Genomic DNA, 72,089 nt, shown 5'->3' on the forward strand with positions numbered 1-72,089 from the left:
ATTTCAATGCGGGTCACTAATTATCATCGCAGTAATCGTAGAAATTATGTCATGTTTACATGTGTACATATCAGTTAGAGGTCTCTGGAAACCAAACTGAATGATCCCAGCTTTTATAGCACAAAGGATTTCTCTTCAACAAACATAATAATTAGGATAGTAGGATAGTAAGACAGGAGCTCCGTGGACCTGGACACCTGTTTGGATACCGCACAATGTGGCATACAGTTAAACTAACATACAATCTGCAAGAAAACAGGGATAATGTAATGAATTTGCTCTGGGAGCTCATTCGTAAAGGCTGTGAGAGGAGAGCATGCAGAAGACTTCAACGCTCACGTGGGCAATGACAGTGAGACCTGGAGGGGCGTGGTTGGGAGGAATGGCCACCCTGATCTGAACTCGAGTGGTGTTCTGTTGTTGGACTTCTGTGCTCGTCATGGATTGTCCATAACGAACACCATGTTCAAGCATAAGGGTGTCCATATGTGCACTTGGCACCAGGACACCCTAGGCTGCAGTTTGATGATCGACTTTGTCACTGTTTCATCGGACTTGCGTCTTGGACACTCGGGTGAAGAGAGGTGCGGAGCTTTCCACTGACCTACCTGATGGTGAGTTGGCTCTGGTGGTGGGGGAGGATGCCGGTCAGACCTGGCAGGCCCAAACGTGTTGTGAGGGTCTGCTGGGAACGTCTGGCGGAGTCCCCTGTTAGGCAGGACTTTAACTCCCATCTCCGGCAGAACTTCGTGTGTGTGTGTGTGTGTGTGTGTGTGTGTTCCTTTCCCCTTGGCTCCCTCGTTGTCTCCTCTCACACCTGCTCCTTGTCAGCTCGTTAGCCCTGCCTTTGTCTCAGTCAGCTATTTATACTCTCCCTCTGCTGTCACTCCTTGTTGGTTCCTTGTCTTTGCTGTCTTCCCATGCTGTGGTCTACGTTCCTCGTCTCTCCCTGGCTCCTCGTGTTTGGTTTTCTCTTGATGTCTCCATGGTTCTGGTCTGTGTTACATTTTTAGTTGGATTTTTGGATTCCTGCCTTTGTTTACAGTTTTTTTTTTTTTTCAATTAAACTCCAAGAAGTCTCCTCAGCCTCTCTGCCTCTGCATTTGGGTCCTCCAAACCTCAACCAAACCCTGACAGGAACGAAGAATGGGACAATGATGGCAATTCCGTGCACCCTACTCCATCATCACAATGACTACTACGCTGGAGCATCCAGTCCTGGTGGTTCATATTCAAAAAAGGAAGACAAGAGGTTTTCATAATTAGGAGTAATAATTCAAACTTGGATGTGCTTAGAATCACAACTCAATATTATTTATTTACATAGGTCTCCGTTTTGGATGGAGCTGTTTGCAGACCTTAGAGATGCCAGATACTTCAACGGAAGTCACGAGCATCAGTGTCTTCTCAGATATTGTTTTGATGATGTTATTCAGCGGGACCTAAATAAGTATATGAAACAGTTTAACAGTCACAGGATACGGCTCTCCAGAACAGCATCATGTTCAGGAGGAGTACCCAATGAGAACTATTACTTACCACACAGGTAATAGTTGTGTTGCAGCATTTATTTTCCATTTATTATAAATTCAAATAAATAATGTCTTCTGGTAATAGGTTTGGCTCCAGAGACTGTGAATTTTAAATTGAACAGATTGAACTGGATCCCTTTCCCGAGACTTACCTGACAACATCTCCAAACATATACAGGAATACTTCAACTTTGCCATGGAGCGCAATCATTTACAGAAACCAGAACACTGGCAGTCTTCAACAAACTGTATCTGAAGCTAAAAGAAATTGCTCAGCTTTAAATTGAAGGAAGCTTTTATTGTTATGTTGCTGAAACATCTACAAAAATGTCTTGAACAAACGAAATTAAGGGAAAAAAAAGAACATTACATTTTATTTTTTATTTTTTTAACAAAAGCAGCTGTTTTTACTTTTAGTTGAATCAACAACAGCAAAGAACAAGTTTTCAGAGTCTTAGCTCTAGGAGTAATCCCGTTCCAATGTATAGCCAACCAAATCCTTGGCAATTTTCAATTCCAAAATCCATTTGGAAATTAAACAAACTGTATGACGCAAGGAGTGGTGGTTTCAGCAAGTTTGCACATGGATTTGCCAGTGGGAACGGAGAGTCATCCAGGAACTCGAACTGTGTTGATGGTTCAAAGCCAGATGGGGGAAGTGATGTCAGCCCAGCCGCAAACATCAAAATGTTTTCTGCAGAAACAGCAGTCTCAGCTTCTGCAAATAGATGTTCAGGTATACAAGAGTTATGTGGTTTTCCATGCAGGTAAAAAAAAAAAGGGAGCAAACCTTCACGATCAAGGAGAGAGTCTGCCCAATAGGCCATGGTTTGATTTTCTTTTAATTTCCTGTTTCTCCCAGAAGGGCTGAGCGTAGGTTTGAAGAGGCTCTCTAGTTCAAAGCAAGTGAGCTTATTCCCAATGTGGCACATGACTGGGGTCAGGAAAGTAGGTTGTTGCTGTAGTGCAGTCAAGAAATGAAGGGCTGAAAGACCATGTTTGAACCTTTAAAGTCAACACAAACACTGTTTTAGACAAAAAGTTTCCATATTTTCACAGTGCGTTACATTAGTGAAATGCTTTTTAACACCTATGCTGGCAGTACATTCAACAGGTATGAACACAGGATCCAGTGTTTTTTCTTTACACACATATTCTGCAGATAATTTATAGAAAAGAATAGGGGGACACAAAAGATCAAAAAGAGTGTATCAGAGTCCTAAGATTTTGGTATTAGTCCCTTCACACATGAGCAAAATATCTTTTCAAGTGAAAGATATCAGATATCTGATTTAGTAATTAGGTACTTTTGTGCAACAGTGAAGTAATAAGGTAACTAATGAGGTAAAATATACTTGTGCGATGATCATACGCTACATATAAAAGAAAATTGCATTTAGCTATTCAAAGACAATATGATTTATCATAATAGTTTTTAGAAGAATTATCGCCCAGCCAAATTTGAAAGCTTTCTCTATTTCTTCCTCAGTTACTAAACTAACAGTTGTTTGGAATGTAGGAAGATAATTTACAAGCTCTTCTGACAGGAAATGTGGCCATTTCTGTCTTCAGGCTCCCACATAATAAGGCGGAGACCAGTCTGGGACAGGTACGTGCAGGGCTCAATTTTATGAATGTATATAGAAACTGTTTGGTTGGAAGAGGTTTTCACATGGAGCTGTTCCAAGCCAATTGCAACTCGTATCTTCCAGTAGTGTCAGCCTCTCTACACCATGGACAGCCACGTTCGGCCTGGGTGCATTCTGTGGGAAGTATAATGGTTTGTGACAAAAACTATAGACATACAGTAGTAGCCATTCAAACATTTCTCATTTTCCTTGATGGGCCCTTGGCTGGTCCTTGGCTGGTCTCCTACAATTCCTTTTTAAACATCAATTTGTACTACAATATTTTTTCTGTCATGATTTTTGGACATTAATATCTAAAGAGAAGCTTCATCTCCTGTTCAGACACTGTAATTCAATGAAAGGGTGGGATTTTGCTGGGAGTTGCAGGGAAGTGCGCTGTCATTCAGCTGCCGTTTGACTGGGAAGGGCCATTTTGAATGGCTGCTACTGTAAGTGCACTGGATAATGATGTTTAAAGCAACCATGGAGAGTGAAGTATAGAGCCGCATGAAGTATAAAGCTGCCTTTAATGGTTCTTCTACTAAGTCAAGCTCAGAGTCACCTGCGGTCGCACTTCCACCAGGAAGGAGAGCACTCAGATTAACAACATATCTGACCTGCCTTGGTAAACTTATCAGGGTTTTGTAAATGGGCCTGGTTTGTGAGGATGGCGTCCATGGAGTCAGGAGCACTGAGCAACACCTGGCAGGGATGAAATCAGTGGAGTCTGTTCTGATGGGGGAGCATGAGGCGTTCATTAAAGAGAAACGCTAAATGAGACAGTAGTTTTTTCTGACAGAAATGTTTGCGTCAGTGTAGGATAAAACTGTATAATTGCATCATTTTATGTTGTGTTACAACATTAAAAAAGGAGGCCTTTGTTTATTTAAGTTTTCCCTGATACTGAGCCTGTTTGCCTAGTGTCAACACACCTTAAGACAACAACTCATTGAAGAACACTGCCTGATATGAGTTAGACTAGCATTTAATTTCCCTTTGGGATTAATAAAGTACTTTTGAATCTAATTAAGAGAAAGGTGGATTAAAAGGAGAGAAGAGGTAGACAAAAAATGGCTGCTCGTATAAAGCTGTATTCTTTGATAGATATTGAAAGTGGAAGGAAAAGGTACTTTTAAAAGGCCAAAAAAGCCCCCATAATATACCAAAAAACTAATAAGAAATAATCTAATAAATAATTGATCTACCACTGTTTCAGCTTGACAGAATTCAGACTTGCTTTTTGACAAGATGTTGACTTCAGAATCAGAGTGTCCTCCGAAGCTGTGAAAAACAAATGCAGATATTTTAGATGCATCGTTTAGTAGAGTAACTGAAATATTTCAAGAAAAATACCTTCTTTTAAATGGGTCTCTAGACAAAGGAAAGACGGGACCCTAGAATGTGGCTTTCCAAGTTCTTTTTTATATTCTGCCTTTCTGATCCAGGCACATGGATTACCTCAGAGCAGTCTGGATATAAAAGGATGTAAGGTCGTTCTTGTATGACCTTGTTGAATGTTCTAATTTTCTGGACACCTTTTTGTAGTATATCGGTTGCTCCTACCTCAGGGTCAAGAAATAATGGTTGTGTTTTCCCTCTTAGAGGTTTTATATCAGTTCTGATCCGCACCATCATTCCACTGTTTATCTATGGCAAGAAGGAGATGGATATCATGTATTAAACTTAAGTGAAGGTAAGACAATACACACATTTGGGTTTTTTCATAGTGAAGGTGGTCTCCCTCCATGGCCATTTTTTGATACCACAGCATCAAAGTTATCCACACCAGTCTAAGCGACATTTCCAAATTGTTACACAGTGTACTGGCTCCTGGCTGCTATGCCACAGAATATACCTCAATATATGTGCTTCAGATTTTAGTTTTGCTTTTTAACTTAAGTCAGTCTGTAAAATGAATTTACTCTCACACAGATCCATTTCTAAGCCACTTTCAGACTGTTGGGTATTGATGGTAATCATAATAAAGCTCTCCTGGACTTGTTTTTGTTCTTTAGCCCGCTGTCTTCCTTTCGGACTTTAGTAAAATGACTGATGCTCTTTGCACTTTGAGCTTCTGTACTCCATGGACTGTTTGTATGATGGCCACAATTTCTCTGCTGAAATTAACAAAGCTGAGTGAGCTAACCAAAAGTGCTGTCCCGTTCCATTTATGTACCTTGGATAGGTGCCTCCGGTTCTTCCATCTGTTCTGTTTCTCTTAAAAAACTCCAAGGACTGACCACACAAAGAAACCTTGCGTGAATCTGGTCATTTTTGGGCCACAAAAAAGGGCAAAATGCAACTCAATTGCTGTCCACCTTGGGTCATCATTAACACTCTTGTTATCACTTCCGATTAGCGTGGAAGGCAGTCCCCACCTTTCCAGGTTGATTTTGTCATTTGTTCATTTTTTTCCTGAAATGTAAATTTGTTTCAAGATTTGTAAAAGTGCTTCAGATTTTGTGATGTTGGTTTGCACTTCCCGTAGATTAAGACAGACTCTGAAGAAGCCTAGGGGTAAGTTAAATTCCCAGTCTCCCATAGTTTTCAATAATACAGGGCTGTTGTTTCCCAAACTTACAATATGGCTTTGAACTGGTCTATGCTGATAGAGGCTGCTCAAGGTGCCAAGCAGATGCTGATCCAATATGCTTAGAAAGAGCTCAAGAGATTTTTATTCACACTGGTGGTAATGACACCCAGATCAATAAAAATTGTGTTGCTTCAGTGTATAAGTTTGCCAAAACAATGTTGGATACTTTGGTCCCCTCCCTGATCTGAGCAGTGGTGCCATGTTTATCCACATGTCATCATTTAATCATTCAAAATAAAAAAAATAAAATAATTGGCACACCTCTAAATGTGATTGGTTTATCTTTGGAAGGTTACGCAGCATCTGAAGTAACTATGGAATCTGAACCGAGTTTAGACTGCTTCCATCCAGTTGAAGTTTCAGAATTAGCAACACTATTATCTTCATCTAAACCTTCGACTTGTATGTTATATCAAGGTCCAACCAAGTTATTTAGGAAAGTGTTGCCTTTGATTTCTATTTTAGATGTGATTAACCTATCCCCGTTACAGGGATATGTATAGGCCTTTAAGGTAGCTATACTGTAATTAAACCTTTACTTTATCTTGACCCCGAAGACCTGGTCAATAGACCTATATCCAGTCTTACTTTCTTATTTAAAATTCTGAAATGATCTAAAATCTAAAATGAATCTGCATCATATTCCAGACTTACCTGTGGAGTACCACAGGAATTAGTGATAGAGCAAATTATCTTTAATATATATGTGCTCCCAATTGGTAAAATTATTAGACAGCATGGGATTAATTTCCACTGTTATGCTAATGATACTCAGCTTCTCATGGTTTTGATTCTGTTCCAGTTTTATCTCTGAGTTTTCATTGGTCCATTTCCATTTTTGGTTTCTAGTTATCTTTGATTGTATTTGAGTTCTTTGATATTTCTTCTTTGCCCTTTTGTGTCAGTCTCCTTTTCCCCTAGATCCCCTCTTGCCTCTGTTCACACCTGCTCCCAATCTGCTAATTAGCCTGGTCTTTGTTTCTCTCTCCCATATATTCTCCACCTGTTCAGTCACTCTTTACTGGTTTGTCACCATTTCTTTGCCCCCTTCTTGTGAGTATTCCTGGTTTACAGTATTTTTGGATTTTTACTTCTGTTACCCTTTTCATTATTACATCTTCAGCTTTAGAGTCTGCATTTGGGTCCTCTTTCAAACCTCATCCGTTCTCTGGGAATTCTACACGGGAGACACTCAGTGACGCATCATGCGTCTGCCTTCAGTTCAGCTACTGGATTGCGCCCCTTTCAAGGGAGATGGACTGGACTGTTGAACCAGGTAAGTGACTCACTGAGATCATCATCTTCTGTCAGATTATTGTGGTCACTTATCTGTGTTTCTCCCACCAAAGTGTCTGAGATTGGGCGGTGCCCTGCCCCCCTCCTGCAGCGAGCTGCAGATCCTAGCAGCTCCACTTTAATTCTGATTTCATTTAATAAACATTTTGAGCTTTCCTACTGACTGTCTCACCTTGAATACTGGGTCCATCTGTCCCGTTTCATGACATAAACCAAGCGTTTGCCTAGAGGTCAGAGTTGCCCTTGGGCCCCCAAACAATGTCTGACTTGGTTATACAGCAGCAGCCATTCAAAATGGCCCTTCGCAGTCAAACGCCAGCCGATTGGCAGCCCAGTAATATCTCCTCCAACTTCTAGTCCCTGGAGTGACCCCCTCCTTTTTTTTTTCTCTGACTCCACCCTTTTACTGAATAACAGGTTCTAACCAGGAGATGACGCTTTTCTTTAGATCTTAATGTCCACAAATGATGACAGAAAATTTTAGTTCAAATATTGATGTTTAAAAAGGAATGGTAGGGGACCAGCCAAGGGCCTATCAAGGAAAGTGGGGACATTTTGAAAAGCTACTACTGTAAAATGCATGTATTTACAAACAGTACTGTATGAGCAGAATTGAGTGCCGCTCGTGCATTCTCAACTAAAATTAAAACCTGTGCAGCAAATAAAATAAAATCCAATATAAATTGTAAATCAATTAGACCAACAATTTTGTTTCTGTATTTTTTTAATCTATGTATGATTCAAACAACGATGAAAATACAAAAACTACTGTCGATTTTACGTAATAAAACAGAATTTAAGTGCTTTGGTCCATGATCAAGCTACTTTTTAGTGCCAGTTTTATACATCCATATCAAATTCGTTTTTACAATAAACAAATTATTCAGCACATCAATGAGCTACAGGTGCATAAATAAATAATCCCACAAGAAGAGGACAAAGTGGCGGCCCAAATTTTTTAGCAGTCTAGTCTAAACTCAGGTTTGTAACAGCCCTGCTATCCAACAAGCACCTTAAGACGCACCTACTTAGCATGCAACGCGACTCTCCATGGGACGTTTTTCTTTATCTCGCTAAATTGAATTACACAACGAAGCAAAATTATATTGGGGAGTGTTGGCCCAGTGGGTAAGAGCAGTGCGCTTGTGCTTTGAGAGGGTTGGAAGTAGTGTTTAACTGATACCAGTATCGGGCGGGGCCCCGATCCAGCACTAAAATGGTGGTATCAGTATTGGCGGGTACCAACAAATAGGGCACCGATACCATTTTGAGAGCCTGATGTTTATTCAACTATTGTAACCCATTCCAGGAAGGCAATAAAAAGTTCTACTGGATTCACTTTGTATCGGTCTTTTTCCTGCTTCACAAAGGTAGGCAGCAGCTTGACAAAGCTATGATTGCAATTATTCTACATCCAAGTAGTATGCAGTTCTTCGTATAAACACACACATCAATTTCAAACAGAATGGTGTCGGTATTGACCAATACTGCAGAGCCAGGTATTGGGGCCAAAAAGGGCATCGCACAACAATGGTTGTACCTGGTTTGATCCCCACCACCTCCACTCCAGGTTCCTGCACAGAACTGTTAACCCCTGATTGCTCCCTGGGCGGCACACGACAGCCCACTGCTCCCCAAGAGGCTGAGTCAAAATGCAGAATACGGATATCGCCATTGTGGGACAATGAGGGCTTAACAATTTTTTTTGTGTGTGTGTTTTTTTTAAACATAATCAGGGGTCAAATTTGTAAAAGATTTGTAAAAGAAAATGTATTTAAAGTGAAATGTTAAAAGCTATGTATTTAATAATTACATTTAAATAACAAAAGAGCAGCCTTGGAGAAGAAATTAAAAATACAGATTATCTGTTCTCAATTTTATGTATGAGTCAAAAATGCTTTTTCATCATTGTCTTTTTTATTTTAAATGAGTTAGAGAATGAATCACTCTTTGAGAATCAATTAAAAAGGCAGTCTGGATGATCCATTAGTGATTTTATTTATGAGCCAATAAAAAACTATGATTTAAAAATGAAAAAATATTTCTGTTAATACATAATCATTTTCAATTTTGACATTTCACAAAAATGGTACTTGCTTTTTACCAGGACTTTGCACAAAAAATTTAATGTAAGAATTATATTTTATTTATCATATTAATTAATTTACATATTAAGCAGTCTTGGAGAAGAAAATAAAAATCTGGATATTTTGTTTTGTTACAGCTTGTTGCAGCTTGTTACAGCTTGTTGCAGGATTTCTGTTTATCAAATTTTGATTTTAAACATTTCGAAACCTTGGCTCAATACACTTGCTTGAGGCTATGTACGAAAATGTATCCTTGTTGTCAGGTTAGAAAATACAAAACTCAAAGAAGGAAAATTTTGTTCTAATAAAAGATTTTGAAAAGGACTCATCTTGTCTACAAAGCTCAGGTTCAGCAATGATGGATGACTTTGACAACTGTAAATACCAGCTCACTAATAATATCAACGGCAGTCTTCTCTTATTTCCTGTTCAATCGAACTTATTATCTTTTTTGTCATTTTTTCCGTTCACTTTCATCTAAACCTGACTGCCAACCCTGTTTGCACTTTCATTCTGAATTTTTTTGGGACCATTCTCTTTAAACCCGAGGGCCCAGCCTGTATAAAACCACAAACATCTTTAGTTTAAAGTCATAAGTCTCATCCTCTGCTTGTTTTTAAATACAGCTTAAAACTGTTGCCATGTGCCTGTTTAACTTTTGCATCACTGTGAACACAAATAAAAATGTCTTTTGAAAAGGTAAATTCATCTGCACTCATAAACAACCTAAAATCTCAACTTTTTTAATTTTTTATAACTACTGAAGAAAGTTCTGCTCTAAGAAGGTAAAATATTAGAGAATTAGTTCTGTCCTTACTATATTGACTTGTTTCTTTACAGTTGCTGCACCGGAAAAGAAGCTTAATTCCCAAGGCTTTTGATTTCACTAAAGTGGTTTTGTCATAACCTGTTAGATGGCAATGTTTCTTTAGGAAGAAGCCATGACTGAGAAAGTTGGTGCAACCCTGTTTAAAAATTTTTGAACCTCCTAATACATAAAGAATATAACTAACACTCTGCTTGGCGAAGATCAAATGCTAATTTATCTGGGTTCAGTGCGGAGGTTCTTAACCATAGTGATGTGCCTTGAGACTTTCATAGGCTTTCCTCTGCTTTAAGGAGTAGTTAGAGGTTTTAAGGTCCGGACAGTTTGTGATATCTACATCTTCTATTGTTGGCATATCTTGAGGTTGTATCAATAACTCACTCTTATGGGTCATAGACCAACATATTTCATTTATATATTGTATCTTTCTCATAAAACTTTAATCTAAATCCATATAATGTGGATTGACTTCCTCCCAATGAGTTATCCAAATCACGTGACTAAAAGCCCTTCAATTATATAAAAAACAGGAACCTCATATCTCCAACTTGGAGAATATTACAGAGCACCTGACAAAAATCAATGGCGAAATCAGGATAAAGTGTTGGCGCTGTCAGACCATGTACAAGCACTTGAAAATCATAACAAACGAAAAAAGGTATGATTAGTCAGCCTGAAAGAAACCAATGAAACCAATCGCTAGCTTGACAAGTGTTTTAATAATTACTGGGAGAAGGATTGGGCATCAACCCAGAGGGGGGTTTCAAGATTGAACACCTTTTCCAACTCAGGATAAATATGCACAATGAAGATCGACATCCTCAACCTGATGTGATCTCCTTTTTTGGACAGTCTACTTGTGAAAAGTGCTTAGAGATGGAGCAGTGAAATGAGAGACCACTTGCCAGGGACGCATAATCATTCCTCCTAGTCAGAAATCGTTTTCAACAATGGATACATTTTTGACATCAAACAAACTAAACAAGAATGTGTTTTTATGTAAAATTGATACAATTATTCTCCCTGGCTATGTTGCTGTAGAATTTGGCATTTGATGCAATAATGACAATGAATAAGGTGTAAATGGAGACCAAACACATCAATGATGTTCAATGAAAATTTTGGCCTATCTTTGAAAGAGCACTTGGAGACATTTCTGGAAATTAATCTATATCTTTTACCAAATAAAACACAAAAATACACTACCATTCAAAAGTTTGGGGTCACATTGAAATGTCTTTATTTTTTAAGGAAAAGCCCTGTACTTTTCAATGAAGATAACTTTAAACTAGTCTTAACTTTACAGAAATACACTCTGTGCATTGCTAATGTGGTAAATGACTATTCTAGCTGCAAATGTCTGGTTTTTGGTGCAATATCTACATAGGTGTATAGAGGCCCATTTTCAGCAACTATCACTCCAGTGTTCTAATGGTACAATGTGTTTGCTCATTGACCTCAGAAGGCTAATTGATGATTAGAAAACCCTTGTGCAATCATGTTCACACATCTGAAAACAGTTTAGCTCATTACAGAAGCTAGAACTGGCCTTTCTTTGAGCAGATTGAGTTGCTGGAGCATCACATTTGTGGGGTCAATTAAACGCTCAAAATGACCAGAAAAAGAGAACTTTCATCTGAAACTCGACAGTCTATTCTTGTTCTTAGAAATGAAGGCTATTCTATGCAAGAAATTGCTAAGAAATTGAAGATTTCCTACAACGGTGTGTACTACTCCCTTCAGAGGACAGCACAAACAGGCTCTAACCAGAGGAGGAAAAGAAGGGGGAGCCCGCGTTGCACAACTGAGCAAGAAGATAAGTAAATTAGAGTCTCTAGTTTGAGAAACAGACGCCTCACAGGTCCCCAACTGGCATCTTCATTAAATAGTACCCGCAAAACACCAGTGTCAGCATCTACAGTGAAGAGGCGGCTGTGGAATTCTGGGCTTCAGGGCAGAGTGGCAAAGAAAAAGCCATATCTGAGACTGGCCAATAAAAGAAAAAGATTAAGATGGGCAAAAGAACACAGACATTGGATAGAGGAAGACTGGAAAAAAGTGTTGTGGACGGATGAATCCAAGTGTGAGGTGTTTGGATCACAAAGAACAAATGAAAAGATGCTGGAAGAATGCCTGACGCCATCTGTTAAGCATGGTGGAGGTAATGTGATGGTCTGGGGTTGCTTTGGTGCTGTTAAGGTAGGAGATTTGTACAGGGTAAAAGGTATTCTGAATAAGGAAGGCTATCACTCCATTTTGCAATGCCATGCCATACCCAGAGGACAGTGCTTGATTGGAGCCAATTTCATCCTACAACAGGACAATGACCCTAAACACACCTTCAAATTGTTCAAGAACTATTTAGAGCAGAAGCAGGCAGCTGGTATTCTATCGGTAATGGAGTGGCCAGCGCAGTCATCATCTGGCCATTGAAAGATATATTGACCTAACAGGGAATGGCCTGGATGAACTCAAGTTGTTTTTCCTCCAAATGTTCAAGTGTGAGAAAGTTCTTAATGCAGGGGGTGGGTTGGTTCCCCTGGGGGGTGAGGGTGTTTGTGTTGTGGTTTTGTAAGGTATAAATGTATGTACTGAGGTTTCCTCAGCCAGAGCCCTATCTCTCCATCCGTTGACGTTACATACATTTGAACCTTTTTTCTTTTTTTCTGCGAGAAATGCTTGAGGAAGTTAATTCCTCAAGCATGAGATCAATAAAGTGGATTTATTATTGTGCTAGGTTTCTTTGTACATTTTAAAAATCACAATTTTGCAGGGTTGGAAGATTTTTATGTCCATTCTCTTACACATTTAACTTTTCTGATAAATGTAGTGTTACATAATTGTAAAACTGTATGAAGAATTTTTAAAAATACACTTACAACCTCCTGTTCACCATTGTTCCATATTTCTCTAAATTATTACCTTATCAGCAGTCAGATTTTCTATGTGACAGGGCGCTGAATTCTAGTTTGACTGTTATCGGATAAATGATCAAAGAACGCATTGTTTTTAATAGTCAGTTTCCACTGGCATTTTAACGTAACAAACCTTGTAGGATGTTCAACATAGGTTACAGTAAATACTGGCGTAGCCGGATCTAAATACCTGAAATTATTGACGACAATTAAAAATAACTGAAGACAGTTTTTAAAAGTTTACTGAGCCATTGGTTTAGCAATATGTGTGAACATATGTGATGGGAAAGAACACGGATGTTGAAAATCCAGTAATGCAGCATAACAGATTTCAGAAACTTGGCAAGATTTTCTTTCTCTTGCGTTTAAGATCACAAAACAATGTTTAATAATTACATAAAGATAATTTGAGTAGATATTAAACATAGTTTTATAAACAATGTATTTAATTGCTTTGCCACCATCAGCAGCAAAACAGCTTGCATCAGACATTTATGATGAGTCTGAACTCTCTCCTGTTTATTATTATGAGTTTATCTTAGTCTGAGACAGACTGGCAACCTGTCAAGGGTGTGCCCCGTCTCTCCCGCATAGACTGCCAGCGATTAGCCTGACCCTGATGGAAAAAGCAGGAGATGGATGGATGGGTTTAGTCGATTGTTAAGGTAAAATAAGAGATTCTGTCATTATATCCCTTCCCCACGATTTACTGACTTCAAAATAAAAAGGAATTAGAGATTATTTCCATATCCATGGATATAGAGACTGTACAAGGTACCTTTCTCTTCCCTTAGCCTTAGAAGCAATCTGAAGGGACTTCAGTTTCCTTGCACAGTCTTCTACTCCTCAATCTGCCTTCTCAGACTCTGAGTCCGCATCACATTCGTCAAAATTAAGAAATTTTATGCTACATTATAAATATGCTAAGGTTTATAGCATGAAATTAATAATATTTGGGGCTGCCTTTTCCTTTGCCAAAATTAACAGCAGATTGGCTCAATTTTAGGACGATTAACCAATCCAATCTAATGCACAACAAACACTGTGAAGAAGTGAAAACATCTGATTTATGTAGTCAGAAACTAAAAGCGCACAGCTCAAGGAAGTAGATCTCTTTGAGAAACCTTAGCTTGGAGGAGGAACACAAAAATAAGAATTTTTATCTGATCAACACTTCGGGGAAAGTGGAATACTGTGATGAAGGTTAAAAAACAAACTATTACAGTTAATGATTCACTAGATAGGAGGAGTTTAACGCCTTATGTATGATTTTTTTTGCCCGATATTTTGGAGTTAATAAAAAGTTTAAACCCTGCACAGACTTTCCTTTGTCAAACCAGGAAAAGAATGAGAAAGCAGCAGGTTTAAAAAGTCTTGTAGGGCGCTTAATACCATATTAAATTTTAAGGGGCAATCTGATTTGTAAAAGAAAATGTATTTAAAATGAAATGTTAAAAGCTATGTATTTAATAAATAAATTTAAGTAACAAAAGAGCAGCCTTGGAGAAGAAATTAAAAATACAGATTATCTGTTCTCGATTTTATGTAGTAGTCAAAAATGCTTTTTAATGAACAAGTTTGACATCTCAAAATCTGGAATTAATTTTTTTTAAATTCAAATGTTACTCATCATTGTTTAATTTTAAATGAGTTAGAAAATGTGTCAGTCTTTGAGAATAAAATAAAAAGCAGTCTGGATGATCCATTAGTGATTTTATTTATGAGCCAATAAAAAACTGATTTCAAAATGAAAAAATATTTCTGTTAATACATAATCATTTTCAATTTTGACATTTCACAATGAATCGCATTTGCTTTTTACCAGGACTTTGATCAAAAATTAAATGTAAAAATTATATTTTATTTATATTAATTAATCTACATATTTTGTTTTGTTACAGCTTGTTGCAGCTTTCTTTTAGAAGGATTTCTATCAATCGAATTCTGATTAAAACATTTCGAAAAGTCGGCTCCATACCCTTGCTTCAGGCTATGTACGAAAATGTAATTAAAATATGGCTTAAAGAATGTCCTGGTTGTCATGTTACAACATAAAAAAGTCAAAGAAGGAAAAGCTTGTTCTAAACAAAGATTATGAAAAGGTTCAGCAATGATTGATGAAGTACCAGCTCACTGATAAGATCACTGGCAGTCTTTTCTAATTTCTTGTTCAATCTATTTTTTTTTTTGTCCTTTTTTCCGTTTACTTTAAATCATCTAAACATGACTGCCAACCCTGTTTGCACTTTCATTCTGAAATTTTCTTTGGGACCATTCTCTTTAAACCCGAGGGCCCAGCCTGTATAAAACCACTCTAGTTTAAATTAATAAGTCTCACTCTCCCGCTCTGTGATGCTTATATTCAACAACAGCTTGAAACTGTTGCCATGTAGCTGTTTAATGTTTGCATCACTGTGACCACAAATAAAAATGTCTTTGGAAAAGGTAAATTCATCTGCACTCATGGACAACCTAAAATCTCAACTTTTTTTTCTCTTTTTATAACTACTGAAGAAAGTTCTGCTCTAAAATATTAGAAAATTAGTTCTGTCCTTACTTTATCGACTTGTTTCTTTACTGTTGCTTCATCTGAAAAGAATTTCGTTCACAAGGCATTCGATTTCATAAAGGTGGTTTTGTCATAACCTGTTAGATGGCAATGTTTGTTTAGGCTGAAACCATGACTGAGGCAGTTGGTTGCACCAACTGCAAGAACAACACAACCCAACCTTGTCCTCAATAAGATATAAAAACTGAATTTTTCAGCATGGGTACTTTTTCTGGTACAACAGGTTTTGTGGTTGAAAACAACTTGCCAAAAAACAAAAAATAAATTTTTATAGCTGTGTTGATAAGATGCTGATGTAAAAACTAATGGGAGATATACCTGCATGGCTTTTTCACACAGGCTGAAAGCGGCACGTAGCAGGCTTAGTGTCTGAACATTAAAATAACAAATATGCTGAGAAATGGGAAAATAAAAAAAACGTAATTATTATTTTTAGTTTATTTAATTTTTGTCTGATTCAGTCAAAGGCCCATTAAAACTTGAAAAACATTAACTTCTGGAATATTAGATGGAGAAATAAAAGTTACAAAAATATGAGAACAAATGGGTTTTTTATTACGGCACCTGTTTGCAACAGCAAACAATGTTGTAGGATTGAGTTTGGATTTTCTTCAGCCTTACCTATATTTAACAGTAGTTTTATTAATTTGCAGAACCTATTGTAAACAGTGGAAAAAATTGAATCAATGTAAAACCTTAAACCTGAAAAATGTATTCATTATAAGAAATATGTTTTTTCTTGTTTTATTAGGGATTCTGATCAGCTTTTTAATTGACATTTTTTAGTTGTCAAGAACTGATCTTTTTTTCGTATTAAGGCCTTTTTCTAGTGCAGGGATTCCCAGAAACTTTGCCTGTTACCCATTGTATGCTTCATATTGTGTATGTGTATATATATATATATATATATATATATATATATACACTCACAGGCCACTTTATTAGGTACCCCATGCTAGTAACGGGTTGGACCCCCTTTTGCCTTCAGAACTGCCTTAATTCTTCGTGGCATAGATTCAACAAGGTGCTGGAAGCATTCCTCAGGGAGTTTGGTCCATATTGACATGATGGCATCACACAGTTGCCGCAGATTTGTCGGCTGCACATCCATGATGCGAATCTCCCGTTCCACCACATCCCAAAGATGCTCTATTGGATTAAGATCTGGTGACTGTGGAGGCCATTTGAGTACAGTGAACTCATTGTCATGTTCAAGAAACCAGTCTGAGATGATTCCAGCTTTATGACATGGCGCATTATCCTGCTGAAAGTAGCCATCAGAAGTTGGGTACATTGTGGTCATAAAGGGATGGACATGGTCAGCAACAATACTCAGGTAGGCTGTGGCGTTGCAACGATGCTCAATTGGTAACAAGGGGCCCAAAGAGTGCCAAGAAAATATTCCCCACACCACGATACCACCACCACCAGCCTGAACCGTTGATACAAGGCAGGATGGATCCATGCTTTCATGTTGTAGACGCCAAATTCTGACCCTACCATCCGAATGTCGCAGCAGAAATCGAGACTCATCAGACCAGGCAACGTTTTTCCAATCCTCTATTGTCCAATTTCGATGAGCTTGTGCAAATTGTAGCCTCAGTTTTCTGTTCTTAACTGAAAGGAGTGGCACCCTGTGTGGTCTTCTGCTGCTGTAGCCCATCTGCCTCAAAGGTCGACGTACTGTGCGTTCAGAGATGCTCTTCTGCCCACCTTGGTTGTAACGGGTGGTTATTTGAGTCACTGTTGCCCTTCTATCAGCTCGAACCAGTCTGGCCATTCTCCTCTGACCTCTGGCATCAACAAGGCATTTCCACCCACAGAACTGCCGCTCACTGGATGTTTTTTCTTTTTCAGACCATTCTCTGTAAACCCTAGAGATGGTTGTGCGTGAAAATCCCAGTAGATCAGCAGTTTCTGAAATACTCAGACCAGCCCTTCTGGCACTAACAATCATGCCACGTTCAAAGTCCCTCAAATCACCTTTCTTCCCCATACTGATGCTCGGTTTGAACTGCAGGAGATTGTCTTGACCATGTCTACATGCCTAAATGCACTGAGTTGCCGCCATGTGATTGGCTGCTTAAAAATTAAGTGTTAACGAGCAGGTGGACAGGTGTACCTAATAAAGTGGCCGGTGAGTGTGTATATATATATATATACAGTGTTGGGAAAGTTCTCTTTCTACGTGAACTAGTTCAAAGTTCAGTTCACACATTTTAAAATGAACTAGTTCAGTTCATAGTTCACAATTCCAAAAAACGAACTAGTTCATAGTTCTTTTTTTTCTTTTTTTTTTTTCATATATTGCTCAATTACACCATAGCCTACTGTAGAACCACACACAGCAATTATTTTATCAGTTGTAACACTGAAACTGTGCGTCAGATTTCATCTTCATATCCAGTTTTGAATTCTTATCCAACCAGGGTTTACATTAGCATTGAGGGGACAGCATTTCCCCATTGTTGCTTTAATGCTTTGTTGCTGTCCATTCACTTCACACTAGTAGCAGCTGCAGCTTTCACCCCTACAGTATATTCTCAAAAACATCAGGAAAAATGTGCTGCTTGAATGGTCTTTTTTATGAGTAATTATTAAAAGAAAAATAGGAAAGTAGTCTTTAAGGTGCAAATGTTTTTTTTTTTTTTTTTTTTTTTTTTATAATTTTTTCCATTTGAAATTCCATTTCAATACATATTAAAAAGGAATCCTGGAAAATTATACCAGGCAGGTTTAACAAACAAGTTACATGGATAGTAAAACCCTCAAGAACAGGGGTCTTCTTTTCCAGACCAAGGACCCCCAAACTGATGGCGAGATGGAGCGGGGACCCCCTATTTATATATATTGTATGAAATTGTGTCCTATAGTCACTCTATTACAGATGGAGTAATGTAAAGAAATTAATTTCTCCCTGGGATTATTAAAGTTTTTCTGATTCTGATTCCTGGTTGATGGGACAGGTGTTGTGAAGGAAACGGTGCCCAGCTTGAAAGAGCTCCTGTGTGTCGCTGAATGTGAGCATTGATGACTGAAAGACATCTTCTGCCTCCATTTATCTGTTTACTACAGTGCGTTGATTTCATGTTAATGAGTATTTAAAGACATTTCAATTAGTGGGGGAAAGAAATGCAGGGGGGGAATATAAAAATATCAACTAACCATGCAGACCCTCATGCAGTACCTCCGTAGACCCCCTAGGGGTCGCGGATCCCCTGTTGAAGACCTCCGCTCAAGAAGATTTTACTAACACAAACTGAGGGACCAGGCTGAGGTAGGAATTTAAGGTTACTGAAGTGCGGATTTTTTTACTGAAAGCCGGCGGGCAAACTTGTTGCCATCATCCTCACCGACCACCTGGTCATAAAGCTGTTTTAAGTCGCCTCCATGCTGCTGTTGCTTCCACGCTGCATTTTGTTTTGATGACGCACGCGGCTGTAGGCTACGACGCTGGTAGCTAGTGTTGCCAGATTGGGTGTTTTTCCCACTACATATTAAGGCCTGTTTACGGTGTGATTTAGCCGGGGTTTCGCCTGGAGGGCTTTATAGAAATCTGGCAACCTGTTAAACGGAGTTGAACTGAGAGAGCGTGCCGTTCACAGACACCAGAATGAACGAGTTCACAATAACGTTCACCAGGCAATAATACAGTACGTTCAGTTCACGTTCGCCCAAAATATGAACGAGTTCATGAACTTTCGTTCAATGAACGCGTTCAGGCACAACATTGTGTGTATATATATATATATATATGTATATATATATATATATATATATATATATATATATATATATATATATATATATATATATATATATATTTTTTTTTTTTTTTTTTTTCCTCGCTTAAAAACTAAATTTTAACTTTATAGCAAATCACATTCAGATTGGTCTAACTGAACTAAGATGAACATGAACAACATGAATCTGTGAAAAGATGTTTACTGAGACCCTCTAAAGCCTTTTTTTAATGCTATTTTTGAATAACTGGATTTTTGGACAAGTTGTATCTGGCATTATAGAGAAGATGTTGAGGAACTTGAAGAAGCAAACCTTAACTGACCTCAAAAAAATTTACCTCACTGCCAAAACTCTAAGTATTGTGCAACCGATCCTTTTATGCACTACGGGGGGAGAAGGTCTGTACTGCAGTGGAAATACATCTCTGATGACTCTATGAGCAACTAACACAATTGATGTCCCTTCGTTCCTACATGTCAGGGTAGGAACAAATATTTTTTTTCATACTACTTCATGGCAAGTAGACTTTAACAATTGATTAAATGCACGGGAACATTTAGAAGTTAGACCAGTTTTAATCAGCTCAAAGAGAGATGCCAGCTCAACATCCTGATGTCAAAACTGCTGGAATGCTAGCTCTTTGTTTTTCTTTCTCTTGTTGTTGCTGCTTGATAAGCTGCTATTGTTTCCAAAGTAGGGGGAAGCACCAGGAAGCTATTTTTGCTGTTGTTGTTTTATTCTAGTATTTTATTTTTCTTTAGCAAACCATACAGCTGGGTTATTTGTTTTCATCATCCATCCGTCCATCCGTCCAATTTCTCCTGCTTAGTCCTTGTCAGGGCTGTGGTTGGGCCAGTGCCTATCTTGATCAGTCTATGAGCAAGAGGCAGTTTACACCCTAAACAGGTCGCCAGTCAGTCGCAGGGCAACACAGAGACACACAATCAAGCACACACACACTCACACCTAAGCCGAGTTTAGAGAAGCCAATTAACCTAACAGTCATGTTTTTGGACGGTGGGAGGAAGCCTGAGTACCCGGAGAGAACCAATGCATGCACAGCGAGGAAATGAACCCAGAACCTTCTTTCTGCAAGAAAACAACCCACTGCAACAAAGTGCAACCCTAATATAAGGCTGGGTCTTCAACCAAGAACCCTCGGATAGTAAGGCACAGCCTTACAGCAAACACCACTTGCAATACTGTTTTCATTATCATAAAACATATTAATATAGACATATCTCATACTGAGATGAGTAAAACCCAGGCAGCCTAAAATGTAAGGGCAAATTGAGTCAAAAAGTCGGCGTGGCTTTAGCTCTGTGTGGAGAGTAGGTAGTTAAGAGATTGACGTGTCATTTATTTTGGTTTATTGATCATAAACATGTTGCAGATGTTTATGATCAATATGGAGCAGACGGCTAAAGGGAGATTCAACACTCACTTGCCAGTGGATTCCTGATTGGGATCAATATGAAGGTTGGAGAAACTTTAAATAAAGGGAAGAAAATCTGATCTATTCTGGCAGCGCGCAAAAAGCAGGGGACATTGCCCCGCCAGCAGCTGTTGTTTCTCACTGCTTACTGCCCTAGATGTTTTCAAGGTCTAAAAAAAGGTCAGCGTCTGGTTTGCATGCAGTCTATGGTGGATAGCGTCAAGGGTTCCAGCGGCGCGTCTTAGCGTCGGGAGGGGTGAATCAGAGCCGTTCTGGTGTCTGAGCATCCAAGCGTTCTATGCTGTTTTTCAGCAGCTTAAACTTTTGCTGCTGGATGCCAAAGCGTTAACCAATCAGAAAAGCTAATCCAGGAGTTTTTGGGAGAATATGGACACTACCTGCAAGCTGTCATTGCTTCTGCAGACATTGAGCACATGAAAAGTATATAAATATCAAGAGATATCTTTTTTATGTACTATGGCGAACCAGTTAATGAAAACCCAAATGAATTAGAAATGTTAAAACCTGCTGACGAAAAATATTTCATTGTATAACCTGGTATTTGCAGATTTTTACCACAAACCTTAAAAACTCTTTAGCTGGTAGCTGGAAATCCCCCACAAGCTGCCGACAGTGTCACCAATTAACAATTGCGCATGTGCAAGCAGATAGTCATCCAGGTCTCCATAAATAATGTAATCATGGTACAGTAAGCACTTATTTCTATCCTTAAATCTCTAAAGAACACAAATCATTAAAAAATGTTTTATGGGTTTTCTGAAAAATGATGATGCTTTTTACATTTTCTCTGTTAAACCGCTTCTCTGATGTAATCATTGGACATGTTCAGAGTAGTCCAGCAAAATATGATTAAACCATGTTCCTCTTTTTTTTTTTGTTATTGCTTTCTTTAGATTACACACTATATACCATAAGTTCAACATGAAAGGAAAAAATAAAACTCCAAAAGACTAGATTTATGTTTAACTACAAAGCCGAAAAAGTTAGCTCCCAAAAGTAGCATAGGGGATGGGCACAGATGGGTAATAAAACCGAAATGATTTTAATGCATTTATTTTTTTCAGGAAATACATAATTAACCTTTAACATATTATATTTCTGTTGTCTAACTGTTTTTATTGAGGGTAAAATTTGCAAATGAGCTGATGGTAGGGGTCGTGCCACTGGTATGGATGGGTAGTGACAGGCAGCAGAAAGCTTTTCGGTGGGGATATCCAGCGCTGCCCCCGATGGTATGCTGGAGGTCTGGCACTGCGAACAAGAACTGCATATCTTAGTGGGATCAAATCTGATGAACTGATGCAGAGAGGATGTGTGGAGATGGAAGTGTCGACTGCTGGGCCGCTGACTGGACCGGACCTCAGCAGAGAGCCATGAGTCGCCCGTCCTCAGCTGGATTTCTCTAAACACTAATTAAAGTGAAGCTGTAACCTGCAATCTGCTCTTTAAACTTTGAAACTCTGTACTAGTCTAACACTTTGGTATAAAGACAACAATCCTTCAATTGGGATGCAGGTTTTTCCACTCTAAAATGTCTCAAGCCAAAACATGTAAAGTATGTCTACAAACATACAATGGCTTTCATATTTCAAAGACAGACGTTGAGCCAAGCCCTTCCACTAGACACGCACTTGAAACTGGTTTGATTTCTTTTGCTGTTTTTCTTATTTAATGGAGTTATTACCAATACTTTTTTTTTTTTTTTTTTTTTTTTACAAATATGCTGCAATCTTATTTAGTTTTGTGATAGCAGCATATTGTTTGTAAAGTTTTTAAGAAGCAGATTATTTAACACCATAATTGTAAATGTGGAAAGGAGGGTTAGGGTTAGTGTGGGAGTATCATGTAAAATCTTGTATGTTTTTGACATGAGTCATTTTAGCAACAAACTCGTTACACCCTATTTTAGGTTCTTCTTGGCAGCCATTCTCCTATTATATTATCAACTGCTGCTTTCTCTTCTGATCACTGGTCAGTTGGAATTCTGAGGAACAGCCTAGATAGCCTTACAACATGAGAATGAATGATATAGTAAAAAAGGTGTTAAACTACATAACTATAGTAATAAGTGTAATGAAATTTAAATTTTAAAACGTCATCTTAAAGGTAAAGTGTGCCCGCACAAGATGTGATACAGTGTCATTTTGAAATTGCTAAATTTAACCTAGAGCTCATGCTTATTCCTTATAAAATTTATTTTAAAAAGCTGTTAATAGTGAAATAATTGTTTTTATTGTAATGAGCTGGAAAGCGAGCAAGTTGAAACCATCAATACTCCCCATATACAGTAGCTCCATTCTCTAGTAGCAAAAGGGTTTTGAAATGACTCAAAAGAAAATTCACTTACATCAAGAATTTTTTTTTACTTTTTAGAGCAAAGGTCTTTCTAAACTACAATCTGTTTTATTCTTCTAATTCAAAGCAGTTAAACAAAAACTGGCTAACCAGTTTCGTGCTCTAGGTACACATGTGGGTGTACCATTGTTTCAGGAAGGTCTGATTTATGAACACTTACGCAAGCAAAAAAAACCCAACAATAACCAGGTTACGTTTCAGTGAAATAAGACAACCTAGGCAAAGGCAGGTGCAATAGTTTCCGTGCATAAACCGGAAAAATGGGTGGAGAAGTCATTTCAGTTTACTTATCATAATCTCCGTGCTTATTATTCAGGGGACCTGAACACATGTAAAATGCATGTCATAATGTTCATGCATTTAAAGCTACAGTGTGTAACTTTTAGCGACATCTAGCGGTCAGACTGTAGACTGCAGCAACATGAACATCTCCCCTCCACCGCTTCTCCCTCCCAACAGTACGGCGAGCGTTACGGGACAAAATGTCTTCCACAACGTCCGCATCACCTACCTTCTCAAGTGATGAGGTTTGTTTACATAGATAATTTTACAGATAGTATTTCATTAGTCTGTGTAGGGTATAGATTTCATGTAGACTTAAGATAATAAATATACCCGTTATTTTTTCTACATCGTGACGTTTTGGCGATCTCGCAATTGCTAGTTTGTTGGCTCTGCGCTGCCGTAGCGCAAAGATGTCTGCCTCCATGGCTGCGAGACCCGCTCCTATGTAATTATAAATAACGAATTCTAAGGCAACGCAAATATTAAGGTTAAGAGGCTGAGCTCGTAGATGATGATAAATAACATAGTTTTGTATAATATATTAGATTTCTGACTGTATATCCCTGTAATTATTACACACTGTAGCTTTAAGCTTTACAGTGCAGGGTTAACAATAGGCTTCATTGGCAAAGGTGGGTAGTAACTAGTTACATTTTACTCGAGCATCTTTTTTTATCTTTAGGAGTAGTTTAAAGCATTCAACTATTCACTTTTACTTAAGTAGAAATAGGATTAAAAAAAATAATCAGTAATCTCACCAGATGTTTGGGTTTCTCCATCTGTATTGAGTAACCTCACAAGCTTTTGTTTTAAACAAATATGCATCATTGAGAGACACACCTTTTTTGTACTCAAAGCTTACTGGTTTAATGCTCTACCCCATATATTTAATTGGCTAGCTAATCTGAATAGTTCAATTCCATTGCGAGAGCGAGATCATCTGTTGTAGTAGCACTAGACATCTTCCAGGCATGTGAGGAAAACTAGCAGCAGTTCAGCGGACAGGATGAATGAATGGTAGAAGGCGCAAGCTTTTTTCACATATACTGTACAATATCACCATATCCCTCAAATATTGGTCATAAACCAGTCTAAATATGTGATAGTGAGTATTTGTCCTTTTCTGAGATAATCCATCCCATCTCACAGGTGTGCCATATCAAGATGCTGATTAGACACTGTGATTAGTGCACAGTTATGTCTTAGACTGCCCATATCAATACATCTAACAAGCCAATATAACCCTGCTTACATTCAATAAAGCACTGAGGAGAGATTCGGAAAGACACCTACTACGCGCTTGCTCCCTTCCATGTTTCTCTCCATTGTTTACTTTCCTGATTTCTGTTGAACTGGTGATATCATCAATGCTAACCCAGTGTGATAATGTCACCAGACATGCAGCAATGAGGGGGCAGAGGCCGAGCAGCTTGCCAGCAGGCAGTTAGCCCCAGCTTTTTTTTTAAGGGAGTCAAATGTGGATTGTTAGAGGGTTGACCAGTGGTTATAAAACCTGAAATTAACCCGCTAATTTCTTCTGAGAGAGGCTTAGGATTTAACTTCTGATGTATCAGCAGGACCTTCAAAAAACTAATTCATGCTTCTTTCATCTTAGGTAGAATTGATGAGTGCCGCAGTGTCTTCAGATGTCTGCCTAAACATTGATCAGACAGCTGCAGCTGATCCAGAAGGCTGCTGCTTGCATCCTCACTAAAGCTAAGAAAGTGGAGCACATCAGCCCAGTTCTTCTTCCAAGAATAACATTTTAAATAAATCTTAGTCTTTAATTCACTGAAAGGCTTAGCTCAAAATACATTACAGACTTGTCAGTAGATCAACCACCCTCATTCTTTTTAATGATTAATAATGATTTTTTTTTTTTTTATTGCATCCAGGCAAGGCAAAAAGACTTGCCTTGCCTGGATGTTCTGACCAAAAATTATCCTGACTTCTACACACATGTCAAGCTTAGCAGATCAAAGGGAGTCGGATTTCTTTTTGACACATGTTGGAATCATTACACTTAGTATTTTGAGCCAGAATTCCACCACAGCTTTTCACTTCCAGTGTATAGGAGAAATATTTCTTAATTCAAATTTAAACAAAGAAAGCAATGGAAGAATACACTTAAAGAAGTACTTAAAACTTCACACCCCAAACACAATAAATCACTTTTTGGTGTATTCTGACAAAATAAATGTAGTATGATGTCAGTAGCCAGCTCCTGATTTTCTACGACTGCGTTCCTGATTGTCAGACTGATATAGCTTATGGGTTGATTTTGGTGAGATGCATGCAGAGGTTTGATACGGACGACATGAGAAAGAAAAAAAGTTTGACACACTGGCAAGAAAAGTGTGTTCCATTTATGTTAAAAATCCAACTAAACAGGTCAAATTTACACATTGTCTGCTGAAATGGCAACTTTGTTTGAACATGTTTTAGCAGCAAGTGCTTACTCACGGAGCCAGCTGTCTTTTCATGATCTCAAGGGATCCGGTACACACTCGGGCGTAACTGCTCCACCCCACGAGTGCAGCTTTCTGTTAACAGCCCCCTTAGTCAGAGCCTGCATTCTATCAGCAAACTGAGCATGCAGAGTTGAGACGCTTGCAAGCAGTCTCGCAACCAATGTCTTTTTAGGGTTTGCGATTAACTCAACCCACTGATGTAGAAATAATAGCAGTGCAGAGTTAACCCCTCATAGGATCTTTGATCAAATTGCCAAACTGCTATCCCAACAGCATTCTTCTAATATTTCATTTAAATCAACCAGAAAAAACATGATGCAGTTTAAGAGTGGATTTGACAAAGTAAAAATTATGTATAAAACTCATTACACAGTAGAACAAAAAGTTTGAAAAAAAATATGTATGTGTATATATATATATATATATATATATATATATATATATATATATATATATATATATATATATATATATATATATATATATATATATATATATATATATATATAATAGTATTGCGCCAATGCCATTTTTTGGCCCCAATACCTGGCTGTGCAGTATCGGCCGATACTGATACCATCTGAAGTTCCAGCTTTGTCAAGCTGTCTACCTTTGTGAAGCAGAAAAAATGTATGATGTCATATTCATGATGTCCAGGGTGCTGTCCAGTTTTTAACTTTTTATTTTTTAACTTTTCAAAGTAATGGCTCCAGTTTCCATCACTGTCTGCCCCAAAGCCGAACACATGGACCTACAAAAGTCAAAAGATTATGATAATGAAAATTATCAAAGGAAAGCCAGCAAAGTTGTAAGGAAATGATGTCAAGACATACCAAAGCTTACAGTGCATGCCTACTTTTAGGGAGCTAATATCTTTACAGAAAACTCTTTGATCAATTTATTATACATCTTTAGCATGCCAACTTTATTTTTTTGCAAATGCCTAGCATAATCCCACGCTGAAAAAAAAAAAAACATCCTAACCTTCAATAGAGAGCAAGAACTTTGTGTGAAATAACTCCCACGGTATGATACATTTGCTTTTAAAAAGAAAACATGTGCCAGAGTAATTAGTGTAATTGTAATTGCTAATGGTTGATAAAGCTTTTATTACAACTATAGCAATGACGAATACACTGCTCTAGCCAATGTTTTCAATTCAAGAGAACGAATTAACTGTGTCATGAAACTATCACAGTAGCTATGCTTATATGTGCAGATTTACACAATCAGTTTGAATTTAATTTGGATTAAACTACTTGAAATAAGATTGTACAGTTTATATTGACATAAGTAATCAGATTAAAACGGCCAAGCAAAATAAAAATGTGTCATGTAAACATGGCAATGGGAATATTCTGATGAGAGCTAGCCAGAGCAATTACTGTAGCCAATCAAAGCAAAAATACAGCAGGTTTATGTGGGATGGCGGCTCATCTCTTTCAGAGGAAGCTAAAACCTGACAAGCATGTACTTGCATGCTGACTGGATTGTCAATCTATAAACTACGACTCTTATTCGGATGACAACATTCCAATCCTGCAGCAGGAGTCTAGCAGTCTAAGAAGACATAAGGCGGGGTACAGCCTGGACAGATCACAAGTTTATCGCAGGGCAACACTGCAGAATCTTATGAGAATATTCTGACATGTTTAGATGACAGATTTTAAATCTGATCAGCTGTTTATTCCAGTTACTTATGTCCATGTACAAGTAGCTATTTAGACAGGTGAGCCTGGAGGTGGAAATATGAGAAATGCAAGCATAACATACAGGATTTTTCAGCTATTTTCTTACCTATTATCCTGGACTGTATTTTAATATAGGCACTCAGTCGAATGAAAATGACCTTTTCCTCATACCCACCCCCTTTCATAACTTTCACATGTCTTGGCAGTTTCCATTTTGGTGACATTCATGTGGGGGCAGGTTATGCTTTATTTTTTTTTTATATTAAATTAAAACCGTGAAGAATAACTTTGAAAAACATACCTCATCACAAATGTGGAGTGCAAAAATAAAAGTCATAAATCCAGTGGATGGATATGCTCCTTTCTTTTTCAGCCAGGTCTCATGGGTATACTTCATAAAAGCTGGGTTGACCACCATCACCTGTCAAAAAGGAAATAGTCTCTAGTATTGAAAAGTAAGTTTAGCAAGAAGAGAAAAAAAAATGTAATGCTCACTCACCAAGTCTTTATTGGCTCTAATTTTGGTTTTTATTGGTGCATAAGATCTGTTGAATACAATATAACATGACTAAAAACACAATGATTATTTAAAAAAGAAAGTGGAAAAACAATCATTTTACAGATTGAAATACCAAGAAATCTAGATTTTAGCATTACAAAGTCCACCTATTATTAGAAATTTTGGGCTTACATATACACACACATGTCAAGTGTCACTATTCCAGCGTGGACATTCCATTGACTTTCTTTCATTTTTAAAAGAGTTCTTCAGCCTAACCCTGGCCCTTATCTTAAACCTAGACATTACGGGTTCATACCTAATCCTAACCTAAACTCAACTCACACCTTAGTCCTAAACCTAACATGTAACCAATATATACCGTTCACTGAATACATTTATATTTTTTGTGAGCGGTGAACTAAAGGGATCAGTTTTAAAGTAATGAATGTGAATGAGTGCAATGTTCACTCTGAGAATAATGAACAAGACACACAGCTCACATATGTGTTCAGTTGTTAACAGAGCTTTTCATTGGATAACGTCAGGTTTTACAGCACCTATTACGACAAACAACATGACCAACCAGCATGTCTACTGCTAGTACTAGTCTGTGCGATTCAAACTCATCTACTGGTGTTCCTGATTCTTATATATATTACTTAGTTTTATGAACTAGCAAAGGAAGACTCGGAAAGACAAATACTCATGTTTTTGTGCAAACAAGTTCCGTCAACCAGTAGTTGTTGTTTGGCTTCTCTGTTTTTTTGCTTGTTTTTTTTAACCAATGCCTTTCTGTGGGTCTGTCATGTATTGATCCATGCTCCTGCTTATTTTTATTGCTATGACACCTGACTGGAGATTCAATGTTTTTCGAGAGACAGGCTATGCTGTGGTGTTAATAATTAGTTGAGATTATGCCCTTCTGGGGGTCTTTCATTATCAGGACTTTTCGGCCCTATGTCAGCCGTTCAGGGTGGGTCCTGCTCTTCAACAGCCAGGTCATTTTGCTGCTAGGTGTTCATGGATACAAGTCAGTTTCCTAAGCCAGCAGGTGTGGATCATATCTGCGAACGGTGCTGTCCAGTTCTTCATACCTGAGAATCTAATCACATAGGAAGGTTTGCATGGTCAGCTCTTAGCTCTTCTAGGCACTTTGTATCGTTACGTAATGGTTCCTTCTCCCAAATACCTACTTGACCTTTCCTTGCTAAGCAACTCAAGGATCTAATGTCGTACCCTATATCAGCTCATTAGTTCTTTGATGGTCTCAGTAGGGCTCCAAGTTATGCTGTATTTGAATCAGCCAGGAGATCATTTTGGTAGCACCTTATCTAGCCGAAGCTGGCGTTCACTGGTTCTAATCTGAGCCATGATTTTATTTCTTATGTAAGCAGTTCATCCATTTCGTTGTTGCATCATTTCGGCCTGGAACCCAGTATAAGAGGACTTGATGGTGGCACTCTCATGTGATCTCGAATCTTTGTTTCCCATTGTCAAAGCTGCCAGGGCTGGTTTCGCTGATCCTCCATGGTATCTTTTCATCTCCCACAGTTAGCCTCTACGGGTTTGCTTCAGGCAGCCATAGCCCCTCTTAGCTCTGCATCCCTTGCTGGGATCCCCAATGTAGCACTGTGTCACTCATGGGCAGCCATAGGTTCTATCCGGCCTTCAGTGTTCTTTTTTCCTATCCGATGTGCCGCTGTGCTCCTATGTTTCTCCACAGTTACCTTCTATAGTTAGCCCCAGCCAGCTGTAGCCTCTGCCTGCTGGCACTGTTACTCCACCAGAATGCTTTGCTGTCTTACTGAACTATCATAGGCCTTCACTAACCGCAATATTGTGCTGATTTTCCCAGAGGTGTCCTCTGATCTCCTGCTGTGGTTTCTTTGTTCCATAGGGCGACGTGGCTGACAGCCTAGTCTCGGTTATGTTTTTTCTCTGACAGTGTTGTTGCACTGAGTTGCCACTGCGACTGACTGTTCTCCAGAATGCTGTCTCACCTAACCCTCTGTTGTCTGAGTGATTTGTCCCCCAATGCAGGACAGCAGTGCCCCAAACTGGGTCACAGATAGGTGGAAGTACTTCTGAGAGTGACTATTATCCAGACCTAGCCACTGGAGGAGGTTGTGGTATTCCCCATACTAGTTATGTGTCTCGGAATCTTAAACCTAGGAATGTCAACAGCTCTGTTCGACTTTCTAAAGTAAAGAAACACTGCCAGTCGTTTTGTAAATTCATGTTCGCCATGATGACTAAATTTGTTTAAAGTAAATTAATTTAGTGACACAGCTGAAGGAATGAAATTGGAAGATATTTATTTCAATGGTTTTTTCATAATGACAATAATCTTTAGCCCTCTTACCTAGGGGGTGCTGTAGAACTATCCACACTTTGGCTTCCTAGCGCCTTGTGTGAATGTTAGAAGTATTTCGAAACTTTTTTCTGTGGTTAAAGGACAAAAGACCAACAATTTTACAATAAAGTGTTGGAGTAAAGAACCCCTGTCAGATAAGAGGCTACAGTAATGTAATTTCTCCCTGCTAAAGACCTGGCTTCTGCATTTCAGTTTTTATCTCCAACAATAGCTCAAACACAAACGGCTGGGGTCCGACAGTTTCAATCAGGTTTGGCTTGTGTCTTAATGTGTGCACTATTACGAAGATAAGATTATAAAACTGGGCCATCCCCGATACTAGCTCTGTTTTTCCTGCGACCAATCAATGCCCAGACTCACAAGTAAACTCTTGGGTGTAAATGGTAAATGGCATGTACTTATATAGCAGCTTTATTCAAGTCAGGAGATTTGACCAAAGCGCTTTACACTACATTCATTCACCCATTCACGCACACACTCACACACTGATGGTGGCAAGCTACATTGTAGCCACAGCTGCCCTGGGGCTCACTGACAGAAGCGGGGCTGCCGTACACTGGTGCCACCAGGCCCTCTGACCACAATCAGTAGACAATGCAGGTGAAGTGTCTTGCCCAAGGACACAACGACACTGAAAGTCAGGAGTCAGGGATTGAACAGTTAATCCTTCGATATCACAGCAAACTCCTACATCCAACGCCACTGTCGGTGTACCCTTACGAGAAATGAAACAGTTAAAAAAGGGGGTTCATACAAGCTCTATTTAGAAAATGATTTTCCTAATAGTGATTAAACATTGATTTGAAGACGTTTTCAAAATAATTGTATGTCTAAAATACCAGGTATTAAGTCCCTTAATACTTTAAGATTTTAAGAATGTTGTTTGCTAAGTGTTTTTTCATTTCAGTCAGCCATTGGAAAACTATGGTTTAAAATACTGTTTTGTCTGTCATTGCTATTTCTTGTCCAATAAAGAAAATGTGTTCATTCATTCATTTTCCGTCATGCTTATCCCAAGCGGGTTCGTGAAGGGGTGCTGTCTATGGGCGGGGTACACCCTGGAAAGGTTTCCAGTCCATCACGAGGCAACACAGACAAAAAGGACAAACAACCATTCATGCACACACTCACACCTAAGGAGAATTTAGAGAAACCAATTAACCTAACAGTCATGGTTTTGGACTGTGGGAGGACGCCGGAGTACCCGGAGAGAAACCTCGCATGCTCAGGCAGAACATGCAAACTCAATGCAGCTTCTTGCTGCAAGGCAGTAGTGCTACCCACTGCGTCGCTGAGCAGCCCTTAAAAGAAATAAGATAAACAAAATTTGTAATGTGCTTAAAACAAAAGGACAATATAAAATATTTACACTCCATAGAATCCTGTTGTAAAAGCCTTGATGAGCCATTCAAGATCCATTATCTTAAATGGAAACAGCACAAGATGAGTGGAATTATGTATATCAACCGCACTTTCTGGATACATGACATGATGAGTGGTTTTGGTCCCGACATCTTCTTCATAGCCTTTAGTTTTAGCAGAGTTCATTCTAAACAGCAAATAATAATCAATGCATTAGGCTTTGAATACTTTTGTTTTTCATTCATCAAAAACTGTAACCTTTACCTTATAACGACATCTTGGAAATCAATCAAGGCTCCATAATGTGATCCTTTCAGATTTACAGAATTTCCAACAACGGCACAACTCCTGCAGGTGTCGCCGCTTGGTTTTCTAAGATGGGGACTGGAGGGAAATATCTCAAAGAGTCTGTTCACTGTTTGTTTGAAGAATGCAAAATCCCGTTTTTCATTCTGTACACTCTGCAACATAGAACACATCATTGTTCTGTTCCGTTCTGAATGAATTTCTGGTGTGGGTGGAATTTCTATATGTTTAAACTGGGTGAAACTTAAGTTATGGCCTACCTTCCACCACTTGAAAGCGTTCTCAGAAAGGTTAGTGTTTTTGGAAAGAATCGGTTCAGCAGAAGGGTTCAGATGACTGGTGAGCAGGGGACCACTTTCAAACAAACATTTTTCACAGGCACACAGGGTTTGAACATTAAGGTAATACCAGTCCATATAACTTATTACAAACAATCCAGCCGGAAATGCAGAGAAAATTAAAACCAGCAGCCTCAGTCTGGATGACATCCTGGAAATTAAACTGTGGGAAAGAAAAGGAAGACATTGCGCCTTTGTGAAATCTGGTTGAATTTACTTATTTTTTTTACAGCTTTAGCTAAGAGTAACTCTTGTTCATAAATCTTTTTATTTTCAAACACAACAGCTTATTAAACTTATGCTTAATGATATAAGCAGCAGTCTGATCACACATTCAATAATTTCTTTAAATACAATATTGTGAAATTGAGACAGAAAAATGTTAAGCCTTACCTTGCACTTTCTACTGCTGCTTAAAGTATTTTCAAATTTCCAAAAGCTTCTGAGGACGATTAGAAGGAAGTTTCCTTCCTCTCTGAACTCTCTGTGGATGTTGTCCTGTTTCATAGAGAATATGGCTTGGGGAGTTTTAAAAATAGGAAGAGGTGTGGTTACTTTGTAGGGCAGGTGCATTAGCGAGACAGGTCATGGTGAACAGTGTCACAAGCTTTTTGTATTAGAATTAGCATAATAAAAAAACAAATGGGAAATCTAATTGCATTTTGTGAACTGCAATACCCAGCGGAAAATAAAACCCTGGATTATTTAGCTTGTTTAATATATAAAATGTTATAATTTTAAATATCTAATATGATAAACTGAAATTTTAAGGGAAAAAAGAACTGCTTTTTCATAATAACATAAAATAATAGAGTTAATACTTTTGTTGTTGCAATTGTACATTTCTTTGAAATTTGTCATCTGCATTTAATCGATCTCTAAAGGTCCAGGGAGAACTGTGAGCATCTTGCAGTGCCTGAGGGTGAAGCTTTGTGAGGTCAAGAGTGGCCTTACCTTACCTCCAGTTAGTTGTCAACTAATAGTTTATAATTTAGAAATAGTCATATCTGATTAACAGAAAATGTTCACTTAAACAAATTTGTTTGTCTTGTAATGTTACCTCCATTGTTTATCTCTAAGCTGTTTATCCTTCATGCCAAAGCAGAAACATTAATCTAGAAAGGATTATTTGCACTCTTTAATGGTGACAAGAATGCTGAATGCACTTTGTGTTGTTCTGTTTGTGAGTTTTAGCATTCTAAAACAGCGTGTCATCATGAAGCCATGCTTGCTGACAAAACAGCTTCATCTTCTTTACGGTGTTCCAAAGGCGAGGATGTGATGATAAAAACCTGGGGAACATTAAAAACTGTGTTACATAGTAGAGGTTTAAAAGGCTTTTCTGAATTGATTTTCATTATGGAGTCTAGTTTTAAAATTCTGAGAATGAGAGCCACCTGTAAAATAGTGTCTCCAAGCAGATTATTGGATTACACTAAAAGCAGAGAGATACATTACAGCAGTGGTTGAAAAGGTACTTTAGTAAAAATAAACAAACAAATAAATACTCTAGTAAAAGTAAAAACATCATATCAACATTTATACTTAAAGTTATTGTGTAGGATTTTCGCAATTTTTTTTAAAAGACCCTTCCTCTCCACTAAATGCACATGCACAACCTTGCATCCATTCCCGAGAGGTAACACCTATTAAACGCGTGAGAGAGCGTTTTTCCGACTGCACACTCTGTTTAAAAGTTGCTGTTCCAATAGCCCATACAAGCTTACTGTTTCCAAATGTCTGCCCTTACCCCTGAATTCCTTAATCACTATATAAAGCCGGGACTATTTAGTGTACTTTACACCAAACTCAGTTAACTGACCGTTCGGAAAGATGATCACTGCATTTTTCTCCCCGTTGGTAACGTAACTCCTCCTCCGCCGCGCGGTGCCTGCTCCATCTTTGTCATTAGTCGCCAATTTCGGGTAGCGACAGCCTATGGGGAGAGTACACTGCTGTGACAGCAGATCCCATAATGCTTTGTGAGGGGTGCTCTCCACACAAAGGATTCCGGGATATATCTGCCTCTTTTGAGGCCTTTTTTTCTTCTCATGCACTTTGTAGACAATTTTTCTCTTACTACCCTCAGACATTTTCAAAGAACCGTGGTGAGAAAGGTGAGCTTCAATGACTGTCTAAAACTATAGCTCGCCACAGATATACGCCTGAGAGTTCACAGGTGCAGAAAAAGATAGCTGACGGGACGAGCACTTAGACGGCCTCATGTAAACATAACAACTGAATGATTGACAATTAGGAGGACCACTTATTTAGATGATCCACCTGGAAATAAAAGATCATCCTCTATACCTTTAAGGAAAAGTAACAAAGTACTTGCTTTTAAAAGAATGTCTTACATTATTCAGAAATGTTAAAGTTGCAGTACACCAAACTTCAAGGCTCAAAGCTCTTCTTCTCTGGATCCAGGTTCCTTCCTCTTGGTGGCAGTTGCAGTGAGACCAAGGCTTTGTTGAAGATGATTGCTGTGCTTTCTCTGCAAAAGAAATAGTGTATTTTTGTCTGAATTTATACTAATTGGACAAAACTCATACAGTAGGAGGGCTTTATTGTTGCAATATTATTAGCAAATGTGTGTGGAAAGTTGTGTGTTGATCTTGAGTTGTGTGTGTGCAGTGGGATTAGAAAATATCTGCAAATGTCTGAAATAACTTGTGTGTAATCTGATATGCAAATGTGTAAAAAATCTATAAATCTGTATTCTGATCTACAAATGTGTGCTAAGATTTGCAAATGCATACTAAGGTCTACAAGTGAGTAGATCAGTCTGAAAACACACAAAGACGCTTAAGTCAGAAGAAATACAGACAATTCATTGGTTATAAGTCAATTCTCGGTTGGCTCTCTTTACACACGTGAAGTTTGCAGACACTTCTGCTGTGTGAGCTTTGCAAATGCGAAGAGAGCATTCGTATGCGTAATATCTGGATTTGCTGCCCTGCGTGCAGGCTCACCTGCTCACAGACTGCATCTTCCTTCCCTCCTTTGTTTCCTGCTACAGGAGTTCGTGTCAAGGAAAGATGGCTGCTAACAGCGAGATGGATCGGACGTTTGAGGCAACAAATAATCCATGGCTAAGTGACTTTGTTTGCATCAACAATGCCCCCATAGCAGGAAGATGGATAAGATAAACTCAAAGATGCGGCAACTGCGCCGCTGCCTCCCACTAAAAATAATATTGTGCTTCTCTGGTAACACAGGGGAAAACATGCAAGATTCTTAGTGTCTTTTTTTTTTTGCTTCAAAGAAGCCAATAAATCCATCTAGACTGTTGCTTAATATATCAATGTCTCTAAGCACCAACATTGATAAGGATCGAAGCAAACACCCATAAAAACCCGACCATAAAGGCATGATAATCGTGTTCACTTCTTGTTAGTGGCACTTTTGTAAAAGCTAGATAAGCTTTTACTTATGTGTTTCACATTTTAAAAAAAAAAGGTAGCATTTAGCAACTTACCTCAATGCTTTTTAAGATTTGAGGGTGATTTTTTGCAAGGTACAACTTCAAGCTATCAGAGGAGACAAAGGTTGCCAGTTAAAAAGAACAAGTCTTTCAAATAAAGTCTGTGGACACCCAGTGCTGGAATCCATATTAGATGCGTGTTGCTCTGGAATGAGACTCAGTAAATGATTCCCTTGTCCTTTTTGGGAAAAGTGGGTCCTACTTTATGTGTCATCTGAACATAATATTAGTAGTTGTACAAAAAGTTGTATGCATGTTACTGATGCTACAACCAACCAACCAACTACTGTGTTGTTTTTAATTACAACATGAAATCCATACCAACTCAAACAAGGGGAATTTATTCAAAGCAAAGCTTTAAAATTAAGTTTAAAAAGGATAGCAGATAAAGTAGCTAACAAGTATAAAATAGGTACATAGTGATCGTAACAGGTTTTCAACGCAGCCGAAGCAGCTATTATCAGCCATAAGAAACGGGTAGTTATTTAATAATAGTTTCACATCTCTGAGCACTTGAAATCATCATCATTTTATTTATCTTTTTGATGAGCAACTGAGTTTACTATAAAGTCTGCTAGGGAAAAAGATAGTCGATTAAGAGGTTAAGGCGGAAGTTCACAGACAGTCCTCCTCTGCAGTTTCTCTTTGCTGGATTCTCATCATTTCCTCCTGAACCCTGGTGTTCCACCTCGTTTGGGTTCCTGTGTTCCCTGATTTCTGGATTTATGCTTCTGTTTTCACCACTAATTGATAAATGTGCAAAAAACCAACTCAGCCTCTGACTCTGCATTTGGATCTTCTACAATCCTCCACTATTCTTGACAGGACTTATGTAATGAAAAAAAAATCATAACGAATTGCATGACAAGACCTAATCAGAATCAGAATCAAGTTTATTGCCAAGTAGGTTTGCACTTACAAGGAATTTGACTTGGTGTTGTTGGTGAAGACAAAAAAAACAAAAACAAAACAAAAACAAAATAAGATAGAATATATATATATATATATATATATATATATATATGTATATATGTATATATATATATGTATATATATATATATATATATATATATACACAGAAGCTATATACAAACAGTAGACTGTGCGTTAATGTAACGCAGAAATCCTGAATGGGGGAGAGAAACATTGTCCAGTGTCACGGGCGGGTCTTGGCCTTGTTCATAAGGCCGATAGCAGATGGGAAAAAAACTGTTTTTGTGACGGGAGGTTCTGGTCCTGATGGACAACAGTCATGGTTGTAGTGGTGAGAGGAAGGCGGGTAACCCACACATGCATGATGTAAACATTCAAACTCAAAGCTTACAGACCCCAGGCTAGAAATGTAAACCTGTGGCCTAATTCCTGAGTAGCCAGTGTTATCTTTGTCATGCTAATTCTGTGTTCCAGCACTTTAACAGAAGACATTTGATTTCTCCACAATATCTCTGTAAAAATCACTTGCTTGTCAGTGTTATACAAATGTTTCTGGATATGCTAAATTTATATGGAGCAAATTTAAAATCAATATAGAAGACATTTAATTCAATCTACAAACCCAAATATTATTCTGGAATTTTAAACCTTCATATTTCATGTTTTTTTTTTTTTTTTTATACACTACATACATTATGACCACTTTTCATTTCACTAAAATGTTATAGAGAACAAACCATGCATGTGTACATAGAAATCAGAGAAGGATGTTTTTTAAATCATTATTTACACCTGTTTCGTTTTATAGTTAATATAGTTTAGTTTATTCTATTTTCTACTTTTTTGACACTGTGCAACACAAATCTAATACTTACAGTAGTAGCAATTCAACATTTTCCCACTATCCTTGATAGGCCCTTGGCTGTTCCCCTACAATTCCTTTTTAAACATCTAAATTTGTACTAAAATATTCTGTCATGATTTGTGGACATTACGATCTAAAGAGAAGCATCATCTCCTGTTCAGACCCTGTAATCCAGTGAAAGAGTGGAGTCAGAGTAAAAAAATATGCAAGAGGGGGTCAGTCCAGTGGCTGGGAGTTGGAGGGGATTTTCCAGGGAAGTGGGCTGCCATTCAGCTGCCGTTTGACCGTAAAGGGCCATTTTGAATGACTGCTACTGTATTACAACCCAGGCATATCCTGAAAACATGAAGTCCTTGACCAACTATAACTGAGTGCAGGTGAGAATTTCTCTGATGTTTAGAGCTAATTTAGGTTAAATTATTCAAAGTTGAACTAAAATCATAATCCATTTCTGAAAAGGTTTCTGATCCTGGAAATGTAGCTCAGATGTAGCTACTTTGATTTGTTTATTGCAAACAAAAATCTGAGTTTCAAAATAAATTTAATTCATCGTGTCTCAGTGACACCAATCATTTTTATTAGTTTTTTTAACACCACAGTTGTATTCATTCATCTCTCTACACCTTAATCAAAGATGTATTCCCTTTTGTGTGAGTTTACAATCAGTAAACATTTAGCTATAAAAATCAACAAATTACTTATTCCTTGGAACAGGTTAGGGAAACGTGTGAGTAACCAGAGAAACTGAATAATGATTAATGACCCAGGCTTGATTTAAACTTCCCAATTCCTGTTAACCTGACAACAGCCAGATGCATGTCTCGCTCCGCCTATCTCCACTCACATACATCTGGGACGCCGCCACAGGAATTGCCTTTACTGAAGGCTGGGCCTTATCAAAACTCCTTGCATATGATTGGATAAGCCACTTGTCTGTCATCTTTATTGACGTGCTATTTCAACCACTCACACCGAAGCTATGAGAGCGACGCAGGAAAAAAACAAAACAGAACAGCCGACATCTTGGATATAGCAACAGTGGAATCAGCACAATGTCGGTAAATGATCAATGTCGTTTGTGCCATGAAAATGTGCGGATAAAAGGCAACATTGTGCACAGCAGACTTCGCTTCTCCACTACGTCACATCCAGGAAACACCTGCCCTTCGTCCTGATTGGCCAGACCATAAATTTGGTTGGGGAAATCACTTTCAATGAGCGGTGTCCCAGATGTATGTGAGTGGAGCTAGGCGGAGCGAGACATGCATCTGGCCGTTGTCAGGTTAAATTCCTGTATCAACAGAACAAAATTCCTGGCTAAAAAAAACAAACAATAAAAAAACAAAGGAGTGTAGGGCAGTAACTGTCTGACTCAGAAGCTAGCTATGCATTAATATCTTGTTCCCATGCCTGAATGTCACTGAAGTGACAGGCATAATAAATAAGATCAGCATCAAACCCACAAGACTCTGCCAAATGTGAAATATTTAATAAGCTGTTATAAACCATCTCTATTTTTCAGATTGATTCAAAGTTATGTTACATCTAGATAGCCATGTAATTTAATAATCACACATAATCTACAAAAAAAATAAATAAAGCGCAGGTAATAAAAATATGCAAGATTGACTTTTATTTCAGAAACCAATAATTCATCAGAACTCCACTAAAGGGATCCGTGATTTTTTTGTTGTAACACTATAGGCTATTTCATTAAGGCCATATTTCTGAAATCCAATCTGGGAAAATTTCCAGCTCGTATTAAATAAAAAAAAAAAGAAAGAAAAAATTAATCAAGATGAAATTAGGAAACTGAGACAGTAACAGTTTTATTTTATTTTTTTTACAAATTATTTAATATTTACAACATCAAATCAAGTGTAAATGCCAGTAATGTGTCTCTTAACACTGGTAGTTTTTTCTAAAATTAATAGAATGAATCCTACCCGTAAAGGGAGGAGTGGCATGAGGAAAACAAAAACCAGAAAAGTAATTACAAACATTCATCCAGCATTTAGTCAATGACTGTGGCTGTCTGTGGAGACAGTTCCCCACCCTTTCAAAAGGGTGCAACAAATACTCATTCTGTTCACACCTACATACCTATGAAAAGTAGGTATTTCTATGTTAGATAGATCAAAAACAAGCAGTGCTCCAGCCTGCAGGTAAAGGATGATATATGCATTTATTTTTTTGTTTATTACTGTCACCTGACCGCATCAGGGGGCTGTGCATGTCAAAGAAGCGGATTAATTTCTCCCACTAATGGGCTACAAGCGCAGCTCTGCTACTTTAGTTCTTAAACCCCAGTCGGCCTCAGCAGATGGCTGCTCACACAGAGCCTGGTTCTGCTGGAGGTTTCTTTTCGTTAAAAGGGAGTTGTAGGCGCCATATGCCTGTTTTATGTATAGTTTGAAATTATTTGTATTATGAAAATTTTATATTCATTTACATTAATGAGTGACAATAATCATTTGATTTAAAAATATATACAAGTTAAAAAATGTTAATTTAAAATATTTACAGGACGCTGCTTAGTGTGCCTTTTGATGACATCATCTTTCTGCGCCAGGTGCCCAGTAATGTAACCGTTGTAAACAGACAGGGGAGGAGGAAGGTTGCTGGCTCACGGTTTTCTGACCGTGTTTTGCTTGAGCCATGCATATATTGTTACTCTGTGGAACCTCAGATTTTAGTTTTGTGAAAGTTTAAGAGGTATATTTTTGTACACGTTCGTTTTTTGTTATCCCTTTGTTTTAAAATAAAAAAGGCAAAACGTGACGTCAGTGGAGGCTATTGTTTTTTTTTTTGTTTTTTTTTTTTTTGGATCCTGGAACACGCGTCAGCCACAAAACTCCAACCTAACACGGATTTAATTGAAACTCTTGGATTTACCCTACATTTTTGTCAGAAAACCTTGGCTCTGTTTCGCGTTGAAAAGGACTAAGGAAACTTTGGAAACCGTGGACAACGATTATCAAGGTCGGACTTTTACCACAAACACATGGATGTAAGGTAACTAACCACAGGAAGAGTGAATGATCATTCTGGTAAGCTGCAATTTGTTTGGATATTACGGAAGCTGCCATTATGGAAGAAGTTACTGAACAATTAACTAGTGGAAAAAGAGAATCTAAAATGACTGAGAAAGCTGTTGAAGATAAGAAAAGCTAAGCTAGGACACTTAACTAGCCAACTTAAACAGATTGAAACACTAATGGAATTCGACAATAACGTGGATGCAGTTAAACAGAAATTACGTGTGGGTTTTCAAGATTCATTTGGAGAGTTGTGTAAGATAAATGACTGTCTGCAACAATTCATGGATGAGGAAGAGTTTGAGAGGGATCAAAACTTGTGGTTTATTCCCAATGCAAAGCAAATGCAGGGCTTCATTGATCACGTGGAAATGTGGATTAAAATAGTAGCGGCTCGCGCTGAACAAGCTAGACGCTGTGACGCCGAAATTAACCCTTCGGACAGTGCATCCGCTGTATCTGTTGCCTCGAGTAAGAGGAGTAAATCACAAGAGACAGTATTTGGAAGTAGGCTGTCGACCACTTCCTCAAAGCTTAGACTTAAAGCAGAGATGGAGAAAGCTGCATTGCAGGCAGAGGCAATAGCTTTGCAGCAAAAACAGGAATTAAAATGCCAGGAAGCTGAAATAAAGGCAAAAAAGGAACAATTGGATTTGCAAACGCTCATTGCAGCTTCAGACGCAAAATTACAAGTGTTGAAAAATTATGAAAATGAATGTTCTTCTCAAATGAGCCATTCATCACGTCATTCATCACGCCGTTCAATGACACTTGAGTCAGGACTTATTCAACTGCCTGTAAGTCGAAATCTAGTCACTGACAATAACAGTACTCATGGTTATTTCATGCCACTGCAGCCTCAGCCTATTGCTGCACATCATATTCTACCTATTGGTGCACAGCAGCCTCAGCTTACTGGCAAATGGCAGCCTAAAGCTACAACTGTAGCAGATAACCATACAGTTGAAACACTCTGCAGTGTTATGACTCGTCAGAATACAATAACCGAGTTGATGGTGAAGCAACAAAAAATGATGACACTGCCACCATTAGATATTCCCACTTTTAGTGGTGACCCCCTAGATTACAACACATTTGTATGGGCATTTGAACATGGTGTAGAATCACGCACCGAAAGCCCTAAGGATCGTCTCTATTTCTTAGAGCAATATACTAGTGGGCAGCCTAAAGAGCTAATAAAGAGCTGCCTTCATATGAAGCCAGAAGAAGGCTACCAGAAAGCAAAGGGGTTGTTAAAAGAACATTTTGGCAATCATTATAAGATTGCTGTTGCCTACATGAACAAAGTGGTAAACTGGACACCTATCAAGCCAGAGGATGCTGAAGGGCTGAATGCCTTCTCACTCTTTCTGACAGCATGCCTTAACACCATGACAGAAGTCAGTTACATGGAGGAGCTTGACAATGTGGCGAATTTGAAGGCTATCGTTATGAAGCTTCCATACAAGCTACGTGAAAGGTGGAGAGGTGTTGTATTTGGTGTGCAAGAGCAGCCTGACAAGAGAATCAAATTTAAAGATTTGGTTGAGTTTATTAACAAACAAGCCAAAATTGCACTGCACCCAATCTTTGGAGACATAAAAGATAATACATCTGCTAAAGCACCTCCACCCAAGCAAAACAATAGCAAAGAGCAGAAGAAAAGCATAATTAAGAAGTCATTCAATACAAGTGCTGTACAGTTGGAAAAACAGCAGGCAAACACAAAGCCAAAGGAAAACATAAATTCAGAAAAGACTGCAACAAAGACGTGTCTCTTCTGTGATGGTGAACACAACTTGGACATGTGCTTCAAGCTTAAAAGCAAGTCGCACAATGAGAAGATCGACTTTCTGAAGGGAAAAGGATGTTGTTTTGGTTGCTTAAAGCAAGGCCACATGAGTAAATTCTGCAAGGCAAAGGTCAGCTGTCAGGTGTGTTCATTAACGCATCCAGCGTTGCTGCACATCAAGAAAAAAGACACCGTTGCTGAAACAGAAAAGGAGACACAGAGTTGTGAGACACAAACTATCCTCAGCGCCTTCATTGCTGCAGAGTCCGATGGTGGTGGGCCGACTGGGGCCGGGGAAGACGACTGTACGTTGGTGATCGTTCCTGTTCAGGTTAAAGCCAAGAAGGGAAACGCAGTGGTACAGACATACGCCTTCTTGGACCCAGGAAGCTCGGCCACTTTCTGTACAGAGGCATTGATGAAGGAGTTGAAGCTCACTGGAAGAAAGACCGACATACTCCTCAGAACCATGAACGAAGAGAAACCAGTTTGAACTTATGTCATGTCAGGCTTAGAAATCAGCAGTTTGTCTAGTGAGGAGTTCATTGATCTACCAGACGTCTTCACACAGAAATCCATACCTGTGGGCAAAGAAAACATACCAAAACAAAAGGATCTTGAAAGGTGGACCTACCTTAAAGAAATACACTTACCTCATATCGAATCCGACATTGGGTTGCTCATAGGAGCAAATGTACCTAGAGCTATGGAGCCGGGGGAGCTGGTGAGCAGTGTTGGTAATGGGCCATATGCTGTGCGAACCAAGCTAGGCTGGACTGTGAATGGACCTTTGAGGGAAACAAACAGCCACGAAGACAAAGGAGGGCCAAAGAGGAAAACTGCAAACCGCATATCAGTCAGCAGTTTGGAGAACCTGTGGTTACAACAGTTCAAGGTGGATTTTCCAGAAAGTGGAAAACATGAAGAAGTGGAGATGTCCAGGGAAGACCACCAGTTGATGGATATGGTCACGGAATCTGCTGCACTGATTGATGGTCACTACTCCTTATGTCTACCCCTTAAGAACAGATCGGTTCATTTGCCAAACAATCGACCAATTGCTGAGCAGCGCGCACAAAACCTAAAACGGAAGTTTCTTAGGAACGAGATCTACAGACAGGAGTATACAGACTTTATGAAAGAACTGCTAAAGAAGGGCTACGCGGTGCAACTTAACAGAAGCTAAGGTTTTGTTTGATTGTTCTGCATCCTATCAAGGCACATCCCTGAATGACCAACTCCTTCAGGGTCCAGACTTGACCAGCAGTCTGATTGGTGTCATGATACGGTTCAGACAAGAGCCTGTCGCGATCATGGCCGATGTGGAAGCAATGTTCCATCAAGTTAAGGTGTCTGAAGAAGACTCTGATCTGCTCAGGTTCCTCTGGTGGGAAGGCGGTGACTGCAACCAGGCGCTGACGGAGCACAAGATGACCGTGCACATATTTGGGGCCACATCCTCACCCAGTTGTGCCAGCTTCGCTTTGAGAAGGTGTGCTGAAGATCAGAGTGGGCAGTTCAGACCTGAAGTGGTTCAGACCGTCCTACAGAACTTTTACGTAGACGACTGCCTTAAGTCCATCGCTACAGAAGAGTTAGCTGTTTCCATGTGTCAAGACCTGATAAAGATCTGTGCTAAAGGAGGCTTTCGCCTCACCAAATGGGTGAGCAACCGACGGAAAGTGCTTGACTCCATTCCCAGTTCATGACGAACTACCTCTGGAAAGGGCTCTTGGTGTCAACTGGTGTGTTGAGTCAGACACATTCAAATTCAAGATCACCATAAGAGATCGCCCATTCACCAGGAGAGGACTTCTCTCAGTCATCGGTTCAGTCTATGATCCATTAGGCATTTTGTCACCCGTAGTCTTGCCAGCTAAAGCTATCCTGCAAGAACTATGCAGATTGAAAATTGGGTGGGACGAAAACTTACCGGGGCATGTGAAGAAGCAGTGGACAGACTGGCTAACTAGTCTTCCTGCTTTGGAGCACTTCTCAGTGGCCAGGTGTCTTAAGCCTGAAGAATTTGGAAGTTGCATATTTGCACAACTACATCACTTCGCAGATGCGAGCGAGGATGCGTATGGATTGGTCAGCCACCTTCTCCTGCGCAACACAGAACAAGACACACTGCATGTTCATGATGGGCAAGTCCAGAGTAGCACCTCTCAGGCCTCCTACTATTCCCCGGATGGAGTTGATCGCGGCTACGGTGGCCATTAAGATGGATGGTGTCCTGAGAAGAGAGCTACAACTAGAACTTGCAGAGTCCGTTTTTTGGACTGACAGTACGGTGGTACTCAGGTATCTACAGAATGAGACCACACGTTTCCGCACATTTGTGGCAAACAGAGTCTCCACTATCTTGAAGAACTCTGATGTTGAGCAGTGGAGACATGTCAGCACCGACGTGAATCCAGCCGACCGCGCCTCTAGAGGACAAAGAGTGGATCAATTCCTAAAGAACACCACATGGGTGTCTGGGCCTGAGTTTCTACATGGTCCTGAAGATAGTTGGCCCAACACTCTGTTGAACTACACACAACTTACATCAGACGATCCAGAGATCAAAAGGGTCACAGTGAATCGAGTGGAAGTGGAAGAGAATGTCACTCCATTCAAAGGACTAATCAACCACTTCTCATCCTGGATCAAATTGAAAAGAATAATGGTGTGGTTCCTGAAGTTGAAGGCCATACTGAGAAGCCTCTGTCAAAAGCACAAAGAGCTGTGTGCAGCCAAGACCGGAGACAGTGCAGTTCATAGTGAACAGCTGATCCAAACCCAGATTGACAGCTTCAAGGCAAGCATTAGACCTACTCAGCTTTCAGTAGAAGACCTGGAGCAAGCAGAACTCGACATAATCAAATTCTGTCAAAAAGAGAAATACTCAGAGGAGATTGCGGCTTTGCACAAGGCACAGAGTGTGAAGCGCAGAAGTCACTTGTACAAGCTAAACCCATTACTTCAAGATGACCTGTTGCGAGTCGGCGGAAGGCTGAGTCGGGCAGCTATGCCAGAAAGTAGCAAGCAGCCAGTCATTCTGTCCAGAGACTTTCACGTAACAGACTTGATCCTTCAACAGATTCACTTAAAGACAGGTCACGGAGGGCGCAATCACATGCTCTCTGAACTGCGCCAAAGATTTTGGGTTCCAAGTGCCAACATGGCCATTAGGAAAGTTATTGGGAAGTGCATGACGTGTCGCCGACTGCACGGGAAAGTTGGAACCCAACTTATGGCTGATCTTCCACAAGATCGTGTAACCCCAGATGATCCGCCTGTCACTCGAGTTGGCGTGGAATATTTCGGACCACTGGAGGTCAAGCGTGGAAGAACCATTTTGAAGAAGTACGGAGTCATATTCACTTGTTTGGCCATTCGCGCAGTGCACATAGAGGTAGCCTCATCATTGGACACTGATTCGTGCATTAACGCGATTCGGCGCTTCATATCACGAAGAGGACAAGTGAAAGAGATTCGCTCGGATAATGGGACGAATTTCGTTGCTGCCAATCGCGAGCTGAAGGATGCCATTGCTGATTGGAACTCATCACCATTTGTGCATCTGTTCCTCCAGCATGGTATCAAGTGGACGTTTAACCCCCCCACCGCATCGCATCACGGTGGAGCATGGGAGAGGTTGATACGATCAGTACGAAAGGTGCTGAATTCAACTGTGAGAGAACAGATCCTTGATGAGGAAGGCCTTCATACGGTCCTGTGCGAGGCAGAGTCGATAATCAACAGCCGTCCGATCACTAGGGCATCCAACGATCTGAATGATTTAGAGGCTCTGACGCCTAATCATTTACTGCTGCTCAAGACGACACCCTCGTTGCCTCCAGGATTGTTTGACCGAAACGACCTCTACTCAAGGCGCAGGTGGAAACAGGTACAATACCTGTCCAACTTATTTTGGAAGAGATGGACCAAGGAGTACCTGCCTCAATTACAAGAGCGCCAGCACTGCGTCACAGCATCAAAGAACTTTGCAGTAGGAGACATCGTTCTTCTCGTGGATGACTGTGCACCGAGAAACTCCTGGATTATGGGCAAGATCATTGAAGCTGTTCCAGATAAGAATGGTCTGGTCCGCAGAGTCAAGATAAAGACAAAGACCAATGTTTTGGACAGACCCATTACGAAGATTTGCCTGCTTGTGGAGTACGACCGGGCTAGTGGTAAAGACTAAGCCCCATCGATGAGCCATGTGCTAGCAACCTCTGGCTCTGCTCTCTTTTTATTTCTTTACCTATTTTCTCTCTGTCTTTCTTTCTTCATTGCAGATGGAATGATTAAGGACTTTAAAGTTTGGACGAAGAACAATGGACATTTTAGCATACTTAATTCATGGCATCCTGGTTATGCAACAGTAATTTGCATATTTCTTGGTTTGGGATATGATTCATATTTTATTTAGTGAAAGAAGTTTGGTAATTGTTCTTTGTTACTCTGTTATTAGAACAATTAGGGGCCGGTAATGTAGGCGCCATATGCCTGTTTTATGTATAGTTTGAAATTATTTGTATTATGAAAATTTGATATTATTTACATTAATGAGTGACAATAATCATTTGATTTAAAAATATATACAAGTTAAAAAATGTTAATTTAAAATATTTACAGGACGCTGCTTGGTGTGCCTTTTGATGACATCATCTTTCTGTGCCAGGTGCCCAGTAATGTAACCGTTGTAAACAGACAGGGGAGGAGGAAGGTTGGTGGCTCACGGTTTTCTGACCGTGTTTTGCTTGAGCCATGCATATATTGTTACTCTGTGGAACCTCAGATTTTAGTTTTGTGAAAGTTTAAGAGGTATATTTTTGTACACGTTCGTTTTTTGTTATCGCCTATAAAAAAGGCAAAACGTGACGTCAGTGGAGGCTATTGTTTTTTTTTTTTTTTTTTTTTTTTTTTTTGGATCCTGGAACACGCGTCAGCCACAAAACTCCAACCTAACACGGATTTAATTGAAACTCTTGGATTTACCCTACAGGAGTTTTTCCTCTCCACTGTCGCTACAAGCATGCTTAGTGTGAGGGATTGCCTTTGAGTCAATGAGGCGATGCAATCAACTGGTTTTCCTTAGATAGAAAAATTAGAATCAATTTGACTGGATGATCTGATGAACTGTAGAGTGCCTTGAGATGACGTGTTGTGAATTGGCGCTATGGAAGTAAACTTCAGCAGCTCCTTTGTTTCCTGTCTTTCATTAATTGACAGGCTGATTAATCCAGGTGTGTCTGGCTGGTTACTGTTAGGAATACAGTTTGTGTGGGTTGTTTGTGTGTTTTTCTCTCCCTCCACCACCAGGTGGTGCCCTGTTCTCGTTGGCCTTCCTGCACACCTGTGGCTCGTTGGTTCATCACCGAAGAGTATTTGAGCGGTGGACTGTCACTACCTCGACGCCAGAGTGTTTGCCAGTTTTGGGTACTCTAGCCAAGCTGAGTTTAGCTGAGTCTAACTTCGTTTTTGTCTTTGCCTTTTTGGAAGGAAGCCTTCCGTATAACTGGATGTCTGGCCTTCTCCCCCTGGAAGGATTACCTGAGTTCACACTGAGCAGGGGAAAACTTCCACACGTGCCTTTAAGTCCCCACTGGAAATCCAAGTGACAGTCCACTCTATTGCTCCTCAGCGTCCAACGTATGTCTACCTGTCCACTCTCCAACAAGTTCCCTCTTCTCTGGATAAACGTGGACGGACTTAAATCTGACTTTTTGGAAGTGACTAAGGGAGTTCCTCAAGGTTCAATTTTGGCACCTGCCCTGTTCACTATTTTTATAAATGACATTGGAAATAACTTGAAATCTGTTAAATTTCACCTCTATGCTGATGACACCATAATATATTCAATTGCCTCTTCAGTTAACAATGTCTTGAATGATCTTCAGTCTGCTTTCCATCAACTTCAGGTCTCCCTAAAGTAAGTACCTGGGTATCTGGATAGACGGCAAATTGTCTTTCACAACACATTTAAATAATATTTTAAAAAAGCTGAAAGCCCTGCTCGGCTTTTACTACAGACAGAAATCGTCTTTGATTCCCTCAGTGAGGAAAAGACTTGTTCAGACCACCTTCCTTCCTGTTCTGGACTATGGAGACATCATGAATGTTCCCTCTTCAGCTCTCCACTCCCTGGACATAGTTTATCACAGTGCTTTACATTTCATCACCAACTCTGCTTTCAGGACTCATCTTTGTGAACTGTATGCTCTGGTTTCATGGCCCTCCCTAAGCCTCAGAAGACAACATCATTGGCTTACTTTTATTCACAAGGCCATCCCGGGTAAACTCCCTCCATACCTGTGTCACCTCATGTCTGTTGCTAACAGTGGTTACAACTCACGCTCTTCAAGTCGTGTTCTTTTCACTATTCCCAGGATCAACACAGACCTTGGCAAAACATCATTTTCCTATGCAGCACCATGGTCGTGGCACAATATTCAAAACTCCCTGCAATTATGGACTCTTATTCCGCTACAGCATTTTAAATCACTATTGAAAACCGCTTGCACAGAGAATTGTTACTGTTATTCTAAAGTCTAGTTTATGATTGATTTTATTATGTTGTTTTTATGTGTTTTTATATGTCTTATTGTACTGCTGCCCCTTGGCCAGGTCTCCCTCTAAAAAGAGATTTTATCCCAAGGGACTTCCTGGTAAAATAAAGGTTAAATAAAAATAAAATAAAAACCTGCACCAACTGGATCAAGGAAAGACAAGAACCCCCTCAACTGTGAGTCCCGCTTCTACTGTGCTAAAGACTCAATCAGTTTCTCCTACAGCCCATGAACTGATCACTGTGATCTCCTCTTCAAACTTTCCAGTTCCGGTCCACCAGTTCTCTGAGTTCCTGGTTCGACTGCTGTACAGTCTCAATAAACCTGTTAAACTTTTCCCCTGGTTCTCTGAGTGGTTCTCTGCATGTGGGTCAGATCTCTTAAATCGATCATGACAGTTACTGAGGTCAGACAAACCTGGATTAATCAGTTTGTCCAGTAATGGAAGACATGAAACAAAGGAGCCGCTGAAGTTCAGGAAATATTGAAGCTGGGCATAGAGCCTGTATTGCTCAAGAATGTGGGTTGTGGTGATGTGAGGTGAAAAGGTGTTAAACATGTAAAAAAAAAAAAAAAAAACACAGACTTGGAAATCCCCTTGACACCAATGTGTGTTGGCATGTGTGAGTGTGGGAGAGAGAGAGAGCGTGTGTGTAGTGCAGCATTAGGCATGTACAGTATACACTTACATAAAGTGTTTATAACCACATTATGAGTTGGGCAGTAGTTGCTAAGTAAGTATATTGTTGGCTCCTATAAAGTAAGCTTACTTGGGTCAGTGAGTCCGCTAACATGAACTCATCTCTGGTTTCTTCAAGGTCTTCTGTGCCTGCAGTCAACTTAGCCTGAGATAAAATAAGAGCAGAAGAGGATATATTATGTGCAGAACTGAAAATTCTAATACACAAGAAAAAAATACAATTAAACTTCTTCATTCTGCCACAGCTAGGGAAGTGCTGTGATACTCAGGTCCAGCGCAGAGACTCAGAAAGAGGTTTTATACTCGGCCAATTGGGCTACTCAACTCAAACCTGAATATATACTTCAAAGTTTCCAAACTTTCCTTGATGGGCCTTTGGCTGGTTCCCTACAATTCCTTTTTAAACACCTATATTTGTACTAAAATATTCTGTCATGATGTGTGGACGTTTGTGGGCTGGGAGTTGGAGGGGATTTCGCTAGCAGTTGGAGGGAAATGGGCTGCCATTCGGCTGCCGTTTGATTGGGAAGGACCATTTTGAATGGCTGCTACTGTATAGCCACTGTTTTACATAGCATAGTTAGCAAACCACATCACTTAATACATTAATTTATCATTCAAATCATGTCAAAGGTTTATCACTTGAACTTTGTTAATACATACTGTACCTTATATTGTAATGGTTGAACAATAGAGGCCGGCCCACTCATCCAAAGACCTTGATTAAGACTTAAAAACCAAATAAATTTCTTCTTATAAGAATAAAATATTTACAATATATTATTATATAGTAAATTTGCAAGGTAAATATTGAATCTTTAACTACGAGTGAAGCTGTTTTGTTCAACGTCAGATTGGTGACATATTTCCGCCCTGACGTGAAAAAATCTTTGCCCATAAAAAGTTGCTCATGTGCAGTAGCTCCTCTTCAATGCAAAAGATAGCACCATCCTGGGACGCAGCTCTCCTGCACCAAGAGCTGAAAGCAACTGTATTTGCAATGTTTCATTTTGGTAGATCTGGCGTTTCCTCCAAATGACCCTCATCTCATCTACTTCCCCTTTGCTGTGGCTGCAGCGTGAGCTTCTCCAAACAAGCTCTGTAGCACGGAAAAATACGTGAGGCTCCAGGGCCCTCTTCAGGGCCCCAAAAATACACTTCTGGGTGGGTTCAGCCGTGTCCTCCCTGGAAAATGTTTTTAATCCCACTGTTTAAATCTGGCAATTTTCAGAGTCATAAGCAGCAAAAACAACATCTGGTGACTTTTGGATAGGCTATTCATTGCATTTCTCTGTTCCTTCCAAGATTCATGTTCTGTATTTACCTGTCTACACCTGCAACGAAGCCAGTATTAATTATAGCAGCTTGGCAAACTTCAGAGAAACTGCCTCAGCCACATAACCAGTTGGAATGGTTGCTGTGGGTAATTCCCAATACTGCAGTGAATAATAGGTAAAGGTTTTTATGAAACTTAAGAATAAAGCTCAAATTGCCTTGCAAACATCTTTAAAAAATATATTTGCTGCAAAAGAAATAGGGAGCCGATTCAGCCCTCAAACATTTTGTTGGTATCGTTGAATATGGGCAACTTTCCATGGGCAAAGGCCAACTACATTTCAGTCAGTGGATCTTCAAACATCCTCTGCAGGACAACATGGCACTGCTGTTCCCAGAGTAAAAAAACATAGGGGTGCATACATGTTCAACACTATTTGCAGAGCAGGAAGCATAGACAGCCAGCGGACATTATTGTTTCCTAGGATGTTTTGATAGTCCAAAACTAGGGCTGTCCCCAGAAATCCGGGATGTCTGGTCACCCTTTCAGATACAGCTTTGGCCCATTCGAATAAAGATACAAAAAATTAAGCGGTTTTATTTTTATAAATCACAATAAAATATTGTCACACAGACATCACCATGTTTGCTGGAATGCATTCTGCGTAAATAAGGTATACTAGGTCCATTATCGCTAGCTATGCTCAGAGAATACAGCAATAAGTGCTGTTAAACCTCTTGATTTTTAAACACTGTGTAAATAATGAAAATTTAGAAACCACAAGAGGTACTGACGAAGTAGGCCAAATTAAGGAAAAAAAAAAAAAAGGTGCCCAAACAAGCTGGTGTTGATGCTACCCAGATGGAGATCTATGCTACAAAAAGCTGTTGAAGATTCTCAGTCATAGTCATTCCAAAAAAAGTAAAAAAAACAATCCACTGGACTTTGTTTCCAAGTTTGAAGACATTTCGCTTCCCATCCAGAGAGCTTTTTTTTTTTTAAATCAAAATGTCACAAATAGCTTCGAGTTCAAGGCTTTATAGAGTGGACCAAAGGAAAGCTTTGTTTTGGCTTAGAAAAAAGCAAATTTAACCTGTGTAGTGGGTCCATCCCTCTCTAAGGGGGTGTTGTTAAAGACAGGCTCGGGTATTACATGCTAACAAAGGGGCGAACCCGCTGGTCAGGTTCAATTTGCATGTTTCTAAGCCAAAACAAGGCTTTCCTTTGGTCCACTCTATAAAGCCTTGAACCAACGCTATTGAACTCAGTGCCATTTCGGAATTTTGAATTGAAAACGCTTCCTGGATGGGAAGCGAAATGTCTTCAAATTTGTAGATAGAGTCCTGTGGATTGTTTAACTTTTTTGGTATGCTAAAAAAGGCTTCAGACTCTGAGACTGTTTACTGTTAACATCAAGATCAGAACATTTTCTCAGATGTGTTAAAATGAGTGGAGTTGCTTTACTGTCACTTTAAGAAATTATTACCTTTCGATTTATTTTGATTTTATGTTAGCTTCTACTAATGGCATTAGCTCTACCTAATAAAGTAAACAGATCACGAGCTCATGTTTATTTGCTTTAAAATATATTTCTTGTACAATGACTCAAGAAAACTTTGAGGCAGCGACATAGTGTTGTGTTGTCTGAATTTACACCAGTCAAATGTAATACATTCTTACTGTACTGGAACCATCAGAATAAACAAAGAAAGGCTAATATTACCAAAGTTGTTTTTTCATTGTATGATGCATGCCGAGTTGATGACATACTTTATTAATGAATTGCTCATTATAAATGACAAGCTGAAAATAAAGATCTCAGGTTCCTCTACAAAAAATGGCATAATACAGTAAACCAGCAGAAATGAGGGGAAAGGGTCATGAATGGAGATAAATCTCTCGTCTTTAGTCTCTATCCACTTTACTTTAAGGGTTGTCCTTTAGCAAATATCTTTCCATCAAACTTTGATTAGCTTCCCCTTTCCCATCTAAGACAAGTATTCCTACCATGTCTACTCGTGGTCTTTTTAGGTGGTTGGTTTTCCATCATACATAAAATTCTGAGTTTGACCCAGAAACATTAGCTCCATTAAACCACAGCCTACTTGTTTGCTGTGTCCCCTCCATCCCTTGTAGGAACCAACAGCCTGGACTTACAGTCAGAAAATAAAAGCAGGAAAAAAATCAGCTGAAACCCCCCCCTCAAGTCAAATATCCCACATGGAAAGTCTGTTATTTCTTTAAGACAGACTTTGAATCCAAAATAGCAGCCACATACATCAACAACAGTGATTTACAAGGCATTCTCTTAAGGGTGATCCTAAAGTCAATGTTACTGTAACATCTGCATCTCTAAATCAAATCTAAGTTATAACTGGTATTTTGCATTTGGAAAGAACACCATAGCGGTTCTGTCTGTTGTCATTTTGAAAGCCCAACTGCTTTGACTTTGTTTACTGGAACCCCTTTAACTCTGTCATAAAATCATTTGCAGCTCCCAGGCCTACCAGTAAACTCAACAACTAAGGCCAGATTTGTGGAAAAGAGGACTGATACTTGTCCTGTTGGCATATTTTCTATTCTAGGTTTGAACCTCTGGAGTTATTCTCCCCTCACTGTATGCCCTAACTGCAATAAACCAGCATCAGGGTGCTGAATATCCTCTTGTGAACAATTATTCCCCCAAAAAATAAATAAATGCAACACAGCAGTATATCAATTATCTTTCTCCTCAAAAGATAATATAAAGAACTTGAAACAATCAGGAACCCATTTTGTTTAAATTCTTGTTTATGGTTGCGAAAATATATAACGAACGGGTTTAAAGAAAAGGTTTACAAATAAGCAAAACCTTCTTTGAATTGTGAGAAAGTATCAGCTCCCTTTGTAAAACGTGATGGTCTTTTCTTTAGCCAACTGTTGTATGATAGCATATTCCTGGTGTCCTGGATGCTGTCCAGTTTTTAACTTTTTGTTTCTCAGCCCCTCAAAGTAATGGCTCCAGTTTCCATCGTGGTCTGCTCCATAACCAAACACATGAACCTGGAAACAGATACAAATTCATTTTAGAAATATACCGAAGGCATTCTGTTCAGTCATGTAAGTGTGCTCTCTTTTACCCTCCCATTTCTCCAGTATTTTTCCATTTCCCATTACCGACCAACACTCAGCTGCACACAACCATGCAAATCTTCTGCTCTCATGGCCTCAACTAAACAAATTTTTTTTTGTTTTTAAAGTGTATACTTATGTTTTCTTGAGTGTTGTTGTTTTTATATTTTCTAAAGTTTAAAAATTCTTAATCTAAATTTAAAGGAACAAAACATTCATTTTCTTTAAATTAAGGTTCTTTATCTAAAGTTAAAAGAAAAACCAACAACCACACAACTGATATTTTTTTTGCTATACATGGGCACTTGGACGCTGCTGAATCTTACCGAAAGGATGTTTTTTTAGATGAATGCAGCATCACTAATCCTTTCTGAAATTTGACTTCCAAATGAACTGCAAAAGCTTTGCAAATTTAATAGGTGTGATTGGTGAAGTTGAGTTTTTCTGGGTCTGAAAGCCTTCCTGCACGATATCGCAATGTAACCCTGCTGATTGAAGTGTCACTGTCTTTAAGCTTGTTTTAATTTAAAATAGGACTTCCCAGTTTGAATATATGAGAGTGCAAAAAACTGTTAAGATAGAATTAAATCAAACATTTGAAATAGTTAAAAATAGGCTCTTTGTTTGCACCTTAGAGCTTTCTCTTTCCGGTTCTTTATCCTGAAAAGTGATCACTCAGGACAAACCCCTTACATAACACTTATATGTATTAAATAACCAGGAGACATGACATCAGATTCTGATAGAAATTGTAATCTTACTCAGATCAGGGAAGTTGCTTAGAGTTACATAAGGCAGCTGCTCACCTCTGGGCTCACCTCTCAGGAATTGGCCCCGATTAACAGTTAAAAAAGGAATTTTATACATCTCCAGTCTACCACATCATCACATCATTACATCATACATGTTAGCAGATGAGTAGACATAGTGTAACTTTCTGAGGGTCTGGTGTGGACATGTCCACACCAGCTTTGGCCTCATGAGGGGAGTCCATACATATAATTTCTGCTTTTTTCCACCTTTCCGCTTATTTACTTTAGCCAAAGGTAAAAGAGTTGGGTGGAGCTATCTGTGTTCAGAGTGTTTTGAGTGTTTTTTTTCTTCCCTCTCTCCTGTGTCCCGCATCTCGGTGTAACAACATCGAATCGGTCACTTTGAGACATCAGATTTGCGGTCGCATTTCACTGCGTACAGAGTCGCTACGTGGTTGGAGGAGAGACACAGCAGCACTCAGTGAATATTAACCGGTAGCTACTTCAATGTCTAAGTAAAAGTTAGCAGATGGGTTGGTTAAAACAATTAGAGATCATGCCACCGAAAAATCTGTTCATTAGACATACAGAGTTTTTTCAGCTAAAAATGGCAATAGATTGTAAATTTATACAAGTTAGTAATATAATGCAAGAAGCTTGAGAAAACATAGTTTGTTCTACTTTACTAGTTAAAAAAACCTGGCTTCTAAGAGGACCATGACTCCCAGTTACAGGTTAAAATGCTTTTTTATTGAGCAGAGAATCAGACTGCAGAGCTTCTACATATCTTGAAATTTTGTTTCTGACATTAGTAAATAGGTTCATAAATGTTTTTAAACAGAGAGAAGTAGGAAGAGCTGCAGATTTTAAGGGGAAACCAATTTACTGGGATATGCAACATGCAATACAATATATCTGCAATGCTATGCTATGCTATATTTAAAATGCAGCATATCCATATTTTTCTGGATGGAAATGAAATAAATTTTGGCATGGGAATCGGCTGTTATTCTTTATGAATGCGTTCGGGTTGAGTTACTGTGAAAGTTGGTGAGTCTCCCCACCAACTTTCATCACAAAGTTACACCCTTGGTAGACATCAATGGCTGCAGCCTTATCAAAACACTACATTTTGTTCTTAGCTGAAGGACACCGCTCCCATTTCATTCTCAAATATTTACCACATACAGAATGAAGATTAGAACTGTATATCCGTACATAGGAATTGTCCTAATTAGATAAACTATTATTGAAAACATAAGTTCTGACAAGCAACAGGCAGCTAATATTAAGGTGTTATAAACTCACACATAAATGATAATTATACTAACAAAATGTATTTTTACATTTTATGTCAGGCCCACATTCCCTTCACATCGTGTTTCACATATATCACACAGTGGAAGGGACACCACCTCCGTCGTACATTTTCTTTTCAAATTACAAAGCACCCACGTTTGGGTAATAATTCTATTGCAAATTATGATTTAAATGTTTATAAAGCGGCATTACTGTGATGCTTTTGAGATTTGGACTCGTTTCAGAATGTCAAAATACGAAACCGGAAGACTGTAAGAGAGCCATCTACTGCTGATAACATAACCTCATATCAAAATATTAAATGCCAATAAAAAATTGTAAATTGCAATCAGCAGTAGTGTTTTACAGGTACAAGGAATTGTGTTGGCGATTAGGTGCAATGCACAGACAAGGAAACATAGTTTGCATTCAAAGCTTTTGAAATACATCATTCGGATAAGACAAACACAAGGTTTGAGTTTTATAAGACTAATGTAGAAGAGTGCAACATAATGAAGAGGAAAATAGAGACAACTAGTTTAGGAGCTACTTTAAGCTCTGCTATTTTTGTGAGGTAATATCGGGTGAAGCAAAATGCTCCTTAGGAAAGAGATTCTTGGATGTGTTGATTTGGCACTAAATAAAATAATTTCAATATACAGACATCCTGATTTTAGAAGGAATTAAATAAATATAACAAGCAAACAACACTGTACGTGTTGGAAATTTCCAAACAGACATACCTCATCACAAATGTGAAGTGCAAAGATAAAAGCCATAAAGCCAGTGGATGGATAGTTTCCTTTCTTTTTCAGCCAGATCTCATGAACATATCTCATAAAGGCTGGATTAAGCACCATGACCTGTTAAAAAAAAAAAAAAGTTATTTCATAAGACTCAAAATTACCTTTCCTGCTCAACTAGAAATATTCTGCACCTCAAACTCACCAAATCTTTGTTAGCTTTGATCTTGGTTTTTATTGGTGCATATGACCTGTTAAATAAAAAAAGCATTGTTAAGAACAAATTTCATCGCTGGCCTATAGAAAATAATCTATTTCACATGTAATGTAGTAATCAGATTTTTTTGACCAACATACAGTAATGTGTTCCATACAGTAAATGTTATCTAAGAGGAAACACATATATCTTTTTTAATATTTAGCTAAAAAGCGTATCCAAACAGCAGGAAAAGCATTTTAGTCAGTACTTCATATCAAAACATTTTGTTGCACTAATGCTGCATCCACTCCATTTTTTGAGCATCAAAAAGGCGTCACTTTGGATGCTGAGGCACCTGGAAGTCAGATGTGCATTGAAGCACTTTTGACACCATTGATGAGCATTGTGCAAAGTGTGTTCAGACACTTCTGACAGGCATTGCTTGTCAGCATTATTTGCTGTAGCGAGGGAGAAAATCTTTGTTTTAGGATTCATTTAAGCAAGAGTGTGCACCTTAAAACTTAATCATTGTAGTCAGTTCATCAGGACTTTGATTATAGCTTTAGATGTTCTGTTAGTGACTCTACCACAAGGCCAATCTGTGCAATAAGCTAATTTGCAAGTGCATTCAGCTATATTCATCTATGTCAAAATGAATTATCCAATTACGGCAGTTAAACCTACATATTTCTTATTTTAAAATCATCAAAGAATGCTAAAGTACATCTTATACCTAATACTAATGACTTTTGTCTAAAGTCATCATTGGACAGTCTGGCAAAACATGATTACTCCTTGTTTATCTGCATTTTTATTTTTCATCTTTACTTAGACTATTATTGAAGAAAAGCAGTCTCATTGGAATCTGCCTTTTTTTTTTTAACACAGAATTTTAAACACTAAATTTCTTACACTCAATTTTTATCTGGTAAAAATTCACCAGAAAAAAAAAATGAATAAAAAATAAATCAGCTGCAAAAGTGTTGTCCTTTTGGTGAACTCAAGCCAAAGCAATCTACACTTGATAGAGTCGAGCAGCTTCTAGCCAATGAAATTAGCTCATTTGGTCACGTGATACAACGGCTGTGCTCAGCGCTGTTCCCGGCTGAATGAGGCTTTTTTTGTGTGTTAAACAGATAGAATTACAAAACGTCAGCTACTAACAGACAGCTATTAGAGTTTTTCCTCTTATCAGACTTGGTGAAACAACTGAGCCGGTCACAGCTAGTACGGCACTCCTGTCTGCCAAGGCTCTTGGTTTGATCCGGAAGAAGCTGCCGGTGGCAAACAGTTTTTCTTCTTTATTTTGGCCAGAGGCAACATGGCGGCGGCAAACAGACAGGAGTGCCGTACTAGCTGTGATCAGCTCAGTTGTTTCACCCAGTCTGATAAGAGGAAAAACTCTAATGGCTGTCTATTAGTAACTAACTGTTGTTTTGTAATTCTGTTTTAACAAAAAAAAAAAAAAGGCCTCATTCAGAAGGGGAACAGCGCTGGGGGCAGCCATTGTGTCATGTGACCAAATGAGCCAATTTCATTGGCTAGAAGCTGCTCGACTATCGAGTGTAAATTGTTTTGGCTTGAGTTCACCAAAAGGTCAACACTTTTGCGGCTGAATTTTTGCATTTGAACTTTTTGCAGCTGAATTTTTTTGCAGCTGAATTTTTACCAGATAAAAATTGAGTGTAAGGAATTCAATGTCTAAAAAAAGTCAGTGTTTAAAATTCAGTGTTAAAAAAATTCAGTGTTCAAAATTCGGTGTTAAAAAAAGGCAGTTTCCAATTAGACTGTTTTTCTTTCATAGACTATGCACTATTAACCATAAATACAAAAGAAGGCAAAGAAGAAAAAAAAAAAAGAAAAAAACTACAACATTTATGTATAAATCTAAAGCGGAAAGTGTTGCTGTTGGAAATATGGTAGGATCTTATTTCCGGGGAGAGACAAGTGATAAAACAAAGGATGTAAACGCATTTACTCTCTCAGAAAATATTTATCATTTTACACATGGTAGTTTAGTACTTTTCATATAATAAAGGAGAGAAAAGAGTAATTTACATCTTTTTTGTAAAGTACAATCGAGGAAGAGCTAAATAGTGGTTGAGCTGGTGCTACAGATCGTGCTACCAGTAGGGGTTGGTTAGTGACAGCAGTTCAAAGTTAAGAGTGTTCTTTATGGGTTAAAAACAGCAAGTACCAGAATATAAAATAAAACATGTTTCAGCAGCAAGTCTAATTATTTTATGTATGCATTGACTGTATAAACTGTTTTGCGAAAAACTGGTAAAATAATTTAGTGGAATGATCAGAGCATTTACCCTTTCATTTGTAAAAGAAAAAAAAAAATCTCCTGTATTCTTTAAATATATTTATATATTCTTGTTTGTTTTTGATGTCTATATATGGAGGACCAGCTCTACCATATTTAAAAATACAGAAATAAATGATCAATAAATAAATAAATACTTGCCCCCAAAAATACAACAAATAAACGTAGGTAAAAATTGAAATTATACAGTGAGATATAAATGTATACATCTCTTAATTAGCTTCTTTATTTATTCGCCTTTGCAATGATATTGCAATGATGATTATACTCTTCAACACTATTAATTACTTTTTAAGTATTAATTTATGTGCATGTTATAATATTTTTGTCTGTTTTATTCTTCCTTTTTATTTTTTAACCTATTTATTTCTTCTATGCCATTTATTTCTGCCCGTCTTTTTTGCATTTCTGTTTGCATTTCTGCCTCATTATGCAAATGAGGAAGGGCTGTGTCTTAGAGGGTAACCTTTTACCCAATTGGATGAAAGCAAAGCTAACCTTTATCAGAACTGTACTGGCAGGTATCTTAAAGTTACGGAGCCAAATAAAAAATTAATGGGCGAGTTGTTTGTTTTAAGCGTGGCAGACTAGCTTTCCTCTAGCGGTAGCAGCGGATAGAAATGAATTGGGTTATTTTTAGCTTTTTATTTTAACCAGATTGCCACAAAAAATAATGTTTACGTCAGTGTTTATACCTTTATTGAATAAAAGTTTGAGTAACTTTATAAAATAACAAAAAAATATATTATAAAAATATATCATATACAGTATAATATAAAAATATTGAATATAATATAAAAATATGGAAGTGTGTAATTTTAACATTAAAATAATTCTAAGACGCGTTAACAAATGCAGGTATATGTTGGAATAATTACAGTAATGAGTAATTAGGTTTGAATATATAGAAACATTTAAGACCATAAAGTTTCGAATAAAGCCAATAATTTGACTCACCTTCCATAAAATCCCGTTGTAATGGCCTTCATGACCCACTCAAGATCCAATACTTTGAATGGAAACAGCACAAGATGAGTTGAGTTGTCTAAATCCACGGCGCTCTCTGGATACATGACATGATGAGTCGTTCTGGTCCCAACATCTTCTTCATAGCCTTTTATTTTTGCATAGTTAATTCTAAACAGTCCAAAAGGACAAATATATTTAACTGTCAATATTTCGAAACTTCTTTTTGTTAAGATCTTGAAATTTACCTTATGACGATATCTTGGAAATCTATTAAAGGTCCGTAATGGGATCCTTTCAAATTGACAGAGTTTCCCACCACAGCACAAGTCCTGCATTTGTCAGGGCTGGGTTTTATAAGATCAGGAATGGGGGAAATGATCTTAAACAGCTTGTCCAACGTGGATTTAAAATAAGTAAAGTTGTGTTTTTCTTTTTGTAAGCGCTGAAACAAAAAGCAAAGACATTTTGTAATTTTCAGATTACTAAAGTGACAAGAATGGCACACTTCTTTTAAAACCTTTGAAGACATATGGAGACATTTATAACCTTACCTTCCACCACTGAAACGTTTCTTCTGATACACTGGTGTTAGCAGACAGAAATGGTTTAACAGAACGTCGCAGATGATGATTCAGCATCGTATGATGGCTAGAAAAGCAGACCTCACAGGGACAAGTGTCATTGTATCGAAGCTGAAGCCGCTGAGTGAAATCTGACCTCCAAAGCAAAGAAAGAGAAGCTACGGACAACAGGAAAATCCCCAACTTCACTTTTAATGTCATGCTGGTTTTGCAACTCTTCCTATTTCAGTTTCAGCCTGTAAAGACAAAGTGCATTTACGTATACTTCTAACCATCAGTTGATCCAAAGTCAAACTTATATAAAAGCCTTTTTATATAAACATAAAATGTATTTGCTTTTATCAAAGTCACCACAACTTAAAATCAATAGGGCAAATTATTACCTTACCTTAAGACCTGCTCCTTTTGAGCTTCCGGTATGGTTTTCAAGTCCGGGCGTCACCTGTGACTTCTTCAACTTTCAGGAAGCTGACTACATGTGTGACATGGGATGCTGTGTTGTGGAAGGAAACAGGGGAAAAAAAAACAAATAAAGGTAGAGGTGTGGTTTCATTAGGTCCCATCCACCAGAGGCTTTGACAACAAATATGATCTCTTTTGGTAAACATTCTGGAATGTTGTTACCGTAGTAAATTCTTAGTTCACAGCACCATGGCAAGCAATTTGTCTGCCTTTTTAAGAAAATAACATTTTTTAAATAGTTAGAAACTACAAGAGGACGCAACCTCTGGAGTTCATACAGGGGCCGCATATTGGAATTGGTCATTAGTCTCTGTGAGAGCAAAGTAAACTGCAGATTTGAAATCTTTAGCCTAATATATTAAAGGAAAGGTCCGGTAAGCAAAAGGATCATTATTTATCCATTCACCAATTCATTTTCTGTCATGTTTATCAAGTGGGGTAGCGAGGAGTGAACCCATGCATGCTCAGGGAGAACACGCAAACTCCATACAGAAAGACCCTGGACTGGGAATCGAAACCGGAGCCTTCTTGCTGTAAGGCACCAGTGCTACCTAGAAATGATACGTTCTCTGTGATTTAATACATTTTTCGTTAATAAGTAAAAAAAAATAAAAATAACAGTTTTCGTCGTAATCACTGTGTCTGGGAGCGGCCATTTTTGTCCAAATATAGCAACACCTCACTCCTGACATCTTCCGGCAGTGACATCACGGTGCGGTAAGCCTAGCGCCATTCTCCCCGCTTTACAAGCAAAACCAATGGGAGCTACTAGACACATCTGCAATCAACAACAATTATTTAGGATAATTTAAATTCACGAGAGCTATAGTTAAACTGACAATGCCCACGTGCATGGCAGTTGGATGTTGTAATACATCGGGTAAAAGAGTTATTTCACCTTTCTGATTTCCTGATCCTCCAAGGGCGGGTTGGTTGTTGGATTGCCAACTTGAAGAGGGAGGATTTGCTATTGAACCTCTGGCCAGAAAAAAAACACGTAATATGTAGCCAACATTTGGAAGAAGAATGTTTTCTAGATGACTTGGATAATAGCGCGTTGAGACAAACAGGACAACCATTGATCAACAGCCCATACCGCACCGTCACAAACTGGTAGGTGTCAGTAGTGTTCTTAGACAAACATGGATGCCTCCAGTAAAGAACATTTAAATGAAATTTACTCTTAATAAAAAACAATTTTCATTTCTTGAACAGTATGTAATAATTTCATGTTTAAAACACTTTCAGAATTTTGAATTCTGAATATGACTTAACCTTCAAATAATCAGCTAACTGTATTTTATTTATAAGACACAAGAGCAAGAGTTTGAGTGTTTTTTTTGCTGTTGTTGCTGTTTTTTTTTTGGCTTTTGGGATAGGATTCTATTCACCCAAGATCTTCCCCAAGGGTTTCTGTGGTATAATGCTAATGTTACCCTAAGGACACATAGGTCAGAATCGACAGTCTGTTGATTCTGACTTCTTTGAACTTTGCCGTTTCGTTCTTGAAACTAGATCCACAAAGCATTTCTTTTATAGGCTATACTGTAGGTTTACCAGAGATGGGAAGTAACGAAGTACAAATACTTCATTACTGAACTCAAGTAGATTTTTCTGATATTTTTACTTTACTTTACTACTTATTTTTATGGTGACTTTTTACTTCTACTCCTTACATTTTTACACAAATATCTGTACTTTCTACTCCTTACATTTTAAAAAATTGGCTCGTTACTTTAGTTTTGAATCATTTCAATGGAGTTACCGTTATTATTTTTCACGTCATCAATACCAAATTCAATCTAATTGGATGGGAATCTACGTTGCATTTGATGCACCACTACAAGATGAATCGACAGATTCTGCGGTATTCATTGGCGGCAAATCATTGCAGCTTGGTGGCGGTGGCGTTAGCATAGTAGCATGGACGACGAGATGATTGAAAATGAACACAACGGAGATCTAGTCCTATTGGCAGACATCCATTTAAAATGTAGGCAACGGCATGAAAAAAGTGGTTTCTACTTTTACTTTTATACTTTAAGTAAATTTACAAGCCTGTACTTTGTTACTTTTACTTGAGTAAAGAAGTTTAATCAGTACTTCCACTTTTACCAGAGTATTTTTTAACATAAGTATCTGTACTTTTACTCAAGTACGGAAAGTGAGTACTTTTGCCATCTCTGAGGTTTACATGGATATAATAGGCTTAAAACGGATTATAGCAACATCCACCTACACACAAATAATGGGATTAAAGGCCTGATAAGATCAAAAAAGGTTTCATGTAAACATGAAAGGCTGAAGATAATGACATTCGGAAAGAATTTTCATTCTGATGGAGAGAGGTGTTTTTTTCCGAGCACCATTTCTTTACTAACCTTCATTCACTGGTTCCTGGTCCTCCTTGCTGGAGGAGTGGTTCTAAATGTTACAAGCAGATGAACATGTCATCATGCATACTACCCCTCTAGCAAAGGAGCATTAGCATAGTGAGCGCTGAGCCCTAATGAGCTGAATAAAGATCAGGTGTGAGTGGAACTAACTAGAAGGAAGGCAAAGGGAAAGGAAATAAGCACAAGGGGGCAGCAGAGAGTAGCTAAAGACTGCTTGATTTAATGGAAAATAAACCAAAGATCAACAAAATAGAATAATTGAAAACTAAAAAACTCAGCCTCTGTTCAAATTCATGGGCTGAGTCTTCGAAGGATGTGGTTTACCTGGACTGGATCCTTTGAAATCCTTGAAAATAAGGCAACTTTTAAGGAGAGTTTTGGCTGTGAATTTAAACAGGTCTAGCCTTCGGTCGCTTTTGTTCAACTGTCGCTTTAGCAACCATGAGAGCTGACTCACAAAGCAGGAAAAGATGAGTATCGAACTTTTCAAAGCTGTATTTTTTACATTTTTTTCCTTTCTTTTTTTTTTGTAAAGTGAACAAAGACTACACTCATGAGAACACATAGGTGACAACCACTGTGAGCAAGTTAAAATAAAATCAAACGTAATAATATAAACCTTAATCCGGTAAATAACATGCTGCTGTTATTTTGCACATCTATGATGTTGCTGCTATTGGTTATTTATTCTCCAGGTGCAAAGTTTTATATTGTTAAAACACTTTACAGTAGAGTATTTTATTGTTTATATTCTAACTCTGCACTGTTATGTTATTCTTAGACATTTTTCTACGGTCCACATTTGTGTGACCATTTATTTCAATAATCCTTCTGCTGCTGTAAATTTCTCCATTGTGGGACTATTAAGGGATTTTCTGTTTGATTCTATAAAAGGGGTAGAAAGATATAAGTAAATCTAAAAAAATGTATGTATAAAACATATCTGCAAAATATCTTATATTCAACAGCAAATTGTGCAAAATAGCAATAAAAAAATAAAATCATATCAGTTTTATAGTCCCCATACTGCAGATATATTAGAATCTGTCCAGTAAGAGATTTGGATTTTATTAGATATCAAACGTTACCCGCCAGGTATCTGACTCAATAACCATTAAAACAACTATCTTCATTCATTTCAGACAGAACTATTCATGGGGCTATCCATCCATTTTCTGACACGCTTGTCCCAATGAGGGTCGCAAGGGGTGCTGGTGCCTATCTCCAGCTGTCAATGTGCGAGAGGCGGGGTAAAATCGATCCAGTCCATCGCAGATTCATGGAACTATTCATACTTATATTATATTAAACTGAACTTCAAATATTCACCACTGTTCGGTGTCAAGTAACTTTGTCCTCTGATCATGGAGCGGGCAGCTTGCTTGGTCTTGCAATGAATCCTGGGATATCCAAGGATAGAGAGGATACATCGGACCCATCCTTCAAATCGGGCAAAAATGAGGACGCATTTTTAGGCTGAATAGTGAATAGCTGAATAGGCTTGGAAACCGACCAGACCTTGGTGCCGGGCTATGATGTAATAGGTCTTTGAATCTGGCCTTCGGAGGATGCAGCCCATGAATTGAATAAGTATGGGTTTGTTTACAAAACAGGCAGCTTCTTCTTCAACTACTAAACCTTTTAATGGAAAACTTGACAGTTCTGCACATGCTTAAATGATTTAATGTGATCAAACGCTTGGTACATATATACACAGGTCATTATTATACTTAGTAGTGATGTTATGAGATGAGACAAGGCTTCCAGGCGTGTGTCGAGTAATGGAGGGGGCGTTTCCACGAAGTGTGTGTCGAGGACTAATTCATTTAGAGGTGGGGCCAAAATTTATGACGTCCGAGGCGTCGCTACTGTGATACCACGTGACCGCTTCGGGAAGTGGTTCAGGAAGCGTCAGAATTTTGACAGGCATTTAAACAGCCTCAGTATTCAGTCAAGATGTGGAAGTTTGTAGGAGTTGCTGTCAACTAAATAGAGTTTGGATAGATTCTTAGAATAGATTGGTTGGAAAAAACACCAATCTAGTTGCTTAAAACTATTTTGGTTAGAATAAAAAATGTAATGGTCAAAATCTGAGCAGGCCACCAGACACAGTTGCAACATTAGTGTTAAGTAGGATTTTCTCCATTAAACAGTTAACCACATATGTGGCGACACAGACTCCATCTCCTGAGCTTGATGGTTCAAGATCTGCCTTTGACTTTTGAAAGTTGCAATTACAGGTGCTGGTCATAAAATTAGAATATCATGAAAAAGTAGATTGATTTCAGTAATTCCATTTAAAAAGTGAAACTTGTATATTATATTCATACATTACATACAAACTCATATATTTCAGATGTTTATTTTGTTTAATTTTGATGATTACAAATGACAACAAATGAAAATCTCAAATTCATCATATCAGAAAATTAGAATATTACTGAAGACCAATAAAAACAAAGGATTTATAGAAATGTTGGCCAACTGAAAAGTATGAACATGAAAAGTATGAGCATGTACAGCACTCAGTATTTAGTTGGGCCTCCTTTGGCCTGTATTACTGCAGCAATGCGGCGTGGCATGGAGTCGATCAGTCTGTGGCACTGCTCAGGTGTTATGATAGCCCAGGTTGCTCTAATAGTGGCTTTTAGCTCTTCTGAATTGTTGGGTCTGGTGTATTGCATCTTCTTCTTCACAATACCCCATAGATTTTCTATGGGGTTAAGGTCAGGAGAGTTTGCTGGCCAATTAAGAACAGGGATACCATGGTCCTTCAACCAGGTACTGGTAGCTTTGGCACTGTGTGCAGGTGCCAAGTCCTGTTGGAAAATGAAATCTGCATCTCCAAAAAGTTGGTCAGCTGCAGGAAGCATGAAGTGCTCTAAAACTTCCTGGTATGTGGCTGCGTTGACCCTGGACCTCAGAAAACACAATGGACCAACACCAGCAGATGACATGGCACCCCAAACCATCACTGACTGTGGAAACTTTACACTGGACTTCAAGCAACGTGGATGAAGTGCCTCTCTTCTTTTCCTCCAGACTCTGGGACCTTGATTTCCAAAGGAAATGCAAAATTTACTTTCATCAGAGAACATGACTTTGGACCACTCACCAGCAGTCCAGTCCTGTTTCTCTTTAGCCCAGGCAAGACGCTTCTGACGCTGTCTGTGGTTCAAGAGTGGCGTGACACAAGGAATGCGACAGCAGAAACCCATGTCCTTCATACGTCTGTGTGTGGTGGTTCTTGAAGCACTCACTCCAGCTGCAGTCCACTCTTTGTGAATCTCCCCCACATTTTTGAATGGGTTTTGTTTCACAATCCTCTCCAGGGTGCGGTTATCTCTCTTGCTTGTACACTTTTTTCGACCACATCTTTTCCTTCCCTTCGCCTCTCTATTAATGTGCTTGGACACTGAGCTCTGTGAACAGCCAGCCTCTTTAGCGATGACCTTTTGTGTCTTGCCCTCCTTGTGCAAGGTGTCGATGGTCGTCTTTTGGACAACTGTCAAGTCAGCAGTCTTCCCCATGATTGTGTAGCCTATAGAACTAGACTGAAAGACCATTTAAAGGCTTTTGCAGGTGGTTTGAGTTAATTAGCTGATTAGAGTGTGGCACCAGGGGCCATCAATTTTGAACCTTTTCACAATATTCTAATTTTCTGATATGATGAATTTGAGATTTTCATTTGTTGTCATTTGTAATCATCAAAATTAAACAAAATAAACATCTGAAATATATGAGTTTGTATGTAATGTATGAATATAATATACAAGTTTCACTTTTTAAATGGAATTACTGAAATCAATCTACTTTTTCATGATATTCTAATTTTATGACCAGCACCTGTATACTTAATTATTTTGGCTAATGAGACTAATTTGTATTGGTTTGCCCTAGTAACAATATAGATTGGATAAAAGTGCTGCCAAATTAAGTCGGTTTAGCTAAAAGATTGGTTGAACACATAACTTCCAACCCGATTAAAACCAAAAAATGTGGAAAACCTATTATGTTTGTGTAAAAATTACTAACATCTTTCATTTTGCTCATTGCCCAATTTGCACAAACACTTTCACTGTCTGCTTGAGTTTATTTCACTAAAATGGCAGAAAAACAGTGCACCTTGAATGATTGTTCTAAGAAATTTTACAGTTAAAAAAAAAACTGACTAAAGATTTTATTATACACCCCAACCATTAACAAATTAAAAGGAACTTAAAAGGGGGTAAAAAGAAAAACAATTGCAAAAAATTAGAGCTTATATTACTAACTGTAGTTCTGCACTCCACCAGTGGGTGGTGACATGTTCACATGAGCCTTCATGAACTGTGGGGATCATTGAAGCAATTTGGCCAAACGGTTCAATGCCTCATGAGGCTTCATCTCACCATCACTAGTATTTAGTGTCCATGTAAACAGAGATTTTGAATTTCCAATCAACCAAGACTTTAAATCAGTCCCTTCTTTAGGAGCTGATATCTCTGATGTACTGTAAGACAAGTCCTTAATCACCAATCAGAGGTGAGAGTTCAAACCAGACTGAACTCTTCTTAGACCCCATGCAGGTAAACTACAACCCTCACCTTGGTTTTTGTTCTGTTTTAGTTCTCCAACTCCATGGTGCTTCTTTTTTACTTACTTCCCAGCCACCATATAGCAACATACGTAGCTCCATCTCCTGCCGCTAATCATCTACAAGTTGTTCCACCTGTTGCACTCCCTTTACTTACCTGGCTCACAATTCCCTTGCTGCCAAAATGTAAACTGATTACTGCTTGTATGTCTTCCCAGAAGTTTGTTACTCTATCTCTGGGTAATCAATTAAAAATCAGTGGTGTCCAAATAAAGAAAATCAAAAACCAATAAAGGTCCGGAGACATTTTTAATTACACTCCATTACTTTAAACAGAATTTAACACTGAAATAAAATGCAGATGTTTATTCCTCCATGTTATAAATTTAATTTTTAAATAAAAACTTTGAAAAATAGAAAGTTCCATTTTAAAATCTAAATTGTTTTTGAAGCTTCTGTGACCTCTGGTCTATCTGTTCTTGACATTCAGCCTTATTGGAAACACAGCTGCTGACCTTTTGGATAGCTGGGGTCCATGTCTGCGAATCTTTTTTGCCATTTCAAGCCTGGGCTAATCCTCTCTCTGGACTAAAGTCTAGCCTGGTGCTGTCGGCTACTCCGGTTCAAGTCTGCCTCTGCATGAACTGTCAGACTCAGTCCCACTTATTTCCAGGACCTACCTCCCTCCCTCTTCTCTGCAACATCTTTACCATTTTCAAGTAACTCACACTTGGGCTTAGACAGACTTTATTGTCATTTTGTACACACAGAGTAAATACAAAAAGCAATTTCGTTCAATAGAGCTCTAGAGACCTTTCCATTTCTAAGCAGAAAAACGCAAACATGGTGATCAAATGTAAATTGGACTGGCCTCATATATGATTTACAGTCTCCAACATTCAGTGGGGTTTTTCTATTGGTTTTATTTAAAAAAATATATTTTCAATAAAACATTAAATTGTTATAGTGTGTCAGCTTGAATTACCAGGTTCCCCAGGTTAAAACATAACATCTCTCTGCTAAACCTGGTTTTTAAACTCCTCAATTTTCATCAGATATACGCACCAGTCTTTCACTTTTGGATTTTTTTTTCTTGGCTTTTAATATAATGCTACCTCACATTTTATTCCTGGGAGTACTTGAATAGTTTTTCTTTTTTGTAACAATCTGGGTTGTTGGATTTCTGATTTTTTTCAATTAACAGGACACATAGAACGAGAGTGAATAATTGTTTTTCAGATTTAAATGTTTGAAATGATTTAAACACTTTCAGTGGGTCACTTAAGACTATGTACCATCACCTCTACTTTATATTCCTTTGTATCTTTGGTGTCCTGTTCTGGTCCTACTGCATTTACCAAAATGATGCTGACATTTTCATGGATTTTATTAGATATCAAGAGCACTCTAAAACTTAAATGAATTGCTTCAATCGGTAACAAGTATTTCAATGATTAGCTCAGGGAAACTTCATTCAATGAAGTAACTCATTGGAGCTGGGTTTTCTTTTTACTGTGTAATTACAGCCCTGTGTGCTTACTTCAGTTTTTTGTTTGTTCTTTTATTCTTTGTTTAACAATCCAGTTTTTAATAAATATTGATTTAGATTTTAAAGTCAGGCTCTCTAATGTGTCTTGATGTGTTTTAACATGTGGAACCTCAGGCACTTTAAGCATTGCATACCCAATGGGAATGTTCAGTTATGTTGATGCTTTTATTCTGTATGAGGGTGTATATGCCTTTTAAAGCACACCAAAACAAATATAACAATGAGTGTAAATAAAGTAACCTTAAACCTTGAAGCTAGAAACTAAATACCTACTCCCCAAGCAACAGACGTCATGTGGCTGGTCATATTCCTAAATTAGTCCAGAAATAATTATTGAAAATTAGCCTGTGTTTGGTCGGTTGCATTTTGTCCCACTTTGGTCCAATAATAGACGTTGAAACAAAGTTGCAATCCCAGTTTTCAACGTCTTTTCAACTATCTAAAAATTACAGCTTTATTCCTTTCACTATTGAACCAAATATAGACGTCGTTTGGACATAAATCATGTTGTCTTTTCGATGTCTTTTAAACCAATTTTTGCTTGATGGGCTATGCTGTCAGAACCATCACTCCTGCAAGAGCTGGCATCACTGATGTCACTACAGTCATTTTTGCAGGAACTATTAACTTTGATAACACACCTGTCACTTCTAATGGAACTGATATACAGTACAGACCAAACGTTTGGACCCATCTTCTCATTCAAAGAGTTTTCTTTATTTTCATGACTATAAAAATTGAAGATTCACACTGAAGGCATCAAAACTATGAATTAACATGTGGAATTATATACTTAACAAAAGTTTCAAACAACTGAAAATATCTGTCTTTTATTCTAGGTTCGTCAAAGTAGCCGTTTTCACTTAACAGGTGTCCCCTGTCAGGTTTAATAAGTGTGTTTAATAGTGATTGTTAAGCTCCTAACGGCAAAGCTCTATGCAGGCCTGAACTTGTCATACTTCTCTCTCTTTTTGATTTTGATTTTTTACCATATTCAGTGAAAGGAATTGTGCTATAATGTATCATCATGTACTGTTCACACTTCGAAGAGTAGTGTATCCAAAGAAGTTGCATTAAATATTGTTGGTTTTTAAAAAACAAAATTATTTTAACTTTTTACAAATCCAATAGTTGAATAACATGGATAATTGTATTAGAAACAATAAATATGAGTTGTTGTGCTCATTTAAAAGTTTATTCAATAACAGAGGAGAAGAGGGGTTTTTAGATTGAAAAGGTGGTTTATTTTAATATTATATACAATATAAGGTTTTCGACTATTATGTGATTGAGAAAGATTCATTACAGACCCTGTAATTAACTGGATTATATATATATATATATATATATATATATATATATATATATATATATATATATATATATATATATATATATATTAGTGTGTGTATATGTGTGTGGAAATACCAGGAAAAAAGAATATGAGAAATTTTAGAAATACCACGGGCTCAGGGAAGAACTAGAGAGAGCCTGAAAGCTGAAGGAAACACTAGTGCCCGTAGTCATTGGAGCATGAGGGGCAGTAACCTCCAGAGTGGAGAAGTGGTTCTAACCAAGAAGAATGGAGTCTTAGGAACAGATGCTAAGAAGAACCCTGAAGCTTCTAGGTCTCTGGTAGAAGACCCGAGCTTGTGATGAAGAAGCCACCCAACCCACCCAGGAAAACGAGGGGTGAGTGAGAGAGTAAAGAGGGTAGGAACTTCTGAAACTGGTGAAAAAACTATATGCACCACCTTTCATCAAACTCGAAACCACGCCCACATTCCAAAGTGACAGCCGGAAGTCCCGCCTTAATTAAACCGGAAGTCCCGCCTTAATTAAACCGGAAGTCCCGCCTTAATTAATATAAAATTAATATAAAATTAATATAAAATTGATATAAAATTAATATAAAATTGATATAAAATTAATATAAAATTTATATAAAATTGATATAAAATTGATATAAAATTAATATAAAAAAATTTTTTCTTTCCCATCCCCCACATCAGCTCACCCCCCCACTTCCGCCCACTTTCCCATCCCCCACATCAGCCCATCCCCCACTTCCGCTTCTCTTGATGTATAAGACCCTTCCTCCGACCTGCGTAGTCATTGAATCCTTTCCAATATGGCTCCAG

At 38.4% G+C, this 72,089-nt stretch overlaps 2 protein-coding genes across 4 annotated transcripts; both read right to left on the bottom strand.

Annotated features, from left to right (window-relative positions):
• Nucleotides 1-23,313: 23,313 nt before the first annotated feature.
• Nucleotides 23,314-32,856, bottom strand: LOC119788186 (CMP-N-acetylneuraminate-beta-galactosamide-alpha-2,3-sialyltransferase 1-like). Its single transcript, XM_038292378.1, has 8 exons — nucleotides 32,724-32,856; nucleotides 32,253-32,413; nucleotides 31,951-32,147; nucleotides 31,694-31,873; nucleotides 27,948-27,993; nucleotides 27,750-27,869; nucleotides 26,368-26,508; nucleotides 23,314-23,322 (listed from the first exon to the last, which is right to left on the bottom strand). The coding sequence occupies exons 2-8, from the start codon at nucleotides 32,406-32,408 to the stop codon at nucleotides 23,314-23,316; spliced, it is 849 nt and encodes a 282-aa protein (XP_038148306.1). The 5' UTR covers nucleotides 32,409-32,413; nucleotides 32,724-32,856.
• Nucleotides 32,857-53,704: 20,848 nt separating this feature from the next.
• Nucleotides 53,705-61,489, bottom strand: LOC119788176 (CMP-N-acetylneuraminate-beta-galactosamide-alpha-2,3-sialyltransferase 1-like). Of its 3 annotated transcripts, none has more exons than XM_038292350.1 (7): nucleotides 61,354-61,489; nucleotides 60,936-61,201; nucleotides 60,630-60,826; nucleotides 60,373-60,552; nucleotides 57,093-57,138; nucleotides 56,888-57,007; nucleotides 53,705-54,024 (listed from the first exon to the last, which is right to left on the bottom strand). In XM_038292350.1, the coding sequence occupies exons 2-7, from the start codon at nucleotides 61,164-61,166 to the stop codon at nucleotides 53,857-53,859; spliced, it is 942 nt and encodes a 313-aa protein (XP_038148278.1). In that variant the 5' UTR covers nucleotides 61,167-61,201; nucleotides 61,354-61,489; the 3' UTR covers nucleotides 53,705-53,856. The 3 variants fall into 3 exon arrangements, with proteins under 3 accessions (XP_038148278.1, XP_038148287.1, XP_038148298.1); XM_038292359.1 differs by having other exon boundaries at nucleotides 61,349-61,463; XM_038292370.1 differs by lacking the exon at nucleotides 60,373-60,552.
• Nucleotides 61,490-72,089: the final 10,600 nt, after the last annotated feature.

Source organism: Cyprinodon tularosa, unplaced genomic scaffold (genome assembly GCF_016077235.1).
Source record: "Cyprinodon tularosa strain WSP-4 unplaced genomic scaffold, ASM1607723v1 ctg1087, whole genome shotgun sequence".
Classification (NCBI taxonomy): domain Eukaryota; kingdom Metazoa; phylum Chordata; class Actinopteri; order Cyprinodontiformes; family Cyprinodontidae; genus Cyprinodon; species Cyprinodon tularosa.

What these genes read in the sequence shown, in the direction of transcription:
- LOC119788186 (XM_038292378.1), bottom strand. Translation starts at nt 32,408, where the DNA reads ATGGACTGGTATTACCTTAATGTTCAAACCCTGTGTGCCTGTGAAAAA. An exon ending in ACGCTTTCAAGTGGTGGAAG is followed by an intron (nt 32,148 to 32,252) that starts GTAGGCCATAAC and finishes TCTATGTTGCAG; the next exon opens with AGTGTACAGAATGAAAAACG. An exon ending in CACTCCACATTTGTGATGAG is followed by an intron (nt 26,509 to 27,749) that starts GTATGTTTTTCA and finishes TGACTTTTGTAG; the next exon opens with GTCCATGTGTTCGGCTTTGG.
- LOC119788176 (XM_038292350.1), bottom strand. Translation starts at nt 61,166, where the DNA reads ATGACATTAAAAGTGAAGTTGGGGATTTTCCTGTTGTCCGTAGCTTCT. An exon ending in ACAACGGGATTTTATGGAAG is followed by an intron (nt 57,139 to 60,372) that starts GTGAGTCAAATT and finishes TTTATTTAACAG; the next exon opens with GTCATATGCACCAATAAAAA. An exon ending in CACTTCACATTTGTGATGAG is followed by an intron (nt 54,025 to 56,887) that starts GTATGTCTGTTT and finishes ATCTGTTTCCAG; the next exon opens with GTTCATGTGTTTGGTTATGG.